General features: G+C 41.9%; 8 protein-coding genes and 1 long non-coding RNA gene across 11 annotated transcripts; 4 read left to right on the top strand and 5 right to left on the bottom strand.

Annotated features, from left to right (window-relative positions):
• Positions 1-11,964: 11,964 nt before the first annotated feature.
• On the top strand, positions 11,965-25,933 carry LOC148200221 (uncharacterized). Of its 2 annotated transcripts, none has more exons than XM_088114168.1 (8): positions 11,965-12,103; positions 22,725-23,098; positions 23,167-23,389; positions 23,472-24,131; positions 24,210-24,469; positions 24,550-24,717; positions 24,796-24,900; positions 25,024-25,933. In XM_088114168.1, the coding sequence occupies exons 3-8, from the start codon at positions 23,351-23,353 to the stop codon at positions 25,184-25,186; spliced, it is 1,395 nt and encodes a 464-aa protein (XP_087970294.1). In that variant the 5' UTR covers positions 11,965-12,103; positions 22,725-23,098; positions 23,167-23,350; the 3' UTR covers positions 25,187-25,933. The 2 variants fall into 2 exon arrangements, with proteins under 2 accessions (XP_087970294.1, XP_087970293.1); XM_088114167.1 differs by lacking the exon at positions 11,965-12,103 and adding an exon at positions 16,991-21,725.
• Positions 25,934-42,026: 16,093 nt separating this feature from the next.
• Positions 42,027-46,453, top strand: LOC148200220 (uncharacterized). 2 transcript variants are annotated; one of them, XM_088111567.1, is made up of 2 exons: positions 42,027-45,804; positions 46,313-46,453. In XM_088111567.1, exon 1 carries the CDS (start codon positions 44,771-44,773, stop codon positions 45,329-45,331), a length of 561 nt encoding a protein of 186 aa, XP_087967693.1. In that variant the 5' UTR covers positions 42,027-44,770; the 3' UTR covers positions 45,332-45,804; positions 46,313-46,453. The 2 variants fall into 2 exon arrangements, with proteins under 2 accessions (XP_087967693.1, XP_087967692.1); XM_088111566.1 differs by lacking the exon at positions 46,313-46,453 and adding an exon at positions 46,171-46,312.
• LOC148200219 (uncharacterized) lies at positions 46,305-47,018 on the top strand (the record flags this gene model as incomplete). The annotated part of the gene is made up of 2 exons (XM_088111568.1): positions 46,305-46,614; positions 46,697-47,018. Coding segments are annotated over 2 exons (480 nt in total), but the record flags the coding sequence as incomplete, so codon positions are not given.
• A 740-nt stretch (positions 47,019-47,758) lies between these two features.
• Positions 47,759-48,325, bottom strand: LOC148200218 (uncharacterized). The gene has a single exon (XM_088112868.1). It carries the CDS (start codon positions 48,323-48,325, stop codon positions 47,759-47,761), a length of 567 nt encoding a protein of 188 aa, XP_087968994.1.
• A 1,445-nt stretch (positions 48,326-49,770) lies between these two features.
• LOC148200217 (uncharacterized) lies at positions 49,771-52,466 on the bottom strand. The gene is made up of 4 exons (XM_088112867.1): positions 52,059-52,466; positions 51,453-51,944; positions 49,871-51,145; positions 49,771-49,812 (listed from the first exon to the last, which is right to left on the bottom strand). Exons 1-4 carry the CDS (start codon positions 52,464-52,466, stop codon positions 49,771-49,773), a joined length of 2,217 nt encoding a protein of 738 aa, XP_087968993.1.
• A 6-nt stretch (positions 52,467-52,472) lies between these two features.
• LOC148200216 (uncharacterized) lies at positions 52,473-54,077 on the bottom strand. The gene has a single exon (XM_088112866.1). It carries the CDS (start codon positions 54,075-54,077, stop codon positions 52,473-52,475), a length of 1,605 nt encoding a protein of 534 aa, XP_087968992.1.
• Positions 54,078-54,211: 134 nt separating this feature from the next.
• LOC148200215 (uncharacterized) lies at positions 54,212-54,934 on the bottom strand. Its single transcript, XM_088112865.1, has one exon. It carries the CDS (start codon positions 54,932-54,934, stop codon positions 54,212-54,214), a length of 723 nt encoding a protein of 240 aa, XP_087968991.1.
• A 7,486-nt stretch (positions 54,935-62,420) lies between these two features.
• LOC148200214 (uncharacterized) lies at positions 62,421-67,777 on the bottom strand. The gene is made up of 4 exons (XR_015785834.1): positions 67,637-67,777; positions 64,903-65,261; positions 64,494-64,598; positions 62,421-62,791 (listed from the first exon to the last, which is right to left on the bottom strand). It is a non-coding gene; the product is annotated as an uncharacterized LOC148200214 (long non-coding RNA).
• A 34-nt stretch (positions 67,778-67,811) lies between these two features.
• LOC124847266 (uncharacterized) lies at positions 67,812-69,142 on the top strand. The gene is made up of 3 exons (XM_088112357.1): positions 67,812-68,044; positions 68,543-68,691; positions 68,784-69,142. The coding sequence occupies exons 1-3, from the start codon at positions 67,818-67,820 to the stop codon at positions 68,996-68,998; spliced, it is 591 nt and encodes a 196-aa protein (XP_087968483.1). The 5' UTR covers positions 67,812-67,817; the 3' UTR covers positions 68,999-69,142.
• Positions 69,143-70,622: the final 1,480 nt, after the last annotated feature.

Genomic DNA, 70,622 nt, shown 5'->3' with positions numbered 1-70,622 from the left:
CCACTAAAGTATTAGAATTTCTCTCTGGAAATTTATGGAAAATTTAAAACTTTAAATACATAAAAGTTGTTCTAAATAATATGAATTCATGGAATAAGAACGAGCAATCCTAAGCTGCAGTACTTCCGTCTCCATCAAGAGTTGTTCCCAAAGTATCTTCCCCGCCATCTGCTCCCATCCAAGTGGATGATTATCGCCAAAGAAACATACACAAGCAATACAAACAAACAAGGGTGAGTTAGATATAAAAAGCATGTTATACAATCTCACACGACATGCAAACGTCACCCATACATGGTAAACTGACATCACAAGACTTGTTACCTTATACCCCGACCCGTTACTTTATAGACCGACTCGTCCGGACTAGAATGATTACCGAGCTATGGCGGGTTATGCACTCGTGGTGGCCTTTACTGCTTTGCAAAGCCATTGCCAATGGGTTCCACCCTACCACCCTCATGAGGTTAGTCCGTTCCGCGCCTTGGAGCATCCTGGAAGCCTCCAAGACTAGGACTTCCTGCTACTCCTCACCACATGGATCAATCCTCTCTACTTGAGAATGAAAGACCATTGGAGCGTTAGGAAAACCCCCAAGACTGAGCTACCATGCAATCATTCTATACACCCCCAAATCACCACCATGTATCCTCTCCTTGAGGATCATGGAATTACGTCCATGAATCATATTGTTACTTTGAAACTTAACCCAAGTCATGAATAACCAAATACCACCATATTATCACAGTAAATCCAACATACCTCATACATTCACATACTTCTCACGTAAATCACATCACAGTATATATATTCCAAACATTGTGCACAATCGACTCAACCCAAAACAACAGCAAAGTGAACTTAGAACCGAACACTATTGGTCGAGCACTATTTGGCCGAATGAGAAAAAAAAAAAACTTTGTGTGAATAATGGAGTCGAGAAGAGGATTGAATTAGAGGTTTTGGGTGTGATTTGACTGTATTTACACTTGTTCCCCATTGCTCCTCTATTTCTTCTGGGTTGTAGCTACTTATCCATATTTTATCCTCCCGTGTCCTTGGCCCCATTACAACCATAAAAGACCTTTTGATTCAAACATGCATATGTTTCTGAGTGTTGATTTTAGAGGTTTGCCAAGTCTGCTTGTGTTTGTTTTCTTGAGTACATCGAGCTGATATTATTATTTACCCTAGACACTTGAGAGAAACATTGAGAGTGCATCTGTGAGGTTTTGTTATTTTTGATTCACCTCTTGAGCTGATTAATTATTTTTGCCATACTGTGAATTGCTTGGAAGATTTCTGTAAGTATCTGCTTTATTTGATTTTGTGTTGGATATTGTCTACTTCTTTTCTTTGTCCAGATTTCTTGAGAATTGTGTAAATTCTGTTTATTTTTCTCATGAGTCTTTGTTTTCTGCGTGCTGAGTTTGTGTCGTATTCCTGGTGTCCTTTGGAACTATTCCCTGATTTGCGTCTTGATTTTTCCCAGGAGTGCAAAAGACTAAGTGTGGTCTATTTTGATGAATCAATATTTTCTCAATTTCACTTAGCTTATTGTACCGAATTTAATCCGGGAATTGTGCTAAAATGTCCGGTATTTTCCCATTTTTACTAATTGCGTTTAAATTGACCAGTAATTCTAATTTTAATTAATTTGAATTGTTTGAGACTAATTATTTGCATTAGTAATTGCAGAGAAAATTTTGGAAATACAATTTGGGACATTTGAAGATTAAATGAGAAATGACAATTGAGCCCAATGCATCTCAGCCATTTCAATTTTCGCACAGTGCTGCGTGAATTTTGTGTCAACTTGAATTGATAATTGAACGGTGCTAAGACCTCCCAACACTCTTAAGCAAGGCATCCAGCAGCTTGGGAGGCACTCACGGCCTAGGGGAAATTGAATTTGGAAGGCTACTGCCACACGTTTCACGGCTTGGCTGGAAGGATCACACAATGTTACACCAATTGGCAGCAAGCACATCTTATTTTTCTATCTTTGAAAGCATGCTCCACTAAGGACTGCTGCCACACACATGGAAAGGAAACTACACGGCACATGGATGAGATTCACGTTGCATTCTTAATGAAATAAAGAACATGAATGTTAGGGATTTTGGTAGGAATTCTAACACACGCGCAGTCTTACTCTCACGAAAACCCAAGTCACCGAACAAGGAATGAGAAAAGAGTATGTATTCACCAGAAAGGAAACTATTGTACAAAGCATTCCAGGAGCATAACCTCCTTCACCAGTGCTAAGACCGGTCACAATTCAACAAATGTCTAACCACCCGTCTGATACAACAAAGAGGTCCTTATATAGGCCTCTTTCCCCCCAAAACCCCTTAACTGTCTTGCAGTTAATTCCCAACTGACTTAACTGTCTCACAGTTAAGTCCAACTCCCTTAACGGCCTCTCCCGTTACATCTTCTGTTTCCCCTTTTTTCTCTCATAAACCCTCCATTCTCTAACATTACTCCCCTCCTGAAAACCGACCTTGTCCCCAAGGTCAAACTCGGGAAATTGTTCCTGCATCAAACTCCGATCCTCCCATGTTGCACTGTCTGCCCCTCCATCTTGCCATTCAACTAAAACCTGTTCACGCTGTTCCTCCTCATGCTGCTGGACCCTTCTATTCAACACCTTATTTGGCCAGCATGTGTATCCCCCGACTTGCAAGTCTGCTGGCAGCTCAGCTTCCACCTGCTTTGTCCCAATCGCCAACTTCAACTGGGACACGTGGAAAACCGGGTGAATCCTGGCTGTCGCTGGTAATTCTAATCTGAATGCCACCTCCCCTATCTTCTGGATCACTTTGAACGGCCCATAGTATCTAGCCTTTAACTTCGAATGCAATTTTACCGTCATAGACGTTTGTCGGTGGGGCCTTATCTTTAAAAATACCCAATCATCTACCTTAATGTTTATCGGCCTCCTCTTACGATTTGCTTGCTTTACCATCGTGTCTTGCGCCTTCGATAAATGGTATCGCAGCTGCTGTAATGCTTCATCTCTTGTCTGTAATTCTTGAGCTACTGCTTCCACCCTTGTTTCCCCCGGAATAAACCTTGCCAGCGACGGAGGTGCCCTCCCATAGACCGCTTCAAACGGGGTACATTTGGCAGCTCCTTGATAACTGGTGTTGTACCAGTATTCTGCCCATGGAAGGACCACGGCCCATGTCTTAGGTTGCTCGGAACAGAAGCATCGTAAGTATCCCTCCAGCACCCTATTCAACACCTCTGTTTGGCCGTCCGTCTCCGGGTGGTATGCTGTGCTCATCCGGAGATGGGTTCCCTGCATCTTAAACATCTCGCTCCAAAAGGTACTGAGAAATAAAGGATCACGATCACTTACTATGGTCTTGGGAATCCCATGAAGCTTCACTACCTCTTTTACAAAAGCTTCCGCGACCGTTCGGGCAGTATAGGGATGTCTGAGTGGTATGAAGTGCCCGTATTTACTCAGGCGGTCGAGGTTTTTGCACCAAACTAGGCATATTTGCCTATAATATTACCAAAATGGGCAAATTCAACCGAATTTACGAAAATGGGGAAGTCGTGGGGGGCCCAAACGACTTCAAATGAAGAAGTCGTGCCCCTCCTGCACGACTTCACACTGTTCATAGCAACAGTGTTGAAGTCGTGCACCCCAAAAACGACTTCAAGACTTTGTAATCGATTACAATGTAATGGTAATCGATTACAGAGTGTTGAAATCATGACCACCCTGCACGACTTCAAATTTGTATGCCACCAAAAGCACTGGTAATCGATTACAAAACATGTGTAATCGATTACCAGGTTGTTTTGGTGCAAGGCAGAAGAGGACGCTCGTCCAGGCAGAAGCGGACGCTCGTCCAGGTAGAAGCGGACGCTCGTCCAGGCAGAAGCGGACGCTCGTCCAGGCAGAAGCGACGCTCGTCCAGGCAGAAGAGGACGCTCGTCCAGCCAGGCAGAGAGAACGCTCGTCCCGAAAGCTAAGAGGACGTTCGTCCATCTAGCTAAGAGGACGCTCGTCAAGATGCGCTCAGTGGACGCTCGGTAGGAGAAGTGGACGCTCGTCCATTTTTAGTGAACGCTCGTCCACATACAGATCGTCCGCCCGGCGCAATTTTTCCAGAAAGTTTCACGCAAGAGTGCTTCTTCCAACATAACCCACCTGGTAATCGATTACCAAAATGGTGTAATCGATTACCAGTACGTTTTCTGCCTTCACATTTCCAGTCTTGCAGGGGTCAGGATTTCAACATTGTCTAATCAATTACCAAAAGATGGTAATCGATTACAGGACCCAGAAGTCGTTTTTAGGGTTCACGACTTCAACACTGTTGCTATGAACAGTGTGAAGTCGTGCAGGGGGGGCACGACTTCTTCATTTGAAGTCGTTTGGACCCCCCACGACTTCACTTTTAGTCAATTTTTGCCTACTTTGGTAATAAATACCACATTTTTGCCTACTTTGGTAACAAAGCCGGCGGTCGACAACTACCAATATAGCGTCCTGGCCCTTGGATTTTGGGAGTCGCACAATAAAGTCCATGCTGATGTCCTCCCATATAGCTTGTGGAATAGGCAGTGGTTGCAATAATTCCTGTGGGGACGCCGTCATATATTTGTGCTGCTGGCACACCAAACAGCGACTGACATACTCCGTCACTGATTTCTTCATCCCTTCCCAGTACAGCGACTGTGCCAATCTCCGGTAAGTTCTATAGACCCCCGAATGGCCCCCCGTCGAGGTGGTGTGAAACTCCGCCAACAATTTCTGTACCCACTCGGACTGTGCCGGAATAACCAGCCTCCCCTTGTAGTGCAATCGTTCATTCTCAAGGGTGTATGCCGGGTATTTGTTGGGATCCTGGAGGACTCCTTCTCGGATTTTTTTCAAGTTATCATCTTCCTCCACTTCTCGCATCACATCCGGAAAATCTTTCCAATACGGTCTGATTATCCCCATCAATTCACCACCCCCGTCATCCCCTTCAGTCTCATCCTTGTTCTCCAACTCCTCTCTACCTTTCCGTGATAATGCGTCAGCCACCCGGTTACTGGCTCCCGGTTTATACACTATGTCGAAATCGTAGCCGAGCAGTTTGGCTATCCAGTGTTGCTGCGCTTGTGTCGTCACCCTCTGTTCCAACAAAAACTTTAGACTTCTCTGATCCGTATACACCACAAATTTGTGACCCAACAAATATGGACGCCAATGTTGCACCGCCAGGGCCACCGCCATCAACTCCTTCTCGTAGATCGACTTGCCCAAGTTCGCTTCCGATAATGCTTTGCTAAAGTAAGCGATTGGTCTCCTTTTCTGGGTGAGCACCGCCCCAAGTCCCGTGCCCGACGCGTCGCATTCTACCTGGAAAGGTTGCGAGAAATCCGGCAACGCTAACACCGGTGCTGTGGTCACCGCTATTTTTAATCTTCCCATCGCTTCCCGGGCAGCCTCCGTCCACACAAAATTCCCCTTTTTCAACATCTCAGTCAAGGGCTTGGCTATCTTCCCATAGTCTCGGATAAATCGCCGGTAATATCCGGTGAGACCCAAGAATCCCCTCAACGCCTTCAGAGTTTTTGGCTCCTCCCACGCTATTACCCCCTCTATTTTTTCCTGATCCATCTGGACCCCTTCTCCTGATATGACGTGCCCCAAATATCTGATCGTCTTCTTCCCAAACTCACTCTTCTTCTGATTTGCCACCCAGTGATTTTGCTGTAAGAACCTCAACACTTGCTCCACGTGTCGTAAATGCTCCCCCCAGGTTGCACTGTAGATGAGTATGTCGTCAAAAAAGACGAGCGCGAATCTCCGCAAGAAGGGTCCAAGGAGGTCGTTCATGGCGCTCTGGAAAGTGGAGGGGGCATTTGTGAGGCCGAACGGCATCACAAGGAACTCGTAATGTCCCAAGTGAGTGCGGAACGCCGTTTTCTGCACGTCCTCCTTATTCATCCGAATCTGGTGATACCCAGCCTTGAGGTCCACCTTTGAAAAATATTGTGCGCCCTGGAGCTCGTCCAGCAGCTCTTCTATCACGGGAATTGGAAACTTGTTGGGAACCGTGGCGCGGTTGAGCGCTCGGTAATCTATACAAAACCGCCAACTCCCATCCTTTTTCTTGACGAGGATGACCGGGCTTGAATATGGACTTACGCTCGGTCGTATAATCCCTGCATGCAGCATGTCCGTCACTTGGCGCTCGATCTCTTCCTTCATGACGTGCGGGTAACGATAGGGACGTACGTTCACGGGGTCGGTTCCTTCTTTTAACGTAATCCGATGCTTCTCTTTTTTATTAGGTGGCAACCCGGTGGGTTCCTGAAATACCCCTGCATGTCTTGTTAAAATGTCCTCCAAGTCCCCGTTCGGCTCTTCCGCCCACTCTTCTCCCTCTACTTCCTTCGCGCTCGTCCTCTCGCCCTCCAAACTCCAGACAAACGCCCAAGCCTCCACCTCACTCAACTTCATTAACTTCTCAGGTTCGACCACCCTCTTATCCAACTTCGGATCGCCCTTAACAACCACCCTTTTTCCTGCATGGTCGAACGCCATGGTGGACTCCCGCCAGTTAAGGGTAATCTCCCCCAGCTTAGCTAGCCACTCCACGCCTAGGATCATGTCGACACCTCCCAGGTCGAACAAGTAAAATTTTTCCCCTATCGCAACTCCCCCCATGTCGACCACTACCTTCGGACAACATCCACTGGTCCTTTTCTTACGTCTGTCTCCCAGACTCACCTGGTAGGGAGGGGTATCCTCCTGTGCCAACTGTAATTCCTCCACCAACCGTCTACTCACAAAGTTGTGGCTGGCACCACTGTCAATCAATATCAGCACGTCTTTTCCTCCCACTTTTCCCTGCAACTTCAATGTTTTAGGTTGTGTCAGTCCACCAGCCGAGAACGCCGATAACTCCATGCCGGGAGGTTCTGGCTCTACATCTTCCCCTTCCACATCCTCTTCTTCATCTTCGGCCAGTATCACCACCCTTAAACTCTTCTCCGGGCACTGGTGCCCTGGGCTAAATGGCCCCCCACATCTGAAGCACCTTCCTTCTTCTCGGCGTTTTAGAAACTCAGGATAGGGCAGGTTTCTTGAGCTTCTTCCACGGCCATCACTTCCTCCGTGCATTCCGCCTCTCACCAGACCTCCTCCCGTAGTGCTGTCACGTCTAATGGACCCGACACTCTCGGTCGGGGTCGTTCGCATCGTCTGGCTCTTCGACGGATCGGTTCTTACCACCCCTGTTCCACCTCCTGTCGTTCGTCCCCATGATGGCGGGTTCCTGGATGGCGTCCACCCCATCAGACCTAGCCCTCGTAGAGCCTCTTCAACGTCTCGTGCTAGTTTCATAGCCGTCATCAAGTTTCGTGGGTCGTGGGGTGTCACCTGGCATCGCAATTCCTCCCGTAAGCCCGCCAGGAAGTATCCCAACAACTGGTCGTCCGAAAACGCTTTCGTCTGTCCGGCCAGAGCTTCAAATTCCTTCACATATTCCTCCACCGTGGCTGTTTGCTTGATCGCCGCCATCCTCTCAAAAATACCGCCCCGGTATCGACTCTCGAATCTGATCAACAACGCTTCTTTGAGCCCCTCCCATGTTCGGTCGCTCGCCTTTTCCTTCCAAAATTTAAACCAATAACCGGCGCTTCCCTCCATACTGATGTGGGCCAGTTCGATCTTCTCCGCCTCCGCCACCTTCTGTATCTCAAAGAATTTTTCGGCTCGAGTGATCCAATTCAACGGATCGGCTCCTTCAAACGCTGGTAACTCCACCCGTCGCCTCCAATTCGGTGGGTTCTCTGATCGTTCTCCTTCTCTTTCTCCTTCGGCTCCATCGCGCCGGCCACCCCCATTATCATTGACTGAACCATTGCTCCCGTCAGAGCTCTCCCCGTTTGGCTTGCTTCGCACACCCATCAGCCGTAACAGTTCTTGGATATCTTTACGCATCGCTATCGAGTCTTGTCGATTTGCCGCCGACTCCGCCTTCAACCCGTCAACTGTCATCTCCAAGTGTTCCATACGTCCTTCAACTACGTTCATTTTTCCTTCCATTCTGTTCTCCAGAGCATGTAACTTTCCCTCCATCGCGTTCTCTCTCCGATTGCGATCCGGCAGGTCGGACCACTTTGTTAGGGATTTTGGTAGGAATTCTAACACACGCGCAGTCTTACTCTCACGAAAACCCAAGTCACCGAATAAGGAATGAGAAAAGAGTATGTATTCACCAGAAAGGAAACTATTGTACAAAGCATTCCAGGAGCATAACCTCCTTCACCAGTGCTAAGACCGGTCACAATTCAACAAATGTCTAACCACCCGTCTGATACAACAAAGAGGTCCTTATATAGGCCTCTTTCCCCCCAAAACCCCTTAACTGTCTTGCAGTTAATTCCCAACTGACTTAACTGTCTCACAGTTAAGTCCAACTCCCTTAACGGCCTCTCCCGTTACATCTTCTGTTTCCCCTTTTTTCTCTCATAAACCCTCCATTCTCTAACAATGAAAGTGGCTGCCACATTTTGGAAGCAACTGGAAATAATGCAAGGAGACACCACACAGCTTGGAACGTGGTTTATTTGCATTTTGTAGAGTAAATGGCTCATGGACCGTCCATTCATGCCACATCCACATAGAAAAGACTTTTAAAACATTTTGGTTGGAAGCAAAACAGCAGCACGGTGCAGCCCATGATGACACAAGTTTTATTTTAGTTCACAATTTGCATTAAGGTGCTTATCATAGCTGGAAGCATGGAGGATATTTTTTTTTTTTTTTTGGTTCAATTGGTGACCCACGGCCTGCACACATTGACGTTCAAGCACATCCAGCGCTGAGGAAGGAAGGCCTTTTTAAGTCTAGCTGCAGTTGTTGAAGAGTTTTGTTCGTCCAGGAAGCAGCACACGGACGCAGAGGTGGAGAGATGGATCACGGCTGAATGGAGAGCTTACATCCAGCTGCCAAGTCTGTACACGTTGACACTGGTTTTTGCACCAAACTAGGCATATTTGCCTTTAATATTACCAAAATGGGCAAATTCAACCAAAATTACGAAAATGGAGAAGTCGTGGGAGCCAAACGACTTCAATTGAAGAAGTCGTGCCCCCTGCACGACTTCACACTGTTCATATCTACAGTGGTGAAGTCTTGCACCCCAAAAATGACTTTTGATGACCGTAATCGATTACAATGTAATGGTAATCGATTACAGAGTGTTGAAATCGTGACCCCCTGCACGACTTCAAATCAGTATGCCAAAATCGCACTGGTAATCGATTACCAGACTTGCCGAACGCTATAACCAAGCACTATATTGGATTCAACGTTATTAGGCCGAACGCTAAAACCGAGCACCATATTGAATTCAACACTATTAGGCCGAATGCCAAAACTGAACACCATCTTGGATTAAATACTATTAGGCCGAACGCTAAAACCGAACATCATATTGAATCGACTACTGTTTGGGTGAACGCTCAAAGATCAAGCCTCATCAAGTCCGAACACTACCTTTGACGAGTACTTCCTGAGGATAAACATCATCGAGAACGAACGTTCCCTATGAACGATCACTAACTGAGAATAAACATCATCAAGACCGAACGCTTCTTGCAACACAACAAACCTGGTAATCGATTACTGAAATGTCGTAATCGATTACCAGTACGTTTTCTGCCTACTCATTTCAAGTCCTGTAGGGATCACAATTTCAACACTCTGTAATCAATTACCAAATCAATGTAATCAATTAAGGACCCAGAAGTCGTTTTTGGAGTGCACGACTTCAACTGTACATATGAACAGTGTGAAGTCGTGCAGGGGGCACGACTTCTTCAATTGAAGTCGTTTTGGCCCCCACGACTTCACTTTGGGTCAAAATTTGCCCATTTTGGTAATAAATAGGGCATATTTGCCTACTTTCGTGCAAAAACCCGTTGACACTCAACTACATCCAGCGTTTGGTAGAGGAGAAAACCGGGAAGTCTAGCCGCCACACTCTTTTGCTTGATTTTTTTTTGAACATTTCGAGATATGGGATGAATGAGAGGAAGACACGTTCTGCTGGAAGAGAGCTCCAAGAGGTTCCTTTTCATTGTTTTCTTACTTGAACCGATAAAACGTTTATATTTTCTTCATATTGGGATGCACACAGTTACTCATTAATTTATTTTCACCGTTCATCGTCACCTTCCTGCATTTCTGGTTTGCGATTCTACTGTTCACGTTGCATTTCCAATGCTGTTTGATTCTCAGTTTGCGTTGGATGGTGCCTTTACTGTTGCGAAATATTTTAATCCCATTCGGTATATTTTCATTAACGTTTAGAATAGTTTTCGGCTTATCTGTGCATTTCGAAGTTAAAGTTTAGTTTCTGTTGCACTGCGTTCAAAGTTTGATGAATTTTGCTGCATTTCATACCGATCGGTTACCTCTTTAGACCGTTTGGTTATGTAAGTGTTTGTCCATTTACTACCGTTCGGTTGATTCTTTATTTTCTGGTTTAGTTTTGGTCTTGGTTCCTTTAGCTTGATGATTGAATATTCTTGTACCGTTCGGTCGAAGTTCTTACTGTAGACCATTCGGTTTGTTCTGGTCATTGTTGATGCATGCGTTCGGCTGCCTTCTTTGTTGCTTAGTTTCAATTGGTTGCTTATTTCCCGTTCGGTTATTCTCGAAGTTTTAACTTGTTTCCATTTTACTGCTTAATTACCGTTTAGCTGTTTTCTGTATGCGTTCGTTTCTTTTGTTAATAGTACCGTTCGGCTTATGCGTGTTGGTTTTCCCACTTCACTTTATTAGTTTGCTTTGAACCATTCGGTGCTCACCCTTTATTCTTATTACCGCTCGGTCAAGAACGTTCGGTTTACAATTTTCCTATGCTTTTCCGCTGTTGCACTGTTCAGCTTTAAATACTGCATGCCGCTCGGTTTTACCTTTACACTGTTCGGTCTCTAACATGCTTCATTGTTAGAGACCGTTCGGTTTTTTTTGGTTTAGTTTTCAATATCATTTTCCATTGCCTGTTGTCTTCATATTGTTCAGTCACCTAATACCGTTCGTCCTTTTCTTAGCTGTTTAAGTTGCTTTTACCGTTCGGTTTCCAAATTTCCTGCATTTCCATTTCCTTTCTTTAGGGACCGTTCGGTCACAACTTTACAACCGTTCGGTCTCAATTTTACAACTTACTGTTTTCCACAATTTCATCTGCTGTTTTCTTAACGTTCGGCCTAGGTGCACAACCGTTCGGTCTCTAACTTCACTGTTAGAGATCGTTCGTCCATTTCTTTGTTCTGCTTTTTATTATCGTTGCTCTGTGACGTTCGGCTTGTCTTGTTCCTTGTTAGGACGCTCGATCTTTAGCGACCGTTCGTTCATTTCCTTTTCCGGAGACCGATCGGTCTCAATGTTAATACCGTATGGTTTTTACTTCTGTGCAATTTATAGTGCACCGTTCGGTTAGTGCTTTAGACCGTTCGGTCTTTTATATCACCGTTCGGTTTTTAACACTTATTGTTATTACAGTTCGGTTTTCTGCTTTCAAGCTTTTAATTTTTTTAGTTGTCTTTAACTTTCAATTTTTATTTAATTTAATTTTCCTTGCAAAAATTTTCACAAAACCCCCCCCACTATGTGTGTGATATGAGACTGAACCCCAATATTGGTCCTTGTGAGACGACCTATGTAAGACCCGTAAATTTTGGAATGGTGGGGGACATGGTGGGGTGATGGTGGTCACCCACCTCTTTGACTATTAGGAACCTATTATTGGAGGTGCTGGGTCACGGGGGAAGCTTAGCAAGGTGAGAGCTTTCATTTTGGCATGTGAGAAAGGGAGAGAGAGAGAGAGAGAGCAGCCAAGGGAGGAACCCTTTCTCCCGTTTTCAGCCGTCCAAAGAACACCCATGGGAAGCTGTTCCAACCTTAGAAGGGGCTTAGAGGAGGATCTGAGTTGGGCATCTGGTGAGGATGAAGTTCTTGCGCCAAGAGCTGGAAGAGGAAGTGAAGAGCTACTGAAGTTCTTGGAAGATCTTGATCTGCACGTCTGGGAGGAGATGGATCCCAAAATTTTACAAAGAAAGTCTACAAGAGGTAAGGGGAGTTGATTTATTTCCTTGATTTTTAAGATATTTGGTGTTTGCTGCAAATCTGGGTAAAATCTGGGAAGAAGGGATGAATTTTGGGGTTTCTGGAATCTGACGCGATTCTGCAGAATTTCTGCAGAACGCGCGTTCGTCCAATTTTGGTGAGTCAAAATTGGACGTTCGTCCCAACAGTGCTCGACCAATTAGTGGTCGGCCAACTTCAGAACGTTCGTCCAATTCTGGTGAAATTGCACATTCGTCCAAAATACTCAGTGGTCGTGCGTTCGGTTTTGAACGAACGTTCGTGTTCGTCCGTCAAGTCAGTATTATGAGACGCTCGTCCAAATCGTATAGTGAATTAATGAGCGTTCGACCTTAACTTGATCTTTAACATACGAACGTCCATAGGTTGTAAAGAGCGTTCGGTCGTACTATGGTTAACGAACGTTCGTTCTTTGAGGATGTTTGATCTTTAAGCGCCCGTCCAAACAGTAGTATGGCACCCAAGGGTTTAGCGTTCGGCCTAACTGAATGATCTTAGCGTTCGGCTAACTAGTTGAGCGTTCGGCCTTGGTATTGTGGTAATTATGAGCGTTCGGCTTTGAGCTAGTATTCTTAAGTTTCAATCGTTGAGCGTTCGTCCAAACAATGGTCAATTAGATATGACGTTCGGTTTTGGCGTTCGGCTTTTGAAGTATAAGTGAGCGTCCGGTTTTGGAGTATAAGTGAGCGTTCGGTTTTGGAGTATAAGTGAGCGTTCGGATTTTGGATATAAGTGAGCGTTCGGTTTTAAGTGTTCGGTTTGGATCTTGGACGTTCGTCCTTGGTTTAAGGAGCGTTCGTCCTTGGTTTAAGTAGCGTTCGTTCTTGGTTTTAGGAGCGTTCGTCGTTGGTTCTGTGAGCGTTCGTCCTTGGAGTTCGGGAGCGTTCGGCCTTTGATGAGGATTGATTCCAGAACGTTCGTTCAGACAGCATCAGAGTGGGAAATAGCGTTCGGCAATTATGCATGAATCCGTGGGAGTACTTTGAAGCAATTATTGAGAATTGTTGGTTATTTTCCTTGATCCTATATTGGTTTAGTTATACATATTATTGAGAATATGTATGACTTCGTGATTGAGCACGTTCATTCTATTGGTTTAGTTATACATATTATTGAAGCGCCTCTATCACGGATTCCAGTAGTCTGATGTGGCCAGACGCATCACTCTCGGCAGGCTGAGGATGTGACCCGGGTGCCATTTGTTCCCTCTGGTAAGCAGAGAAAATAATCATTAGTTAACTTTGGACGGTTTGATACACTCATCAAATGAATGTTGAGTACACAGCACAAACATAGTATGCTCATAACCTACAGTGTTCCTTAAGGAACAAAACTGCTCTGATACCACTAATGTAACATCCCAAAATACAGTAATTACCATAAATTAGAATTAATTACAATTAACAGTAAACAGCAACAGTCTTTACATTAAACTCAGCGTTTAAAAGCCGAACGGCTTGAATACAAAAGAACGTACGCTCAAAACAGAATTCAGAGATAAATAGAACGAACGGCTCTACAAAAGACTTGGCCGAATGTTCAAACTACTCTAACAATTTAGAGTACTAATCTAACGAGCGCTCTAAGGCTCGGTCTTCACTTCAACCTCCACCAGGTTAGCTTCATCCAAAATTTCTTCTTCCAGCACTTGTTCAAGGGGCGTACCATCATCTGCTCACATCCACAACGGATGATCATTGCATTTGACAAGACGGAGGTACATGGACAGTAGACAACACAAAGGAAATACAAGGGTAAGCTTATAATATTTAATTTATACAATCATCACATACATTTACCATTCAATCCACTCAAACAACATGTAAGCTTATCAATCCACAATCATATAGATACGTATATAAAAGACAGACCGTCCGGACTGTATGAACCGTGTAGCTACAGGCGTCCTTGCACCCGAGTGGTGTGGTAACTGTATTGCACTCGACAGCTGCCACTCGAGGTTAACTCTATCCAAAGTACCCCTAAGGAATAGAGCCTCCTGCCATTCCCACACATGAGTACTCCCTTCTACGTGAAGATGAGTATCACGGAATATCAGGATGGACCAAGCCAGCATTAGCATGCCCACAGTCATACTTTACAAAACTTCAATAATCAATCATATCTGAGACGTTCCTCCTTGGAACGCTCGTTAAAATCCATTTCCAATAATTCGTTCAAAATATCATTCGTCCATATTAAACATTTCTCATATTCACATTTTCATTCTGTGTTCCACTCTCTTAAATTCACGAACGTTCATCACTCAATCAATAGGGACTAACATGTTACAGTACTCCTACATCCTCGTTTCTGAACAAAAGAAACGAACCATTTATCCACTTAATACGTTTCAACACTTAAAAATTTGAAGGTACTGACTGATCTTAGAAGATATGGATGATACTTAGAAAATTTTTAAGTATAAAAACTCCAGGTAGAATCCAAAGGATACAGTCAGTAAGAAAATATTTAGATACACAACCAAATATGATTTGATTTCAGAAAACAACACTGCCAGTCAACGAACGAACGTTAATTAACAATTTGGACGAACGCCAGTTACGTTCGCTCAGAATTCAATGATAAGGACGAGCGTTCAGTTATAAAACCGAACCCTCCTTGGACGAACGCTGGGTCAATGACCGAGCACAAATCAGAACGAACGCTTGGTATAAACCGAGCGCTATCTAGGACGAACGCTTCGGTATAAGACCGAGCGCCAATTGGGACGAACGTTCAATATAATGACGAACGCTCTGTAAAACGAACGTTCGACACAAGGTCGAACGACATTAAGGACGAACGCTCGACTTAAGGCCGAACGTCATTGAGGACGAACGCTCGACTTAAGGCCGAACGTCACGTATTTATAAAGTTTCAAATATTTATCTATACTGAGCTGAATCGAACGCTCATTCACAAAATGGGGACGCTCGTTCTCGAGCAGAATTCTTTCCAAATGAAAGAATTCCAATCTAAGTTATTTTAATGAAAACCGAACGGTCTAATACCGTACAGTGACGAGCGTCATTTAGCAAAGGGAATGATCTAAAATTTCAGATTTTCACAAGCTTAACAGAATTTTCCAGATTTCAAATTTATAAACTTTATACTTTCATTTCCAGATTTAATTCACCTCAAACATTCTCATCATACAGATTTCGACATTTTAATCATTCCAACCACACAATAACCATACTCCATTCATACATAATCAAATCAACATGCATTTAAATCAAATTCAACATCAAATATAATTCATACAAGCAGTGTTCGTTCATGACAGATCCATCCAAACCAGAATTCATATCAGATATCAGTAACCATTCATAACAGCTCAACTTCATATTTTTCACACATGCAATCCAGATTTCACAACAAACGAGTACAAATTAAACATATAAGCTTCCCTTACCTGGATAGCAGTGTTCGTTCAAATGCAAGGACTGGATTTGTCTCTTACGGCTTTCTACCCTCGGTTTCACTAAATATTTCCACTTGATCTAAACACCAAAATCAGAGATTGCTCAGAAACAGTCCATGCATGAACCGAGGACATGGTTTCGAATGAAACCCTAAATGGACGAACTACTATAGAAAGGAACTTACCAGCTTAGAATCTAATTCTGTTCGGTCCAAACTAACGTCCACATCTCCAGGAGCGTTCTTATGGTGCTGAAACGAGATCGGAGAAGAAAATGAGAAGATACAGTAGAGAGAAGGAGACTGGTTCTAGAGAGAAGTTAGAGAAGATGAAGGGTTGAGTTTTCGCGAGGAAGTGGGTGAATGCAGAGAGTGAGGTGAAGTGTTTTTAGAGAAATCATTTTCTCCCTCCCACGTCAAACGGTCATGCACTCACTTACTGCCACCTGTTTCCCACTACAGATTTCCTAAGGTTCTAAAATGACACATGGCAGGCTTGCATGCGGTGCAAAGTGGGTTTTTAATTTCCCTGAGCAGTGATGTGGCGTGTATTAATGGTGATGTAACAGGGATTTGCAGTGCTGATTTTCTAGGGTCTCACATTCTCCCTAACTACAAAAATTTTCGTCCTCGAAAATTAAGGGATACTAAAGGGTATACGGGAATACTTTGTCTCTGCTTGCAAATCTTCAACTTTTCTCGTAATGTCGTCATTCTTCTCGTTCCAGACCACTCTTCACCCACCTGATGGATTTTCTTTTCAAACACTTGGTTGGGGTATCTCCCATACTTACTGGTTGTATCTACACAATTCGGTATCCCTAAATATGAACATCTTCTAGCTCTAGCACATTATACGAGTCTCCATTATACTTCCAGAGTGGTGATGGTATCTTCATAAGCTACTGTCCCAATGCGTCTACAATCCAAGAACCTTCGGTAGCAGCTTCCTGGGACAAGCGACTTCGTCCCACACTCATGTCTTTAGCAATTCTTCAGTGTTGACTGGTTTCAACTATAACGAACGGTTATGTTTGGGTAAAGACTAAATGTTTATGGAAAGATAATAAATTACAGGGGAACCCTGAAATAAGGAACCAGTAGATGACTTTGAAAGGTTAACGGATTGGTACATAATACCGAACGGGAGAAATTATCATTAGGAAGAGTCACAAGTTTTCCAAGAGGAAAAGAATTAATTTTGAAGTATTTTACTATTGGATTAGAGTGTGAGACGGATAAACAGAAGCAACCGAGGAGAGAAAACATGAAAGATTAATCTGAATATCCCGGAATAAATTGATTATTGAAAACTAAGACAGTATATATATATATATATATATATATATATATATATATATATATATATATATATACAGCAAATTCAAGAAAAGGGCATAAGTGACGAACGTTAACGAACGAACGAAACCGGGCAGTCAAAGGACCCGAACGTCCGTTCATAGCCGAACGTTAAAAATGTTTGGCCACAATTGGTCAAACGATTAATCACCAGAAACAAAATAAATAAAATTTAAAAGTTTTATTCCAACTGACAGTTACTGGTTGAAGAATTGAGTATAGGTCGAGTGATTGAAAGAGAGTATCAAATGTATCAGGTTTAGGCAGAGAACTGATCTTCTTGATCATTTGGAGAACGAGACTTCATCTGACCCCTAATTGATTCAAAGCAGACGTTCATACAAATATGCGAACGTCAGAATTGATCTACTCGTCGAGCCATTCCTTCAGAATGATAACTGAGTAAGTCTTCAACCGGATGCTCAACTTACTCTTCAATGATTGCACGGAACTTAGAGATGAATTGAAAATGTCTACCAGAATTGCTACCAGTTTGGATTCTAAGAAGATCAATCTACGTACCTACTGTGGAGTTAAACCCATCATTATGGTTAGTTTTCAAACCAATGATCATAAAGCAAAATTTCTTGGTCAGCCTACCCTCAGTAATTTTAATAGTACCTCTACCTTATGACCGATCTATAAAGGTAATTGACTTAAGTTCTAGGTAACCCTATCCTGTTGTCGTGTGATCTTCAAAGTTCCATCTTTTCATTTTGACATGTTACCTTATAACACATAAACCTAGCTACTCCTGCTCGTAAACCCTCCTACTAAATTGATCGTGATGACCTTGCAAAAAATCCATCTCTCAATCCACTATAAAGGACAAAAATTCTTTTAGCTGAATTTCCAATACACTGCCCATTCGTAACTTAAATCTACTCATTACTTACTTTCGATCGGTTCTACCGAACGCTTCACTCCCTACTCCCAACTGAGGCCCCTAATAACGTTCGCATCATTACTTAAAATGTTAAGTGCCTGAAACTCTCAACTAACCCAACTCTCGGTTTATCACTGCTTACCCACGCCCTATTATTTGTACTTTGCTCATCCAGTAACTCACACTTTGAACAATTCTACACACAATTCTTCTTATCCTTAACACTCCTAGCAATGCTCTCAAATGTTTCATTCTGATTCATCCTTCTTGTACGCTAGTAAAACGTGCGTACTACATAACGAAACATTCAACTCCCCGTTCTCGGAAAGTATTCTCCGAAGTTAGTTAATTCTAGAAAATTACACCCTCACTAATATCATAATAAGCATCTATCTCAATGTCGGATATTAAAACTAATCCAATTGCTGGTGTATACACTATCAGACCAAACTGCTTCCTTATCACAATAACTAAAACAGCGTACATTAAGGCATTTCATACCGCAAGAATGTGCAGGTGATAAGCGTACCTGAGCTTGTTGTTTCAGCGTACGTTAAGGCATAGACTCATCCCACTTATGCTCGACTACCTCTTCCTGGTTGACCTCTTCCAACATTTGGTGACCCCAACCCTGCTCGTCCTCCCATGCTGCACTCGTTCTTGACATGTCCACTTCCCCCACATTGATGGCAATATTTTGATTCCACCAGTTGAGGACACGATGATCGGAAGTGTGGTCCTCCACACTTAAAACATTTTATGTTCCTTTGCTGTTCTGACCGACCGGTATTCATCAAGGATTGTGACTGAGGCTCACCAAAAGTAGATGGTAATACTGGATGAGGGTAAGGCGTCCTCCTTGGGTTAGTGTTATTCCTAGTGATTCCTATGATCTCCATCAACTGTCTTTGAGTAGCTTCAGAGTGTGCCCTCGCAGCCTCCAAACTCTGCAAGGCGATCGTGTTTTGCTGTATCAAAGCAACGTTCTGCTGTTGAAGCGCCTCTATCACGGATTCCAGTAGTCTGATGTGGCCAGACGCATCACTCTCGGCAGGCTGAGGATGTGACCCGGGTGCCATTTGTTCCCTCTGGTAAGCAGAGAAAATAATCATTAGTTAACTTTGGACGGTTTGATACACTCATCAAATGAATGTTGAGTACACAGCACAAACATAGTATGCTCATAACCTACAGTGTTCCTTAAGGAACAAAACTGCTCTGATACCACTAATGTAACATCCCAAAATACAGTAATTACCATAAATTAGAATTAATTACAATTAACAGTAAACAGCAACAGTCTTTACATTAAACTCAGCGTTTAAAAGCCGAACGGCTTGAATACAAAAGAACGTACGCTCAAAACAGAATTCAGAGATAAATAGAACGAACGGCTCTACAAAAGACTTGGCCGAATGTTCAAACTACTCTAACAATTTAGAGTACTAATCTAACGAGCGCTCTAAGGCTCGGTCTTCACTTCAACCTCCACCAGGTTAGCTTCATCCAAAATTTCTTCTTCCAGCACTTGTTCAAGGGGCGTACCATCATCTGCTCACATCCACAACGGATGATCATTGCATTTGACAAGACGGAGGTACATGGACAGTAGACAACACAAAGGAAATACAAGGGTAAGCTTATAATATTTAATTTATACAATCATCACATACATTTACCATTCAATCCACTCAAACAACATGTAAGCTTATCAATCCACAATCATATAGATACGTATATAAAAGACAGACCGTCCGGACTGTATGAACCGTGTAGCTACAGGCGTCCTTGCACCCGAGTGGTGTGGTAACTGTATTGCACTCGACAGCTGCCACTCGAGGTTAACTCTATCCAAAGTACCCCTAAGGAATAGAGCCTCCTGCCATTCCCACACATGAGTACTCCCTTCTACGTGAAGATGAGTATCACGGAATATCAGGATGGACCAAGCCAGCATTAGCATGCCCACAGTCATACTTTACAAAACTTCAATAATCAATCATATCTGAGACGTTCCTCCTTGGAACGCTCGTTAAAATCCATTTCCAATAATTCGTTCAAAATATCATTCGTCCATATTAAACATTTCTCATATTCACATTTTCATTCTGTGTTCCACTCTCTTAAATTCACGAACGTTCATCACTCAATCAATAGGGACTAACATGTTACAGTACTCCTACATCCTCGTTTCTGAACAAAAGAAACGAACCATTTATCCACTTAATACGTTTCAACACTTAAAAATTTGAAGGTACTGATCTTTTAGAAGATATGGATGATACTTAGAAAATTTTTAAGTATAAAAACTCCAGGTAGAATCCAAAGGATACAGTCAGTAAGAAAATATTTAGATACACAACCAAATATGATTTGATTTCAGAAAACAACACTGCCAGTCAACGAACGAACGTTAATTAACAATTTGGACGAACGCCAGTTACGTTCGCTCAGAATTCAATGATAAGGACGAGCGTTCAGTTATAAAACCGAACCCTCCTTGGACGAACGCTGGGTCAATGACCGAGCACAAATCAGAACGAACGCTTGGTATAAACCGAGCGCTATCTAGGACGAACGCTTCGGTATAAGACCGAGCGCCAATTGGGACGAACGTTCAATATAATGACGAACGCTCTGTAAAACGAACGTTCGACACAAGGTCGAACGACATTAAGGACGAACGCTCGACTTAAGGCCGAACGTCATTGAGGACGAACGCTCGACTTAAGGCCGAACGTCACGTATTTATAAAGTTTCAAATATTTATCTATACTGAGCTGAATCGAACGCTCATTCACAAAATGGGGACGCTCGTTCTCGAGCAGAATTCTTTCCAAATGAAAGAATTCCAATCTAAGTTATTTTAATGAAAACCGAACGGTCTAATACCGTACAGTGACGAGCGTCATTTAGCAAAGGGAATGATCTAAAATTTCAGATTTTCACAAGCTTAACAGAATTTTCCAGATTTCAAATTTATAAACTTTATACTTTCATTTCCAGATTTAATTCACCTCAAACATTCTCATCATACAGATTTCGACATTTTAATCATTCCAACCACACAATAACCATACTCCATTCATACATAATCAAATCAACATGCATTTAAATCAAATTCAACATCAAATATAATTCATACAAGCAGTGTTCGTTCATGACAGATCCATCCAAACCAGAATTCATATCAGATATCAGTAACCATTCATAACAGCTCAACTTCATATTTTTCACACATGCAATCCAGATTTCACAACAAACGAGTACAAATTAAACATATAAGCTTCCCTTACCTGGATAGCAGTGTTCGTTCAAATGCAAGGACTGGATTTGTCTCTTACGGCTTTCTACCCTCGGTTTCACTAAATATTTCCACTTGATCTAAACACCAAAATCAGAGATTGCTCAGAAACAGTCCATGCATGAACCGAGGACATGGTTTCGAATGAAACCCTAAATGGACGAACTACTATAGAAAGGAACTTACCAGCTTAGAATCTAATTCTGTTCGGTCCAAACTAACGTCCACATCTCCAGGAGCGTTCTTATGGTGCTGAAACGAGATCGGAGAAGAAAATGAGAAGATACAGTAGAGAGAAGGAGACTGGTTCTAGAGAGAAGTTAGAGAAGATGAAGGGTTGAGTTTTCGCGAGGAAGTGGGTGAATGCAGAGAGTGAGGTGAAGTGTTTTTAGAGAAATCATTTTCTCCCTCCCACGTCAAACGGTCATGCACTCACTTACTGCCACCTGTTTCCCACTACAGATTTCCTAAGGTTCTAAAATGACACATGGCAGGCTTGCATGCGGTGCAAAGTGGGTTTTTAATTTCCCTGAGCAGTGATGTGGCGTGTATTAATGGTGATGTAACAGGGATTTGCAGTGCTGATTTTCTAGGGTCTCACACAGTGTCATGTGAGTCGATTTATCATGGGAATTGTTATAGTATATGTAGTGGGTTTATAATGTGATAATTCTGGTTATTCATCTTGCATGTTGTGGCTGTGGTTTCTAACCGTGATGGTCGTACGGATACGGGAGAGATGGTAGTGCAGATAAAGTTGGATTGGAATACTTCGAGAGAGAGACGAGAAGTAAAACCTGTTGGGTCTATAGGTAGTAGCGAGCATTCTTCTAGTGACGTTCGGTCTTGGTGTTATGTATTTTCAGGTAGCGAGTGTTATTAGGTAACAGTTGATCTTGATGTTAGTGGATCTGAGGTAGCTAGCGTCCGATCTTAATTTGGTAACCTGAGGTTTAGTTTGATTACGTTCGGTCAGTACTGAGGTGTTCAGCAGAGTACTCTAGGCGTTTAACCCAGACTCAAGCGTTCTTTATTATAGTGTTCTGTCTCGTAGCGATGGTTCTTAGGGAATGATCTTAATTAGCGTTTGATCTTTTGGTATTCGACCTAATGGTATTCGGTATAATAGTGTTTGATGTTCAGTTTCGAGCTTAAGTGATCAATCTTAATGTTCGTGTAAACAGTATCCGATGTAATATAAGTTCGTTGTTTTATCGTTTGATTCAGTAATGCTATGATATCTGGGTATGTATTGAGGTTGAGGGTACTGTAGTAGGATGTCTTGATCTGTGGTTGATTGTGGACATATTGAGGGGACTAAGAATGAAATTACAAGTGGGGCACCTTCCGTTGATTTGCTCATCAACGTATCATCCGGATGAGAGTTTATTGTGTACTGGGTTGATTATTAGGTACTATGGAATGAGTGTCCAACAGGAATTAGGGTACATTGGCATGAGGATGTCTGACTTAATTATTATACGGCATTTGTATTGAGATAACTCTGCATGTTTTATAAATGATGTGTTTCAGGTTAGCTCACCCTTATCTTGCTTGTTTGTGCATGTGAATGCGATGATCGTATAATGTGTGATGTTATACGGGAGCAGTTGAAGGATTGTCACGTGATCCTGTGCAATTGGAGGAAGAGATGGAAGATCGTTTTAGAAGGATTCAATGTTATCTTTGCAGTTGCGTCTGAGCTTAAAACTGATGTATAGATTTTAGTTGATGTTTGGGATGTTTTGTAATATTACAACATTTAAGTTTTGAAGATATATTTTAAATTTTGGGTGATTTTTTTTTGGGATGTTACAACCTAGGAGTCACTTCCTAGTCTATACTGCATTCTTTTATGCTCAACTTTTGTGGGAGGTGCAACCCGCTCAACAACAGGCAACATGAAAATCCCTGTCAGCAATATACATTCACAGAGGAGGATTGGATGCAGTTTCGTGCATCTAGAGAGTCTGATGAATGGAAGGTATATTTCTTAACATCGTCTTTCCTTGAGTTTTTATTTTACACTTATTTATATAAATGGTTTCACAGGATAAAAGGTTAGCCGCCCAAGAAAGACAAAGGCTAAACGACGCACCCCACTTGTTATCACGAGGTGGATATGCAAAACTGGAGAAGAAACTGAGAAAGTCTAGAGCGGATGCCTTGGGACTTCAGTCGCCAGACCTAGCACCTGCACTTGTGGAAGGCTGCTCGGACTAAATCTGATGGGAACATGACATCTTCCTCAGCTGCCTTGATCTCACAGAGAATTGTAAGTTCAAATTATAAGCAGTTCTTTGATTGTGTATCTATCACAGCATGTCTTCTAAGTAACTTGGTTTTTTTATGTGCAGGATGAGTTGGTTAAGCAGCAAACTCAGGGCACATTTGCTGGCCAAGGTAGGGACGACATTCTAACAACGGCCATTGGAAGGCCCGAGCACCCAGGACGTGTACGTGGAGTTCCTGGGGCGATTGGTCTTCGTGACTACTTTGGCCCTACACAGAAAACCCCCCAATCAATGAGTCAGGAGACACTGAGGCAGATGGATCTTCAATGGGAGGAAAGACTCAACCAAAGCATGAGATCAATGGAGCAACGATTCATGGAGCAGCTACAAGAACAAAAACAAATACAAAGAGCGCTTGAAGAAAAGCTGCATTCCATGACGCAAGGCAACATGGGGGCCGATGACACTCCCACACCACCTCGTGTCAGCACTAAAGGATCATGCTCTGCTGTAAACCCCACTCAGTATAACGGTCAATATGAGTTGTTGGTTGATGGGGATCCCCCACGCATTGTGGCTGTCGGACGAGTGCTTGAGGGAGGGGAGACCATTCATGGTGTTGCCACATTACCCCAGCACGTGCGTGTGACCATTGACGAGGTTCGGGATCCCCAGGCTCAGGTGCCTGTACCCACTCCAGAAATTAACTTTGTGGGGGAGGCCATAGGATCATTTATTGCCTGGCCTAGAGCATTGATCATGTCCCACATCGCTACTCCACAGGTATAATTAACTTAGTATTTCTATGTTTATTCTACAAATAATTGTTGATAACGCTTTGACGTAAATTCTTATCTTCAGTTCACACGTCCTCAGAAGCAGCCGATTCATGATACAGTCATACATGAAGATGATGACATGGTTGAAGCAGAGGATGATCCTCTATCAAAGCTAATGACAAAATTACCCAGGTTGAAGAAAGCACCATTAGAACTATATTGGGATTTGAGAGTATTTGGTCTTCCCCCACATGTGCCAGTTTATATCACATTATCTGATGCATTGGAGATGATGGGGGGAGACCGGATGTTGAATATTTCCATCATTCAGCTGTGGTGCATGTAAGATAGTCAATTTGGTCTTTCATATTACTTTTATTTACATTGTTATAGTTTCTAACAACTTAACTTTGTTGTTTTAGGTACATGGACACAATCATTGTAGACCAAGGTCGGTCTTCCACGTACGGATTTATTGAACCTCAGACCATTCAACCGTCTGGTAACACACTTCAAAACAGACAACATTATTTGCAAACATGGATGGATGAGTCAAAAAGAGACGTATACCTTGTGCCATACATTGAGGGGTAGGTGTTGTTATATGTGGTCAGTTTATTATTATAGTTTCCTTAATTAGTTGAATAACTATTTGTCCTTCGTGATAGGTCGCACTGGCAGCTGATGGTCATCATTCCCAAACAATGTAAAATTATATGGTTTTGTTCGTTGCACAGGAGGATGAAAAATGACTTGAGAACCATGCTTCAAGGGTAAGTGTTTCTCCAAAAATGACTTTGAATTTGATGTTCACCTTCAACTTTTATGATAAATATAGTCATATTGTTTCGGTGTAAATGTTGTCCGGTGTGTCTTTGTTGCTTCCAAATGTCTAGGACGCTCGCTTCTCCTCAATTGTTGTCGTTCGCGCTCCTTCAGCTCGTACCGCTCGTCTACTTTCGTCAATGGAGGGGAAGGTACCTGCGAAGATACTCCGACGCTCAAGTCAGATGTGAGTTATGGAGCCTCAGCTCTCAAGAAAGTGATTATATTATGTAGAATATTATCTAGAGTTCCTCTGGCATAAGTAGAACGTAGAGGGAACGTACATGGACTTTGCCCTGTCATTGTATTTATAGGCCAATAAAAATAACCTTACCTAAAAATCTGGTTAGTTACTCATAAATATCTTAACCGCTTATGTCAACACCCAATTTCGTCCGGATTGACTAATAGATTTGTTTTATTAATGAGTGTAAAAAATAAAATAAAAAATAAAAGTAAAAATAAAAATAAATAAAATTAATTAATAAATAAATAAAAGAAAAAAACAAAACAAAACCGTTCGTCCTCTACCGTGCGCTGCTGTTCTCCATATCTTTTTGACGTTCGGCTTCCTCCACCTGCATGCAACCGTTCGTTCTTTATTGAACAATATCACAGACGTTCGACCGCTCGTCCTCAACCGTTCGGCCGTCCCGTCTCATTGACGTTCGGCAACTCTCAAGCTCAACCGTTCGGTCATCCACAAACTTTCCAGCACTCGACCGTTCGGCCATTCGTTTATTTAGGACGTTCGTCCTCAGCCTCAACCGTTCGGTCATCTTCAAGCGTTCGACCGTTCACCCATTCAGGTTTACCGTTCGCTCTTTAATAATTGTCAACCTGATATCTGTTAATGTTTGTTAGCGTTCGGTTTTGGGCGTCCGGTATAGTATGGTTTGATGTCACAGTGTTCGGCGCAATAGTGTTGTATCCAGTTGATTCGGTTTTAACGTTCGGCCTGCATGCTCTCTTAGCGTTCGTCCAAACAGTATTAGACGTTCGTTTTATTTTAATCGTATTTTATTTTTATTTTTATTTGTTTTAATAAAATATATATATATAAAAAGAGGGGCCCATGCGTCTCAATTATTCCCTAATTATTCCTACAATCTTCCACCAACCCAATAATTTCTGCATCCTCCAACCGACACTCCTCATTCTCCAATCAAGTCTGCCGACACTTATCTCTTTCTGTCAATTTAAGCCCAGGAGAATCACCCCCAGAGGCAGGGATCTCCGTCCCGCACTCACCCTTCTCTCTGCACATCATCACAATCATCATCCACACGCCCACTGCTACTAGGCACTGACCCATCTCTGCTTATCACCCCATCTTCATCCTTACCTACGACCATCATCATTCACGAACGAGCCAACATCCACCAATCTTCATCAAACCATCATCTTCATCCCTTTCCTTTTCATTCTTCATCTCCAACACCTCTATCCTCCGTGTTGTTTCATCACCTTTACATCCTTTTGTTTCATCCATCAAGCAACCAATCGAAAACCATTATTTCTTGAACCTGCAACCAAAGAGCATCACATGCATCTCACCAATAACCCGTAACCATCCCAACCACACTTCCTGTTCACTCCAAGTTCCCCATCTCAACACCCGGTTTACACACAAAACTCCATTATCCATTCATGAACATGGCTCAGTTCAACATCTTTATCCTACAGCCATCACATACAACCACATACTTCTTCATTTTCAGAAATTCAACTCAGACCGAAACCCATTTTCCTCCGGGTTTATCACGCATATAATTCATACATCAATTAAACACAGAAGGAAACCCCAATTATTTTCTCGGCAGAACCTCTGGTGGTGGCTGTCTCAAGGTGGAAGGCAAAACAGTGTGCCCCAAATCGGAGAGGAAACCCGTTTCAAAGAAAACGAAAAAGGGAGCAGTACAACCGGTTTTAGGAAGCGCCGTCGACTCTAGGCAGCGCTGGCAGCAGGCTCGGTAGTGGCAGGCAACGCGATGATGGTGGGGAGAGCTTGATGGAGAGTGGCGACCCTGGCCGGCGCGGTGGCTGAGCTCGCCCAAGAAGCGATTCATAAAGGAGAAGGGGAAGAGCTCCGGTGACGGCCGACGATGGTCTTGACGGTGGGCATACTGGTGGCGGTTTGGATGTAGCTAGTGGCGGCCGGTTTTGGCTGAGACAGTGGCGAGTTTGCGTGACTGGGTGGAGGTACCTCTCGTTAGCTGCTTTGGAAGAAAGACCCTAAGTCTTGGTGTTTCAATGAAGAGGGTGAGAATCTTGGAAGTGTTCTGAAGTAAGGAAAAAGGAAAAAGGCCTTGGGCCCAGCTGTGGACTAAATCCTTTTCCCAGAAACGTAAATTTCCATTCACACTCCATTTCGTGCGGGCTTAAGCCCATCTGTGCAAAATAAATAAAAAAAAGAAAAAAAAAGGAATTGGGCCTAAACACACTATTTCGGGATACACCCCCAAATTTCATTCTTACACCTGAGCAGAAAGATGAATAAGAAGGATGTTGACCCAAACCAAGGAGCCTCAATTTCACTCAACACCTTTGATTTTCGCCTTTGCACTCTTATTCTTGTCGGTTTGTTTTCTCTCGCTTTATTTTTAAGCTTTTATTTCTCTATTGTTATTATTTGTTCGTCATTAGTTTTTTATCGTATGTATATGATAATTCCACTCCTGAATATTATATCTTATATTTCGTCGGATTTGTTTATAAAAAATAGGTTTAATCCTTTTCGACATCCCTATTTATGTACGAATGTCTCATATGGGTCCTCGTTTTCTAAAGTGTATCAAAATGGTCCTTAATTTTCAAAATTGATATCAATTGAGTCCTTTCCGTTAAGTTGGCTAGACGGCGTTAAAAAAATTGATGAGTGGATGCTGAGATGACGAACGAACGCTCGTCCACAAGCGAACGAACGCTCGTCCACCAGCGAACGAACGCTCGTCCACCAGCGAACGAACGCTCTATCACCAGCGAACGAACGCTCGTCCACCAGCGAACGAACGCTCGTCGACCCCCGAACGAACGGTCGTCCAGTGTGGAACGAACGGTCGTCCAGCAGTAAGAGGTCGACGAGCGTTCGTTCGTTGGTGGACGAGCGTTCGTTCATCATCTCAGCATCCACTCATCAATTTTTTTAACGCCGTCCAGCCAACTTAACGGAAAGGACTCAATTGATATCAATTTTCAAAATTAAGGACCATTTTGATACACTTTAGAAAACGAGGACCTATCTCAAACATTCCTACACAAATAGGGATGTTGAAAAGGATTAAACCTTATTTAAAAGTGATAAAAGGTTTTTAGCACAAGGACGATGCGTGCGATCACACATGTGCCTAAACCTTTAAAACGTATTTTTGGCATTTTTGACGAAAGAGAAAAGGTTTTTAGCACAAGGACGATGCGTGCGATCACACATGTGCCTAAACCTTTAAAACATATTTTTGTTTTGTACATATACAAAATATTTTAGTATTTCATTATTTTTTATGTATTATTAAATAAATATTTAGAATAAATAAAATAAATTAAAAGAACAATAAAGAGAAATAACAATAATAATAAAACAAGAAAACAACAACAACAAAAAAAATAAAGCAAAAGGAAATAAATAAAACAAAAGCGGGGGACGCCGAGAAAACGAGATGGTTAAACTATTTTTCTTTCTCCTTTTTTTTTATAGATTGGGCCTAAACCCAAACCGAAAGGGGTGTGGAAGTGATAACAGGGGTGCCCAGATCAACTTATTTCCGACAGCAAACTGGGCCTTAGCCCAGACGGACAGGGGCGTGAACAGAAGAGCAAAGAGGAACAAAAATAACTTCGTTTGGTTAATTTTTGGGGTTGGTCCAGCATTGGCCCGAAGATGTATGGAGTGCGGAAATGAAAACAGAGGTGTCGCGCGAAAGAGAAAGGGGCTTTTTTTCTTAGGCATGCCCAGGCTCGGGGCGGTCTTTTTCTGATCGAGAATCCCCTAGGGGTTCAGCATTCTTCTTCTATTCCTCACCCCTCAGATCCAACACTCTCCCGCTCACCCCCTCAGCTCACACACTCTCTAGAGACCCGAGGTCTCTTCGTCTCTCCGCAGGCTCACCATCGACTCTGTCAGACACGGCCACCGCTGCCTCAGTCGGAACACGCCTTGGCCTTGCCGGCGACAACTCGCGGCAGCAGAACCACTGGCGACCGCGGAGCCGCTGCCTCCTTTTCTCTCGTCTCGCTTGCCTCGAAGGCGGTAACCCAGGGAGGACCTCGTCTCCGCCGCACGTCCAAACCTCCACCCGTCTGGCAGCCGTGAATCGATTCCCGTCGCCACCGATACCGTTACGCTGTAATCGATTACCGTCGTCAGAAGTCGTTTTTGAGGTGCACGACTTCAACACTGTTCATATCAACAGTGTGAAGTCGTGCAGGGGGGGCACGACTTCTTCAATTGAAGTCGTTTGGCCCCCCACGACTTCCCCATTTTCGTAATATGGTTTGAATTTGCCCATTTTGGTAATATTAGAGGCATATTTGCCTACTTTGGTGCAAAAGCCGAATATTGTTGATAATTCAGGGAGGGGACCCAACATTGAGGTTAAGCTGTGTGGTATAAGGCGTTGGAGATGAAGACGAAAAGCAGAGGAATGAAAATGATAAGCTGTGATCACCGGTCTCAATAAGGGAAGGTTGTGTGTTTTCTGGGTACATGGATACTGAAATATTTTTAGTTGAGGGAAAACACTCCTGTACTTATTGTTACTTATAACTAACGAATCTTTGTTGAAACTACAGGTGCATTTTGATTAACAGAGGAAAGCGAACGTAACCATATACCGAATCACTATTTCATTCATCCCATGCATAAAGAAAACATGTCTATGGATATATAGATAAGCATGACCAAAGAGTTTTAGGTATACGAAACTTACCTTCTGTCAGGCCTCGAAAATGACGAACGTAATGGAGTCCACGTGGCAGCAGGAGAACGAGCCACCTCAGCTGTACACATGGCCGCATCAGCATCTGGCGCAGCCACTAACAGACGCTCGCGGACGCACGTGGAGCTGAGTCAGGAATCGGAAGTGGAAACCACGTGGCGACCGCTGAATGGACGACCGTTCAGCATGGGCAGTCAGAAATCAGAGGTGCAGAACGTGCGTCCGGCGTGGCTGTCAGAAGCGTTAGTGGAAGTGCGCTGGCAGAGTGCGGACGTGCGTTGGCAGGGTGGAAAGCTGGATCTGAGAGTTTCTGAAATATTCTCCACCTTCCACACGCTCCACCATTTTCATTGCTGAGAACTCAATTCTCTCCTCCTTCTCTCTACGTTCTCTGCACTTCTCTCTAAGAAAACACCCATTTCATCTCCTCCATTCTATATTCCAGCACCGTAGAAGGACGTACGGCGTCAAGGGATTCCAGGGGAAACGTTCGTCTGGAGAAACTGAACTGGTAAGTTCGTCCTTCCCCTCTATCGTTCGTCTTACTGGTATGCAAAACCAGTTTTGTGTGCGTACGTTGATTACCATTCTTAACTAGGGGTAGATCTGATGGTGTCTGAGGTTCGTTCATTGTAGCTTGATTTAACGAGCGTTGACGAGCGGGGGATTTGTAGTGGAAAGGAGTAATTGTGTGCGTTTGTGGACGTTTGGTCATTTCCAGGTAAGGGAAGCTTATTTGATTTAATTCATGTTGTGTGCTTCGTTTGAACGTTCGTTAATTACTGTATGAATATAATGCATGATGTTGCTGTGATTTGAGTTGCATGAACGTTCGTTGTTTACTGAGTGAAAATGATATATGACTAAGTTTACGTATGTTGTATGAAATACATGAGATTTGGATGATATGAATTATATGAAGATTGTAAATTGTACCATGACATGAACGAATGGAATTTATGAAACTGCATGATGAGAAATGAACTGGAATGTAAATGAATTGAAAAAGAGTTTCCCTTCATATTGAACGTTCGTGCTGAACGGTCTTTGACCGTTCGATCTCCCTTTTTAATAGTCAAGAATGGGATTCGTTCATTTGGATCGATCCCTGGTCGAGGACGAGCGTCCTCATGTTAAAATGCTTCGTTTGAGCGTTCGGTCAAGTACTGTGTTTGGTATTCTTTGATAAAATCCCTTCTGTTGTATGCACATATGTAATAGTGTATTTTACCGTTCGTAAACACTTCTTCGAAATCAAAGTCTATTATTTTAAGACTACTAGCGTTCGGTCTCAAACTGAGCGTTCGTCCTGGTGCTCGGTCTCACACTGAGCGTTCGTCCTAATCTTATACTGAACGTTCGTTCTGTTTGGTGTTCGTTTCATAATGAGCGCTCGCTCAAAATGGTGTTCGGTCTTATACCGAACGCTCGCTCAAATTGGGGGCTCGGTCTCACACTGAGCGTTCGTCCTAATGATGCTCGGTTTTGAACTGAGCGTTCGTCCAAATGGTGCTCGGTTTTGAACTGAGCGTTCGTCCTAATGGTGCTCGGTTTTGAACTGAGCGTGCGTCCTAATGGTGCTCGGTTTTGAACTGAGCGTTCGTCCTAAAGGGTGTTCGGTTTATACTGAACGTTCGTCCTAATGGTGCTCGGTTTTGAAATGAGCGTTCGTTTTAAAATGGGGCTCGGTCTTATACTGAGCGCTCGTTCTAGTTGGTGTTCGGTTTTATTGAAATAGCGTACGTCCAACTTCAGATTTGCCACTTTCGGCCATTTATTTAAAATTCACGAGCGTCAGTTCATTCAACTGATTCTCAAGGTAAATAACGTTCGTCCAATGAACAATACCATACTTAGCCATTCCCGAAACGTAACTGTAACTCTGCCGTTCGTACTCTGATTCGAACGAGCGTCCTTTTGGTTTCACTTGCAGCGTTCTTCCTCGGTCTTTAGGGACAGAACGTTCGGTTTTGGTTGTTTCCTTATGAATGATGAAAATGATTATGGAATGATATATGGTGAATGATGAACAGTATATGAGATGAAATAAAAGTATGAATGTATGAGGAATAGTGAATGATGAACAGTATCTGAGATGATTTGAAAGTTATGAATGTGAACGAGCGTTCCAGGCAGGAACGACTCATGGTTGAATGTTGAAAGTTGTAAAGTATGACTGTGGATAGTTAATGCTGGCTGTTCGATCCTGATGTTCCGTGAGTGCTCGTCCTCAAGTAGAGAACGCACATCATGCGTGGGAACGGCAGGAGGTCGACGTCCCTAGGGGTACTTCGGACGGAACGGACTAACCTCGGGTGGCAGCTGATGAGGATGCCAGTTACCACACCACCCGGGTGCGTGAACGCCTGTAACTACACAGATTTCATACAGTCCGGACAGTCAGTCATGTTGAGTTTTATTTTGTACGTGCGTTAAAATATGTTGATATGTGATGAATGCGTACGTTGATATGTATGTGTGAAATGAACTGTTTGCTGAAATTTAGATGTTGATGCATGAGTTAAATTACGTAAGCTTACCCTGCGTTTTCCTTGTGTTGTCTCGTCATGTACTTTCGTCTTGTCATTGCAATGATCATCCGTGTGGATGTGAGCAGAGGGAGACGAGCATTTGGAAGAGGCGCTGAACGAAGAGAACCTGATAGAAGTTGAAGTGAAGACCGAGCTGTGAGACGCTCGACTATTAGTTGTTGGCGTGAGTGGTCGTTCAACCTACTCACTCGTTTTCTTTTATTAATCGACCGTTCGGTATTTGTCCTGTGTAAACCGTTCGGTCAGGTTTCTTGTACGTTCGACTTCAGATTGTTACTCTTATGTGTGACGTGCGGCTTTTGTACATTCGTCCGTTATGTTGGATCTGTACTCAAGGACGTTCGTCCTTGAGCGTTCGTTCTCATTTTGGAATTTTATTTTATTTGGAAAATCTGTTTTGAATTATTGTTAAATGTGATATTCTGAATATATAGTTTTGGCTGTATTTTTGGGATGTCACACCTTCGCAGCTTCAAGAGAAGATCAAAATTTTCCTTTTTGTCTTAGTCTCCTTTTCTTTACTGGATTCAATTTCCCCTTCCTTCCCAGCGTTGTTGCAGGTGCCACAAAATTGTAGTGAATGTGACCAAAGGTCACCGGATGGCAACAAGGATACGACGATGATGGAGTTTTTTTTAGCTCCTGTACTAAGGCTCCCTCCTCTCCTTTTTTTTTTGATCTCCCCCTCCTTAGTTAAGTCTTCTTTTTTTTTTTAACCTCCCCGCTGCCCTCCTCCTCAGCATGTGAGTGTGTTAGTGGTGTAGTGGCCTTACCGATGGAATCTGTACAGAGACACCAGAGCACCCGTGGCAGACAGAGGTACCAGAGCACCCGTGGCAGACAACGCCGAAAGTGAAAGTGTCAGCCAAAAAAAAATATTTTCTTCAGAAACCCATACTGTGAATGGTTTGTCAGACTGGCCGCGTGTTTGCTTCACCATGTGCTTCCAACTATTGCTCTGCCGTGTTGGTGTGCTTCCCTTCCAGCGAGGCCGTGAATATGGAGCTGCCCATGCTACTGCCAGCGTTTTGCCTCCCATGCCTCCATTCGTGTCTGCTTCCAGCCATGCATCTACCTTTCTCCAAATTAAAAATCCAAAAGTATAAGCCAGCCCCCAAACTGTCAATAGCTTTTCAGATGGTTAATGGCGGACACCGGAAGCTGAAGGTGGGAATCCTCAGTGTAATGCTCAGACCGAATTTAAAATGCAGCCACCACTACTTTTTGGACGCTCGGTCAAATACGGGAGCCTGCTACCAAAACCGAACGCTCAAAACACTACCACACAGACCGAACGCTCGAGATTGCCGAACGCTATACTGGACCTAGCACGAAACCGAACGCTGGACGCAAATAAGCACAACACCGTCTATGACGAACGATATCACAATGAGACCGAACGTTTAATCACACATAACCAAGACCGAACGTCCAGACGAAGAGCGAACCTTCATTAAAACAAACACTTAAACACTTGGGGCCAAGGATGACCGAACGGTTGAACATAAGAATTGCCGAACGTCCTAAAGGCATGAATGGCCGAACGGTCGAGTAGTCGCTTGTGGATGACCGAACGGCTGAGGCTAAGGACGAACGATCAACGAAAGGGTGAGGACGAACGGTCGCGCAAGGCAGCTGACGAACGGTCACACAAGTGCCAGGACGAACGTTTTTTATTATTTTTTGTTTTTTATTATATTTATATGTTTGTTTTTTCTTTGTTTTTTTTTATGATGAAAATAAATTTATTAATCAACCCGAACGAAATTGAGTGTTGACAGCTGCCCCTCTTTACTTAGATTTTACTAGATCATATGACAAACAAAGTTTTCATATTATCAGAGTAAAAGATAAGTAGAGATAGAAATACTAATTTCGTTCGGACCTCATGATATACAAGGAAGAAACAGAGAATTTTCAATAAAAAGGAACCAGGAACAAACAGGGAATTGTTTTAATTTTTTGAATTAATTAATTTTTTTTTGGACGAGATTAAGTGAATGAGAAATTTGAATTTGATTGGGTTCGACCATTATCTTGCAGATGGCCGAGAGAAAAATAAAACTGAAAACTGGTTTCGACCATTATCTTGTAGATGGCCGATGTAACACCCCTTATAGGATATATTAATAATAATAATAATAACCTTGAAGCATGAATCTTATGAAAGTATTTATTTATTTATTTATTTTATACCACACATTGTGAGATCCCGGTTAATTAGAAACGTAATTAGGTGTCAAATCAGTAATTATTACGCTGCTGAATCACCTAGTTGCTTCCATAAATGAGCCGCGCCACACGTCCAGTGCATTAATTGCGCACTGAACGCTGCATGCATGAGCGCCACTTGTCACGATGGAAGTTTCTGAAGTCAGAGTGAGTGTGTAGGTGTTGGATCGAGAGGCGTTCGTCCGCACGAACGTGGATTTGACAAAAAGAGTTTTCGAAAAACCCTCCACTCACCTGTATCACTCATCTTCTTCCTCAGAACCAGACCTTCCATTTTCTCTGATCTCTCTCTAGAACCGGTGATCTTCTCTCTTCTGTAACTCATCTTCTTCTTCTCCGATTCACTTTCCAGAACCGTAGGGACGTTCGTCCAACTGTGATCTTCCGTTTGGACCGAACAGAACTTGGATCGGAACTGGTAAGTCTTCACGTCTAAGCGTCGTCTTTCTGGTCTCATGCGAACCCTAGTTTTGGTTGCATGCATGGATTTTAGGTCTGAATTATTTTGATTTCTGGCATCTTAGATTTACGTGGGAACTGTTGAGCGAAACTTGGGTGTAAGACGTGGTTAGAGGAAACCCTAAAATTTTGCTTTTGGAAGTACACTGCTATCCAGGTAAGGGAAGCTTATATGTTTAATTTATACTGTATGTTGTGTAATCTGGATTGTATGTATTAAAAGTATGATGTTTGAGTTGTATGGACGACCACTGTTATGGAATATGATTTCTGGTTTGGATTTGTCTGTCATGAACGAGCACTGATTGCATGTATTATATATGTTGTGGTGGTTTGAATTGCATGTTGATTTGATTTATGTATGAACGGAGTATGATTATTGTATAGTTGGAATGATTAAAATATTGAGACCTGTATGATGATGATGTTGAAGGTGAATTAAATCTGGAATGAAAGTTATAAAGTTTATAAATTGGAAATCTGGAAAATTCTGTTAAGGTTGAAAAATCTGAAATTTAAATCATCCCCTTTGATAAATGACGCTCGTCACTGTACGGTCTTAGACCGTTCGGTTTTCATTAAAATAACTTAGATTGGGATTCTTTCATTTGGAAAGAATTCTGCTCGAGAACGAGCGTCCCCATTTTTGTGAATGAGCGTTCGGTTCAGCTCAGTATAGATAAATACTTGAAACTTTATAAATACGTGACGTTCGGCCTTAAGTCGAGCGTTCGTCCATCAATGACGTTCGGCCTTAAGTCGAGCGTTCGTCCTTAATATCGTTCGGCCTTATGTCGAACTTTCGTTCTACAAGGCGTTCGACCTCATGTCGAGCGTTCGTCTTTAATAGCGTTCGGCCTCATGTCGAGCGTTCGTCTTCGATAGCGTTCGACCTCATGTCGAGCGTTCGTCTTTAATAGCGTTCGGCCTAATGTCGAGCGTTCGTTTTCGATAGCGTTCGACCTCATGTCGAGCGTTCGTCTTTAATAGCGTTCGGCCTCATGTCGAGCGTTCGCCTTCGATAGCGTTCGACCTCATGTCGATCGTTTGTCTTTAATAGCGTTCGTCCTGAATTTTTAATAGTGTTCGTCCTGATCTCAAATAGCGTTCGTCCATACAGTTAATTAACGTTCGTCTTTTTAGAGAAGTGTAACTAAGAATGAAAATATGATGTTGAGGGAATTACAAAATGAACGAACCATATATGAGGTGATATTCTGATATTGATATTTGAACGAGCGTTCCAAGGAGGAACGACTCTGATTGGATATTATCTTTGGTAAAGTATGACTGTGGATAAGTTAAGACTCGCTGTCCATCCTGATGTTCCGTGATACACCTCTTCAAGTAGAAGGGGGTACTCATGTTTTGGAACGGCAGGAGGTCCTTAGTCCATAAGTTAACATGGGCGACGTAAGAACGGACTTACCTCGAGTGGCAGCTGTTTGGTGTATCCCAGTTACTACATCACTCGGGTGCAAGGACGCTTGTAACTACACAGATTCATACAGTCCGGACGGTCTGTCTTATATAAGTATTTCTATAATTATTATCTGATATGTTACATGTTGTGTGTGTGAATTGAAATGTAAATGTATGTGTTGATTGTATAAATTAAATATTATAAGCTTACCCTTGCATTTCCATTGTGTTGTCTACTGTCCATGTATATTTCCGTCTTGTCAAAATGCAATGATCATCCGTTGTGGATGTGAGCAGATGGTGATGCGTCCCTTGAAGTCATGCTGGAAGAAGAAAATTTGGATGAAGCCAATCTGGTAGAGGTTGAAGTGAAGGCCGAGCCTTAGAGCGCTCGCTCGTGTTTTATTTTGTTAGCATATTTATGCGGACGTTTTGGTTATAGTCCTGTAAAGCCGTTCGTCCTTAAACTCTTGTATTTCTGTAGCGTTCGTTAGTTTCTGTAAGTTTATGACGTTCAACACTTTAGCGCTCGTTCGTTTTTGTAAGACTGCACTGTTTATTATATTAATGTAATTAATCTTGATTATGGTAATTACCATATTTTGGGATGTTACACACATAAACAAACCATACACACATCATAAGTTCATACATTACAACAAACCAAATCTTAATTGTTTCTTAAAATAACAAAATCAAACGAACATAAATAAGAAAACATTATAAAAATCCCAATAAGTTTTATTCCCGTCTCTCTCTCGAAGAGCTATTCCAATCTAGCTTTATCTGCAATACCATCTACTCCCGTACAAGTACGATGTAACATCCCAAAAATACAGTAGACACCATATAATAGAATTGATTACGATTTCACAACATATAATTAAATCAATCCCTTAACTCAATCAATTCCTGATACTAGACTAACCGTCCGGACTGTATGAATCTGTGTAGCTACAGGCGTCCTTGCACTCGAGTGATGTAGTAACTGTATTACACTCGACAGCTGCCACTCGAGGTTAGTCCGTTTCTTACGTCGCCCATGTTAACTTATGGACTAAGGACCTCCTGCCATTCCCACACATGAACTACTCTCCTCTACGTGAAGATGAGTATCACAGAATATCAGGATGGACCAAGCCAGCACTAGCATGCCCACAGTCATACTTTACAAAATTCCATATTCAACCATGAGTCGTTCCTCCCTGGAACGCTCGTCCAAAATTCACAACCGTTTATTCATCTCATATAATGTTCATCATTTATAATCTTTCACTTTTATTTTCATTTTTGTCTTTCAGTCCAAGTACATAAAATCACGACCTCTTTATGACGAGAACAATTGTGAGGAACGAGACCGAAGAATTTGCCTCGTTCCAAAATAAAGTAATACCGGCCACAAGATAGATGGACGACCTATATTACAAGGTGGCTCGACACGGTCGGTCGACCCAGATGGACGACCTATATTAAGAAGGGTGCTCGACACAGATGGACAACCTGTATTAAGAAGGGTGCTCGACACCATCGGTCTACACAGATGAATGACCTGTATTAACAATGGGTGCTCGACATGGTCAGTCGACACAGATGGATGATCTGTGTTATCATGGGTGATCAACATGGTTGGTCGACACAGATGATCGACCTGTATTAACAATGGTACTCGAAACGGTCGGTCGACCCAGATGGACGACCTGTATTAAGAAGGTTGCTCGACACGGTCGGTCGACACAGATGGATGATCTGTATTAACAAGGGTGCTCGACACTGTCTGTCGACACAAATGGATGATCTGTATTATCAAGGGTACTCGACACTGTCGGTCGACACAGATGGATGATCTGTATTAACAAGGGTGCTCGACACTGTCTGTCGACACAAATGGATGATCTGTATTATCAAGGGTACTCGACACTGTCGGTCGACACAGATGGATGATTTGTATTAACAAGGGTGCTCGACACTGTCTGTCGACACAAATGGATGATATGTATTATCAAGGGTACTCGACACTGTCGGTCGACACAGATGGATGATCTGTAGTAACAAGGGTGATCGACACGGTAGGGAACACTATTGAAGTTAGACCAACACTATTCTTCATCAAGGGATTTTTCAAGAAAAGAGTAAGAGCGCTTGGTGTAAGACCGAGCACTACTCAATACGATTGCTATGCATAATATCGACACTGCTCATTATGAGCTCTAAGTAGAAGACCGACACAACTCATCCTCAACCAGAATTCTTCCCAAATGAAAGTATTCCAATTCAAAGAAGTTTACTAGAACACTAAACGGTCAAGAACCGTTTAATGTCGAACGTACGTTATCATATGGGAGTTTATATTCCAAGTTGCACTTACATTCACTCCTTTCTCAGCATATAAATTTCATATTTTCAAATACTCATATCATAGTACATTTCATATTCACCATATATCAACTCATACTTATGATCATATATAAAAATCAAATATCACAGATCATGCATCATGCAACTCTCAGAACATCCATACAGCACAAACAAACGCATACGAATTAAATTTAATAAGCTTCCCTTACTTGGATAGCAGTGTACTCCTAATAGTATGACTTGGTCTCGTTCAAATATGGCTTTCTACCCTCCACGCTCTTCAACTAAGTCTAACCAAAGAAAACTCAGGAAACTCAGTTTATACCCTTGCATGCAACTGAATCTTAGTTTGCATGTAACCCAGAAACAAGCGTCCAGAGTCGAGCGACTTACCGGTTACAGAACTTGGATCTGTTCGGTTCAGATTGAAGCTCGTAGTGCAGGGAACGCTCCTACGGTTCTGAATGTTGAACGGAGAAGAAATGGGTGAGTAGCAGTAGAGAGAAGTTGAAGGCTTTCTAGAGAGAAGGTGGAGAAAATGAAAAGTTGAGTTCTGAGGAAGAAGAAGAGTGCGTGCAGAGAGTGCGAAGAAGGTTTTTCAGGAAAATTGGTTTTCTTCCCAAGTCAAACGGACGTTCTCTCACACACGGACACTTGTCTTCCACTACAAATTTCAGAGCATTCCCTTTGCGACACTTGGCAGAAGTTGCAGAGTTAAGGTAGTGGGTTTTTAATGAATCAGAGAAGGTTTTCAGTGCATTAATTGTGATTTAACAGGGGGAGGCTGGTTTAATTTTCCAAGGTCTTACATACGATCATCGTAGGTGGAAACCACAACCACAACATTTCAAGGTGAGAAACCAGAAATATCACATCATAAACACATTACATATAAATTATATAATTTCCATGATTTAATATAAATCGACACACATGATATTGCAGACTAGTCTTTCATAAACAATGTCGTTTACTTGTAATTCGTCGTCATAACCTGCTCTCAATAACAGGCGACCCGAGCCGTCTTCCATCGCGACTTCAGACCTATCTCCCCGACTCCTCAAGGACTAACGAGTAAAAACATCGATACTACGCGTAACGATGCACTATACTCAACACGAGCCGAAGTCATTGGGCGAGACATTCACCTCCTCGCGTAGAAGAAGGTGACACTCGAATCTCAGTCTCACGCGTGAGACTAGCAAAAATGCTCAAAAGACAGACAAAGTTACAAGTAAATAACATAGTGTATGTACCACCTCCAACAGAATAAACGTGCTCAATCACGAATTCATACATATTCTCAATAATATGTATAAATAAACCAATATTAGATCAAGAAAATAACCAACAATTCTCAATAATTGTTTTAAAATACTACCAAAGAAATTACGGATTCATACATATTCGCCGAAACGCTATTTGGACGAGAATTATTCATCAAACACTATTTTCAAATCACCAACGTTAATGAACGAACGCTGTTTTCAAATCACCCAACCGAACACTATTTGACCGAACGCCAAAACCGACCGTCATTAAACACTATTCGGCCGAACGCTACAAACCGAGCACCATATTGAATTCAACACTATCAAGCCGAGTGCTAAAACCGAAAGTCATAATGAATCGACTACTGTTTGGACGAACGCTCAACGATTGAAACCTAAGAATACTAACTCAAGGCCGAACGCTCATAATTACAACAATACCAAGGTCGAACGCTCACATCACAAACATACCAAGATCGAACGCTCAAGAACGAACACCAGGTTGGGTTCAACACTACTGAGCCGAACGCTAAGATCAATTACCTAGGCCGAACGCTAAACCATTGGACACCATATTGAATTCATCACTGACTGGACGAGCGCTTAAAGATCAAACATCCTCAAAGAACGAACGCTGCCTATGGCGAGTACTATCTGAATACAAACGTCATCGGAGCCGAACGTTCGCTATGAACGATCGCTAACTTAGAATAAATATCATCAAAATTGAACGTTCGTCAACCCAGAGTATGACCGAACGCTTACAATCTATGGACGTTCACTATCTGAGAACAAGGAACATAAGACCGAACGCTCTTTACAACCTATGGACGTTCGTCTTGAGACCAAGGCCGAACGTATCCAAACCTAAGAATACCAAATTGAGAACGAACGCTCACCATCATTAATCTACCAAGACCAAACGCTTGAGATTACTTCACTAGAATACTAAGTTATGGACGAACGCCTAAAGTCATTAATTCACTCATTAAATACGATTTGAACGAGCGTCTAATATATTACAATCTTTATGGACGAACTCGGACGTTCGTCAAAACCGAACGCTTATCTGAGCAATTTGGACGAACGTCCAATTTTGACTCACCAAAATTGGACGTACGCGCGTTCTGCAGAATTCTGCAGAATCGCACCAGTTTTCAGAAAGAACCCAGAAACTCCTTTTTTATCCAGATTTTACCCAGATTTGTAGCAAACCCATAACATCTCAACAATCAATGAAAGAAATCAAACTCCCCTTACCTTCTACCCATCATACAATATACATGCACCATCAAACATACATATATAGTCTAGCTTTTAACTACCCCAACATGCAAACAATTATATAAATCCTAGTTTCCCCCCTTACCTCTAGTTCCAGTGAGTTTCCACAATCCTTTGAGGTTCAAAGCAAAGACCAAAGATGACTTTCTTTCCTTGCGTAGCAGTGCTTCCCACAATTCAAAACCACACTCCGAACCTATGTTTTAGCATAGTATGTATATTCCTCCCCTCTCTCACATAGATTAGAGTTTATATAAGAAAAATGGTAGGTTCTCATCTAAGTCATAACTCACGTTTAATATGCCCCTACTAAACCTAACCATAGGTTTCTTTTACTTAATAACTCTACAATCTGTCCAAAACCAAGCACAACAAAACAAAACAAATCATAGAAAATCTTGCAGCACCTTTTGTCAACTACTGTCACGTTCACAACCTCAAATCATGCAAAAAAGAGGAAACACAATGCTAAATACATCCAAAACTAAGTATTAAACTATGTTTCCTTTCTTATCATAAATATAGTAAAATAAAAATATATTTTTATTTTACACAGGTCTTACAGCCGAGATAAAATAAAACAAAAAAATGGTTTTGACCATTATCTTGCAGATGGCCGAGATAAAATAAACAAAAAACTGGGTTTCGACCATTATCTTGCAGATGGCCGAGATAAAATAAAGCAAAAACTGGGCTTCGACCATTATCTTGCAGATGGCCGAGATAAAATAAAGCAAAAACTGGGTTTCGACCATTATCTTGCAGATGGCCGATATAAAACAAAACTGAAACTGCTTTCGACCATTATCTAGCAGATGGCCGAGATAAAATAAAACAAAAACTGGGCTTCGACCATTATCTTGCAGATGGCCGAGATAAAATAAAGCAAAAACTGGGTTTCGACCATTATCTTGCAGATGGCCGAGATAAAACAAAACTGAAACTGCTTTCGACCATTATCTAGCAGATGGCTGAGATAACAAAAAAAACTGGTTTCGACCATTATCTTGCAGATGGCCGAGATAAAATAAACGAAAAACTGGTTTCGACCATTATCTTGCAGATGGCCGAGATAAAATGACAGAGAGAAAAATGTTTGATTGCTTTGAATTTGAAATTTGGAATTGGTTGAAATTTTGAGATGTTGAAATTTTTTTGTTTTTTTTAGATAGAAACGAGTATCCATCCTTTTTTTTTTTTTTGAAACAAGGTTTTGCATAAGATTGAAATATGGTTGATGTAAATTATGAAATTGGAGAAGAACTTTGATGCATTCTTTTTGTCTTTTTGAAGGAAGAAAATTTGATGAATATACATGGAGGCAAATTCAAAGTTGATGAAAATATGTACATGATGTATAGGAAGATTATGAAACTATGACACATTTTTTTTTACTGAGTCAATTTGCTTTCTTTGAAATCATCAAATTTATGACGATTTAGACTTCCAATTTTTTCAATGGATGTCCAATTCTAAAGTCAACTGTTCAAAATGAAGCTTGTGTGCTACACATTTCTTGACGAGATACTAGTGTGTACATGCTTGATATCAAGGGTTGGGACAAATATGTGGAGGATGATTAGAAGGATTTGGAGAGTACCGGGTTGGCTACTTGAGCCTCTTACTCCTTAAAACGGCTACAAATGCCAATGTGAGGTAGTAGATACTCAGAAGTTGCTCCAATTTGGAGCATGGTAAAAGGATTGGTATGGACAAATGTATCCGTGAATTGTGAGGGAATAAGTCATGAATCAGGGAGTGAGAATATCATGTGGGATTTGCAAAAAAAATTGCCCCAATTTTGGCGGTAATGGATTTATGAAATTTGGGGCGAGTCAGGATCATGCGAGGCCCAACAAGGGATGCCCCAGTCTTGGTGGTTATAAACTTTTGAAGTTCGGGGCGAACCAAGATCATGCAAGGCCCAACAAGGGATGCCCCAGTCTTTGTATGAGCTTTGAATATTCAGATGAAAAAATTGAGATTAACAAAGTTGCTCAATACTCTGAATGGGCCAGGCCGAAACATATGAAACTCACATAGTTGCCCTGGTTTTGAAGAACAGGCGAAAAGGTTATGAAAAACTTACAAAGTTGCCCCAAGTTTGGGACTCGGGGGAAGAGTTTGAATGGGATATGAATTTGTTCAGAAATTTGTGATGGATATGGAAATGATTGGCTTGAAAGGATTGCCCAAATTGGCTTGATTTTCCTTTGTATAATTTTGATCAATAGGGAGTTCCCTTCTTCCGAGGACATTTATTTTCATCATCATTTTTTTTTACAACTGCATTGTTAGTCATTTTTGTCTTGTCTCAAAAATTAAGCTTTATGAAAATTTAAGCAACCATTATTCAATCTGTGTGGACTTTTATTAGGCTTGTAATGTGGCTTGGGCTAAAGGGTGTTGAAAGAAAAGATATAAAGGCTCAAATACATGTTTTTGGGTTATTTGAAACAAGAGTTACCATCTACACCTTGTATCAGCTATTCGTCAAATCTGTTTTAACTATTTTGCCATTTCTCAAATTTCATTTTTTGTTTGCCATCACTTTGTGATTTTTCCATTTTTGCTTCACTTTTGAGGAATTCTCTTCATTTGATCACTAAGTGTGTTCCTTTGCAATTTGAGTCGACTTCTACTGTGATGGTAACCCTTGTTTGGGTAAATTTTTGAAAAGAAAATTCTCATTGGCTCAAATTTGGTATCAAAGGATATATTTTTGTTGTTTTTTTTTGGATGAAGAAAGATGGCCACACATCATTTCAAATTTTGGTTGCTTTATTTTCGAAAGATTAATTAGGAGACAAGACTAAATGATCTCAACAAGAGTCATTTTTCATTTTTTATTTTTCCCTTTTTTTTGTTTTGTCCTAACGGATTCAGGAATCTCCCAAATGAAAGCCAGTGGAGGTAATGGAAAATCTGCCCCAGTGTAAAACTTGGTGTTTATTATTTGGGCTCAAGAAAATGATTGGGTCAATCTCTTGGTATAGTGAGGGCTGAAGGATGATGTTTTCAAGTAATGCACACACAGATATCTCCTAAGAATATGTGACTTGATCATTTGACTCCAGGAGATTATGACATCCATTACATTTTTTTTTGAAATCTCATAAAATGGATGATTTGCATCGAAAACAAATGACTCAACTCTTGCGTATTTTTTGGTTTTATGCATGAAGAAAAGTAATATGAAATGAAAATGATGATACTAGTTGAAAAACAGATTTTTTTTGTTTTTTTTTTTGAGAAAATTGGGCTTTGTGGACCAGCCTGGAAACTGGACCTTGCGGGCCGGTGTGGAAAATGGGCTTTGTGAGCCATTGTGGAAATTGGGGTTTCTCGGCCAATGGAAACTGGGCCTTGCGTGCCAGCATAGAAACTGGGCTTTGCAGGCCAGTATGGAAAATGGGATTTTTGAGCTATTGTGGAAATTGGGATTTCTCGGCTAATGTGGAATCTGGGCCTTGCGGGCCAGCATGGGAACTGGGCTTTGCAAGCCAATATGGGAAACATGGGCTTTTTGGGCCAATGTGGAAATTGGGATTTCTCGGTCAATGTGGAATCTGGGCCTTGCAGGCCAGCATGGGAACTGGGCTTTGCAAGCCAGTATGGAAAATGAGCATTTCTGGGCCAATGTGGAAATTGGGCCTTGCGGGCCAGCATGGAAACTGGGCTTTGCAGGCTAGTATGGAAAATGGGCTTTCTGGACCAATGTGGAAATTGGGATTTCTCGACCAATGTGGAAACTGGGCCTTGCGGACCAGCATGGAAACTGGGCTTTGCAGGCCAGTATGGAAAATGAGCATTTCTGGGCCAATGTGGAAATTGGGCCTTACGGGCCAGCATGGAAACTGGGCTTGGTGAGCAATGCAAAAATTGATATGAGAAAACTTGATTTAGAAAAACGTTTGAAAAATGTTTTTTTCATTCATTTTATATTTATTTACACAATGTGAAAAATATTAAACATACTAGAAATTTTTTTGTGTTTTTATCTTTTAGAAATAGAATTTAATGAGAAATATGCATGTAATGGGCCGAGTTGGGCTAAAAAAAAGAAAGTTTGAACATTTTCAAAAAATTTATTTTTTTTTTTGAAAAAAGATCAGTACCGACACCAGACGGTTGCAGCGACCGGAACTGTAGCCACAGTGGAAATTTTTCGGCTATAAAACGGGTATCCCTTCGGCGTCCGAGCGACATTTCCGGATCTCACTCTCTCTCTATCCCTCTCTCCTTCTCTTGAGCGTCTGGATTCTGCGAGGCTCCTCCGTCCCCGCCTTCGACAACGTCTGAGTCTTCCGAGGAACTTCTCCCTGTGTGCCTTCCGCTTCTGGGTAAGTCTTCTGAGCTCTTAATCTCTCTTCCTTTCCTTTAAGTTTTTTGTTCCTCCTCTTTCAATGCTTTCTCTGCCTTCTTTTTCTTCTAAGTCTTCCGTTCTTCTTTCTTCCCTTCCCCTTACGCTTTCCTATTTTCTTTTCTTTCTTGCTTCCCCCTCTGTTGTTCTTTCCTGCTTTCCTTTCCTGCATGCTCTTTTATGTTTTTCCCTCCTGCATTCAGTTCGCTTTTCCTTATGCTCTTATTTTTTCTCTTTTCTTTCATGTTTTCCCGCTTTTTGTTCTTTCCTGCTTTTCTTCATTTCCGCATTTCCCTTCTTTTATTTTTTATTTTTATTTCTACACTAATGAACCAAAATATGATAGGTAAAACAAAAACAAAACCTGGACATGAACCGGTTGGACCTAGACCTAATAGGATCCTTTGCGAGGACCTGAACCTAAGACTGGACAATGGACAAACCTGATTTAAAAGATAAACTAAAACTTTCCTTTTTTCCTTTTTTAGAAAAATGAACAAAAACTTAACAAACCTGGAAGTTCAGGACAAATTGGTGTGTAAAAGATGGTGTCCCACGAGAGAGCAAGTAGCCTTATTAGAGGCCTTATTCGCGTTCAGGATAAGAAACCCGAACAGGGAACAAGTTCATGAAATCGCGACCAGGCTCAAGGTATACGGGGAGATCGGGGAATACAGCGTCTATTGCTGGTTCCAGAATTATGGATATCGTGAGAAACAGAGATGTCTAAAGCAAGCCGCTGCTACCACGTCTTACTCTCCAATTCCCCTCCTGCCCCCCTTTATGGATGGTAAGCCCCCTTTTGCATATTTTTGTTATTGTTTTCTTCTCTTTCTGACATTTCTAAATTTTTTTCCTTTTTGTTCTTTGAGATCTTTCACACACCACGCCATTGGTTCCAGATCGGGTGACGCTGGACCCCTTCCCGATTCCACCGGTTCCTGACAGAAGAGAGATCCCTCACATCTTTTGGTTCCAGTTGAAGGCTCCTTCATTGGAACTTTCTCTACGGCCACCCTCTGACGATGATGATGATGAATAGTCCCTCTAAGGGGACCACAACTCTTGAAGCTTGTTTTGTTATTTTTTAAGTGTTTTTTTTGTGTTTTTTTTTATATTTGGACTGTAAGCTTAACGATCACCAGTGATCGACCCCTAAACATATTTTATGTTTGCCATGTTTTTTGTGTTTTCTTTTGGTTTTTTGAATTTGAATTCCCGGTAAGGTGAGGTAACTTTGTATCCTATCATTTAGATCTACCTGTTTTTTGTTGCATTTTTATTTTATTTATCATAATGTCAAGATCGTATGAGTGTATTCAAAATGGTATCTTTGTTCAAAATTCTTCCCTCTGTCCTTACTGTAATTTCCTGCTCTGATGATGAAATAAATTAGATTTTTATGTTGTTTTTCTTTTCATTCAGTCTAAAAAAAAAATTTCTAATCTAAACGAAATAATGGAAAAATGGGTCCAAAAGAAAATAACTTATTTACAAAGAAAATAAGGAAAAATGACTTCAAATAAAATGAGATCCGAAGTGAACGTCATGAGCAAAATTTTTGAACCATTATGCGTATGAGACAATGCAGAAATGGGAAGAGAGGAACAATGAACTCGTAAAACAATTTGAACAATTTGAAATTTCGATGACCCCTTTTTTTGAAAATTTTTTTTATTTGTTTTCTTCCACGACATCCTTGAGGAGCAAGTTTGAGCTCAATGGATACATCCGTGATGCTTTAATCATTGTCATTTCCCTTTATTTTACTTTAAAACTCAGTGTGATATGAATCGTGACGAGAGGCAAAAACGAAAAAGTTGAATAATGGATGAAATCGCAGGGTATTTATTCAAAGAAATAACACAAAATACAACAAAATTTTTACAAAACAGCGTTAATATCCCTTAGTAGCATCCCCTATCTCGGAATCATCATGCGTAAAACCTTTTTACCGCATCAGAATTAACTGGTAAAGGTAACTCCTCTCCGTCCATCCTTGTGAGGATTAGTGCCCCTCCAGAGAATGCCTTCTTTACTACAAACGGCCCTTCATAATTTGGGGTCCATTTGCCTCTTAAATCCCTTTGTATGGGCAATATCTTCTTTAACACCAGTTCGCCTTCATGAAACTCCCTTGGGCGTATTTTTTTGTCGAACGCCTTTTTCATTCTTTTTTGATACAATTGCCCGTGGCACGCCGCTGTCAGTCTCTTCCCTTCGATGAGATTGAGCTGATCAAAACGAGCTTGAACCCACTCGGCTTCCTCCAATTGGGTTTCCAATAAAATTCGTAGAGATGGGATTTCTACCTCAAATGGAAGCACTGCTTCCATCCCATACACCAGCGAGAAAGGTGTTGCACCAGTTGACGTTCGTACTGATGTACGATATCCATGCAAAGCAAAGGGAAGCATTTCGTGCCAATCCTTATAAGTGACCACCATCTTTTGTACGATCTTCTTGATATTCTTATTAGTAGCTTCTACTGCCCCATTCATTTTTGGACGGTAAGGAGAAGAATTAAGATGATGAATTTTGAACTCCTCACATAACTCCGCCTCATCCGGTTGTTCAAGTTGGTGGCATTATCAGTGACGATATTGTTAGGTAGCCCGTATCTGCAGATCAACTCCCTTTTTATGAATCTGGTCACCACCTTTTTAGTCACGTTGGCATAAGAAGCAGCTTCAACCCACTTGGTGAAATAATCGATTGCGACTAGTATGAAGCGGTGTCCATTTGACGCTTTTGGCTCTATAGCTCCAATAACATCTATCCCCCACATCGAAAATGGCCATGGTGCAGACAACACGTTCAAAGTCGTGGGCGACACATTGATATTGTCTGCATACATTTGACATTTCTCGCACCTCCTCACGTGTGTACAACAATCATTTTCCAAGGTTAACTAGAAGTAACCAGCTCTCAAGATCTTCCTAGCCATTGAGTGCCCATTCGTGTGTGTTCCAAATGTACCTTCGTGCACTTCTTTCAATATCCACTCGGCTTCTTTTGCATCTACACATCTGAGGAGAATCATGTCGTGATTTCTCTTGTATAAAATATCCCCACTTAAAATAAAGCTGCCAGCCAACCTTCGTAACGACCTTTTATCGTTTTCAGATGCTTTTTCTGGATATTCTCGGGTCTTAAGATAGTGCTTGATATCAAAGTACCAAGGTTTACCATCCACCTCCTCCTTGATGAAATGGAAATATGCTGGCTCCGCATGGCTTCTTCATTTCAATCACTGGTAATTTTGTATTTTGGTCAACTTCAAACATGGATGACAAAGTAGCCAATGCGTCTGCTAATTGGTTATCCTCCCGCGGTATGTGGTTAAATGTGATGTCATCAAAATACTTCATTAATCCCTTGATGTGAGCTTGGTAAGGAATTAATTTTGCATCCCTTGTTTCCCATTCTCCCTTCAATTGGTGGATGACTAAAGCTGAATCTCCATATACCTCCAGAATTTTCACTTTGGACTCTATTGCCGCCCGAATACCCATAGCGCATGCCTCATATTCTGCAATGTTATTTGTGCAATTAAAACACAGCCTTGATGTCATTGGCATGTACTGCTTATCTGGAGCGATAAGAACTGCCCCAATGCCATGTCCCATTACATTCGAGGCTCCATCGAATAATAATATCCATGCTTCTTCGTCTCAGTTTTCTCGGCCTTCCTTGAATAGAGCCATGGTATCTTCGTCAGGGAATTCGGGTTGCATTGGCCAATAGTCGTGGATGGGTTGATGAGCCAGGTATTTTGCCAATGCACTACCTTTGACGGATTTCTGAGTGACATATACTATGTCATACTCTGACAATAGCACCTGCCACCGAGCTATCCTTCCAGTGAGAGCGGGCTTTTCAAAAATATACTTGATGGGATCCATCTTAGATATTAACCAAGTAGAGTGACTTAACATATACTGCCTCAAGCGATGAGTAGCCCATGCCAACGCGCAACAAGTTCGCTCTAATGATGAATATCGTTGTTCACATTCTGTGAACTTCTTGCTTAAATAATATATAACATGCTCTATTTTCCCATCTTCGTCGTGCTGACCTAATACACAACCCATTGATTCGTCCAACACAGTCAAATACAAAAGGAGTGGTCTTCCTGGCTCAGGTGGACGCAACACCGGAGGGTTTTGTAGATATTGCTTAATCTTTTCAAAAGCGGCCTGACAATCCTCATTCCAAACCAAAGCCTGATTCTTACGCAATAACTTGAATATCGGTTCACAAGTGGCGGTTAATTGGGAGATGAATCTAGCAATGTAGTTCAATCTACCCAGGAAACCTCGAACCTCTTTTTCCGTCCTAGGGGCAGGCATTTCTGCTATTGCTCGTACCTTGTCAGGATCTACTTCTATTCCCTTTTGACTAACAATAAAGCCTAGCAATTTTCCAGATTTCACTCCGAACGTGCATTTATCAGGGTTTAACCTGAGTTTAAACTTCCTCAGCCTTTCAAATAATTTTCTCAAGTTGAGAATGTGCTTTTCTTCTGATTCAGACTTAGCAATCATGTCATTCACATACACTTCGATCTCCTTGTGCATCAAATCATGAAAAAGTGTCACCATCGCCCTTTGATATGTTGCCCCAGCATTCTTGAGCCCGAAAGACATCACCTTATAACAAAATGTTCCCCACAATGTGATGAAGGTAGTCTTTTCCATGTCCTCAGGTGCCATCTTGATCTGATTATATCCCAAGAAACCATCCATGAATGAAAATAGTGAAAACTTGGCTGTATTATCGACTAGAGTGTCGATGTGTGGTAGTGGGAAATTGTCTTTTGGACTTGCCCGATTCAAATCACGGTAGTCCACACACATCCGAACTTTACCATCTTTCTTGGGTACTGGTACGATATTTGCCACCCATTGCGGGTATTTTGCCACAGCCAAAAATCCTGCATCAAATTGTCTCTGCACCTCTTCCTTGATTTTCAAAGACATCTCCGGTTTCATTCTTCTTAATTTTTGTTTGACCGGAAGACATTCTGGTAAAAGGGGGAGTTTATGCTGCACGATATCGGTATCCAAGCCAGGCATATCATTGTACGACCAAGCAAAGACGTCCTTAAATTCCTTCAATAGGACTCGCAACCTTTCCCTTACTTCTTCTTTCATGGTAGTGCCGATCTTTACTTCTTTTATCTCGTCTTCCTCTCCCAAGTTAAGTATTTCAATCTCTTCCTGATGGGGTTTTATCTCTTTAGACTCTTGTTCCACTAATCTCAAAAGCTCTGGCGAGGGTTCCAGATCATCTTCCGCATTAATGACAGGGTGCTCCCACTTAGGGATATTGACATTATTATTTTCAAAACATTCATTGTCATATCTGCATTATTTAAGTTTGCGAAAAAGAATAAATAAACAGGAAGAACGATGAAAAAGGCTAAATGATGATAGAAATGAGAACGAACACGATTCAATTATCACACCGAAAATAAAACGTCAACCCGTAAATCATGAATTCTAAAGCTCCGGGTAAAACAACAGGGTTAATTAACATATTACATTTTGTTTGGATTAAACATCACGGGTAAATCCAAAGTTTTCCAATTGTTGAGCTGTGCATCCGGGGGGAGCAAGCCCACACGAAGTTTGAGCTTTCAGATCTAGCTTCCTCTTCCACCATCGCTATATGGCTAGTGTTCACCCATCCCGCACTGCGAAAACTCTCTTTGATACCGCAAATGTGGATTTTCCTCGCCCTAGGTTCCCGTTTCCCCATCCGAGCCAAACTACGCTCCTTCCGTTCCTCAATCAACCTCTTCTTATCCTCCTTGCTGGGCTTGTACCCTAGGCCATACCTGTTTTTGTTCTCAATCACCTCCAATAGGAATGTACATCCTTGTCCATACTTGTCTAAACCATTCTCGTACTTATAACCTTCTTTCAGCATGACCTTGGCCATCATGATAGAGGTGCATGATAAATGTGGGTTCATAGGAAATGACTCAACATAGGTGTTTCCCACAATTTCTAGTGATTGAAAAGCTGTTTCCAGAGCCTCCTCGGCTGCCTCTATGTAACGGGTGGAGGATGGCCCACTCACAAGGAGATCCTCCTCTCCAGAAACTATGACCAGCTTATCTCCCATGATATATTTCAGTTTTTGGTGCAGTGTGGAAGGCACAACTCCTGCAGAATGGATCCATGGGCGACCCAATAGACAACTATAGGCTGGGAGGATATCCATGACCTGGAAGGTTACTTGAAAACCACACGGGCCAATTTGGACCGGCAACTCTATTTCTCCCATGACTCCCCTCTTGCTACCGTCAAATGCTCTCACAACCATAGAACTTGGCTTCATCTGCATTCCGTCACAAGGTAGCCTCTCTAATGTCATCTTGGGCATGACATTCAGGGAGGAGCCGTTGTCTATCAACACGCGTGCTATGCCGTGGTCCAAACATTTTACGGAGACATGGAGAGCCTTGTTATGCCCTCTCCCCTCCTCAGGTATTTCCTCATCGGTAAAGGTGAGGTAATTATTAGCAGTGATGTTGCTGACAATGCCCTCGAATTGGTTCAGGGAAATACCTTGTTCCACATGGGCCTCGCTCAGTATCTTCAATAGTAGTTTTCTATGGGAGGCCGAGTGCATAAGTAACTATAACAGGGAGATCCGGGCAAGCGTACGATTCAATTGTTCCACCACTTTGTACTCACTTTGTTGTATGAATTTCAAGAACTCGCAAGCCTCCTTCTTAGAGATTTCTTTCTTGTCCGCCTTGTCAGGGGTCTCCTTTGCCTGCACCCCTTTCCCTTTTAAATGGTCCTTAGTATTTGCGTAAATTGGTGTTTCATTATTGCTAGCTCCTCTTCTCGTCAAGTTTGGTGGCGTGAAGATTCGACCACTCCTTGTCATTCCGCCGATGCCTGATATATTTTCAACAGTTGGATCCTGGCTAGAGAATTGACTTTCAATGCACTGTCCTTTGTCGACTACACGTGTCCCATACCTCCAAGGGACAACTTTCTCGCTTTTGTAAGGAAAAGGAACTGGTGTATGGATGACAACGGGCGATCTTCCTTGAATTACTGGTGTAGGGGTGGTTCGAGTGAAACGGATTATCAACGGCTCTGGCAAAGTTACATCAGGCTCCATACCAATTTGTGCAAACACCTCATCATCCTTGTCTTCGTAGCATACTTGCATCAAATTCCTATCAAGCAGATCTTGTAGAAACTCTTCGAATTCAACGCATTCCTCTATAGAGTGTTCCGTGCATGGATGGAGTCCACATGCTCTTCCCAAATCATAATCCCCACTTAAAAGACCCAACTTCAATAATTCCTTAAAAATGAATCTTCTGGAACTTCGGATTTCGCTTGCATCCTTTATCAGTCTATGCTCCTTAACCTCAATGGCGTTTGTCGAGGCACTCCCATGCCCGGATAACGGATTAGCATCAATGCTAGGTTTATCTTCTTGAAATTTTAGCCACCTAGCGTCAATTAGGGCCTGCACTTTACGCTTGAAGGCCATACACCTCTCAGTTGAGTGACCCACGCCTTCCCCATGATAACTACACTTGGCGTCGGCATCATAACCCCTAGGGTATGGAGGCTGCATGGGTATCATTGGGCATATAGCAACCAGACCCCTTTTGACGAGGTGAGGTAATAATTCAGTGTAAGTCATAGGGATGGGGGTGAAGTGAACAAGGTTTCTTTCCTGGGTTTTTCCTAGGTAAGTGCCTTGACCTGCATTCGGATTTGGATTTGCACTTGGCACAGTCCTCCAAGCGTTGCTTGTGATGGGTTGTGATTGGTAAAATCCTTGTTGTTGTTGAGGCCGGATTGGATGAGCAAAAGTCGTATTGGCTGCATATGGTGGCTGGCCTAGGTATGGCCTATACTTGTGAATAGGAGCATGACCTCTCCATAGAGGCATTGCCGATGTTGCATGCACATCTCCTTCTTTCTTCTTTCCTGGATTGAAAGAGGGCTTCTTTTTAGAGTTTTCCACCGCAGATGGGCTACTTGTAATCTTCCCATTCCTCACCCCAATTTCTATCCTCTCGCCGATTATGATGACGTCAGCGAAATTGACGGATACATTCCCCACCATATATTCATAAAACGGTGGCTGGAGCGTATTTACAAACATTGCCACCATTTCTCTTTCAAACAAAGGCGGCTCTACTTGTGTGGCCAATTCTCTCCACCATTGGGCATATTCCTTGAAGGTTTCATTGTCTTTCTTCCCCATATTCTGTAATTGCAGACGGTCCGGTGCTACATGTGTGTTGTATATATACCGTTTTACAAAGACGTCGGCCAGATCTGCCCAACAATGGATTCGAGATGGCTCTAAGTGAGTATACCAATTTAATGCTACCCCAACTAGACTATCTTGGAAAACATGGATGAGTAACTGGTCGTCATAGCATACGCAGCCATTTTTCTGCAATACATGGCTAGATGGTTTTTAGGGCATGTATCACCCTTGTACTTCTCGAATTCTGGCGCTTTGAACTTATACGGTATTTTTACTCCAGGAACCAAACTTAGTCTTGCAACATTTCCAAACCCATAATTTTCCATCCCTTCAATAGCCCTCATTTTTTCCTCCAGAATCTCTAGTCTGTTTTTAGCTCCGTTAGTGATGTTGGTTCCCGCATGCGCCGCGGTTTGTGATGCGGCTCTTGCTGAAGAATCGTGGTTAACAATCATATGCGGTACTGTAGTCACTCGTGTTCCTTCAACTGTAATTGCTTCATTCATTTGTGCACTTACCAAGGGAGCTGCCATAGAGATAGGTACCTGAGTAGTGATTGGCGGTACATCAACAGTTGTGGGAATGGGAAACGACGCATGCTCCCCTTCCAAATATTCTCCTACGGGAGGAGTGTATTCCGGGGGTAACCCGTACAACGGGAAAGGAATCGATTGGCGCATAGCATTGAACAACGGTGGATAAAAATGGGCATTCCCGCCAACCAATGTAGACGAAGACTCTCCAATAGCCTTCAGGGATTCAAGGGCGACCAAGATTTGGCCAACCTGGTCTTTCAACTGGCTCATTTCAGCTTTGATGGATTCTTGTGACTCTTCCCAGCTCTCCATAATCCTTGAATTGGCTCGAGTCCTGTAGGGATGTCATGGAAAGTTGGCCGTTTTTTTTTTACTTCGCTATTATTAACTTAAGTTAAATGAAAATGTGTCAGGCAAAAAGGGAAAGAAGAAAAGAAAAAAAAAATGCGATGCATGCTAGTGATAGGTGGAAATCATAAGATCACGACAACGTTAATGATGGAAATTGATACAAGTTGATACCATACAACACATCTCACGTCTTTCATATAGAGAAAATCTAACAAGACATGAATCACTTTCTATCTCGAGCAATGAAGGCTTTCATTTCGCCTATTAGCCTTTTACAATGGTTAATAAAAAGCATTATCTCGTGAGGCGGGTTACAAAAGTGGGTCATGGCTTCGGCGTCCAACACCATCTTGGGGATGTCTTCAATCGCTCCGTTTGCCAACATAGCCAATTGGGAAAAACTTCTCTTCCAATGCTTCACAGCCTCTTCTTGCACTGTGATGCGGTCTTTCATTTGTTTTACCAAGGCATGATGCCTCTCTTCAAACTCCATTGACCTCCACAGTTCCTCTTGCTCCTCAATGTACTCCTCCATTTGTTTTATCATGGTGCGATGCTCTTCTTCTGCTTCTGCTAGCTTCCAACGCTCTTGGTTCATATCTGTCTCAAAAGACAAGGTCATTTCCTTCATCTCGTGCCCCGCCTTTTCTACCTGAACCTGCGCTTCTCTCAATCTCTTCAGAGCCTCTCGCTTATCTCTTTTAACCTCTTCGTAGAGGTGCCTCCATTGTTTTCCCTCTTCTAATGTTGCATTCCTTTCCTTCACTCTCATGGCTAGCTTTTTGCTTGCGGTCGCGAGGTCTTGTTTCAATTAGAATGTATAAACTCTTTCAGCCTTCTGACTTTTGACAATTTCTTCATAGGCCTGTGCTTTTTCTTCTTTATCATTCCTCATATGAACAAAATCGTTGCGTAGAGTTTGTAATTCCTTTTCCAACCTAGCGTTCTTTTCCCTCAGTTCTTCCATCTCTATTTTCAATTGCTTCACCTCTTCGCTTTCTAGTTCTTGGGATCGCCCTTCATTAGCTAGCTGATCAACGATCGGCTTGAAAGGCAATTTGATTTCCTTTACCCTTTCCCAGATCCAGGTGTGATAATTAACTTTGTCGTCCATCACTCCCAATCTTAAATCCTTTTCTGCTCGCATAACGTTTTCCCAAGCACTCCTAACTTTCCTCAACATTTCAGTGCAATGCCCATCCCCATAGTAGATGAAAAATGCCGTGAGATAGTCCAGTGAAGGTGCCCCTTTCATGGGATACCCAAATTGTCTCTGAACCAACAGAGGGTTGTAATTGATACCATAACGGGCCCCTATGAGAGGTACATTGGGAAAGCGGCCACAGTGTTGGATAGGCTGTTTGAGCTCAAGCCAAGGAAGACGCCATTTTATTTTTCCTCCATTCAAACTAGCAAAGAAACGGGCCCACTCACTTCCTTCTTTGTTCGTAAGCCCCCGGCATGACAGATCTTCCGAAGGACGCTGGATATTGACCGTGCCTTTAAAGAAACGTGCAGTCATCCAAACATACAGTGCCGACACACAACAAAGGATTTTCTTCCCCTTCCTTTCGTGACAGAAACTCATGGTCCCATAAACCTCAGCAAGGACTACCGTTACAGGATTCTCCGATCTCGTTTTTCTCGCCACGAATACATCTATTGCGGTATAATCCACAAAGTCTTCTATTCTAGGGAATAAAACAATGCCGTACATGGTGAGAGCTAGCACATCCATAAAAGTCTCCCACTCTCCCTTATCAGCCAGATGTTGTAGGTACTATTCCAGATACCCCTGCGTCAGCCCAAGCTCTTGATGCCTTGTTACCAACTTGTCTTCGAGTTCCTGGGGCTGTAGTTTCATTATGGCAGCAATAGTTGCGATAGAGGCGTGATGCTCCAAGTGCTGATACGGTGTAGTACCCTCCAGTGGTAAACCAAGGATATGCTCAAACTCTTCTATAGTCGGTGCTAGCTGGAAGTCTAGGAAGGTGAAGCATCTTAGCGAGGAGTCATAATACTGTGCTAGGGCTGTGATAGCAGGCAACTGTACCTCCACTTCCATTAGGCTCAATAGGTTTCCATATTTTTTCTTGAAAGTTTCTCTTTTTATGGTCGTTAGTTGTTTTCCTAAGCTTATCAGCCCTGTCAGATTCCCCCCATGAATCCTCAGGCGAGGTTTCTTTCTTAACACGGCAGAATCGGTATGTTGTGTAGCATCAGATCTTGTATCAACTTCCATCTTGTAGGATAAAATAAACGCATGTGATTTCCCCTAAAACCAGCATGTCACCAAATGATGTATGAACATGATGCATGATAACATAATGAAGTAAAAACATGACCAACAACACAAATGCATGCGTAACATGAAATGCAAAGTCATTATTTTCGAAAAGAACAAATAGGATGTGGGCAGCAGTACACATTCCTCCCTTCGTGCCCTATCAAATGTTGAAAGACTAAAGTTCTAAGGCAAAATATATGCACTCACAAGGATAACTTCCTAATGCTTAAATTAAGGCCACCAGAGCTATGGCTCTTTTCATTGTTTCTCCACAACAGTCAGAGTAATCAACTAGATGTGGAGACACAAATGAAGAGAACAGACTCTAGCTGGGGTTCTCACGATAGCCAAACAAGAAGTATGTCCCAAATGACACCGCTACACGACCCCTCTATTTCTAAGTTGCGCTCAGACCCGGGTATAGGGCCCCACTCATGATATGCATATTGTGTGTGTGAAGGGAGAATGCAATTGTACACCCCAAACCCTCACCTGCAAAACAACCAGAAGATTCCCAGGCAGATATAACATGTTTTCTATCCTAGGGTTCAATATAATCAAAACAAACACACATACAATTATGCCAAATATCAAACAAGGATAAAGAAAAAGGGGAAGAAAAACACAAAGAAAAACCACATTGAATTCGCACATCTAATTAAATGGCCTAACTCTCTGGCGGTCCCCAATGGAGTCGCCATCTGTCGCAACCGGAAAAAATCGCGACGGGACAACGATCCGTAAAAAAGAAGATATATTTGGAAAAGAGATTTGGAGTCGCCACCATAGTTTATTCTGGAAACCTACGGAAAAACCATAAAATGATAAGGCATGGTCAATTAGAACCAGATTCTTGGTTCGGGAGTCGGTTACGTGTAGGGAAGGTATTAGCACCCTACAACGCCTACCCTAAGGCAGTACCTTTAACTAAATGCGCGAATATGGATGTGGTTTTCAAAATGTTTAACTTTCCCTTAAAATAAAACTCTAAAGAAACAAACAATATTTTTTAGTTTTTTGGGCCCGACAAGGATTGACCTTGCTCCTACGTATTCCCATTCAGAATGAGAAATCAGGGTTACGTAGTTCATTTGAAACTGCTTGAAAATTTTGTTTAAGGATTTGTTGAGAAATTTGTTTGGAAATGATTTTGGATTTTTGGGAAGTGAACCTGACAAGGCCTGGCCTTGCTCCTACGTATCTTCACTTTTGATGGAGAATCAAAGATCACGTAGTTCTGGCAAGGCGATTTTGTTTGTAGTTTGAAAAATAGATGTTTTTTGGGTTTTTGAATATTTTATATGTTTTTGGTATTTTTATTTAGTAAAGTGAAAAGGTTTTTAGCACAAGGACGATGCGTGCGATCACACATGTGCCTAAACCTTTAAACCATATTTTTGGCATTTTTGAAGAAAGAGAAAAGGTTTTTAGCACAAGGACGATGCGTGCGATCACACATGTGCCTAAACCTTTAAAACGTATTTTTGGCATTTTTGAAGAAAGAGAAAAGGTTTTTGGCACAAGGACGATGCGTGCGATTACACATGTGCCTAAACCTTTAAAACATATTTTTGGCATTTTTGACGAAAGAGAAAAGGTTTTTGGCACAAGGACGATGCGTGCGATCAAATATGTGCCTAAACCTTTAAAACGTATTTTTGGCATTTTTGACGAAAGAGAAAAGGTTTTTAGCACAAGGACGATACGTGCGACCACACATGTGCCTAAACCTTTAAAACATGTTTTTGGGTTTATTTAAAAGAGAGAAAAGGTTTTTAGCACAAGGACGATGCGTGCGATCACACATGTGCCTAAACCTTTAAAACGTATTTTTGGCATTTTTGACGAAAGAGAAAAAGTTTTTAGCACAAGGACGATGCGTGCGATCACACATGTGCCTAAATCTTTAAAACGTATTTTTGGCATTTTTGAAGAAAGAGAAAAGGTTTTTAGCACAAGGACGATGCGTGCGATCACACATGTGCCTAAACCTTTAAAACATATTTTAATTTTGTACATACACATAAATATTTTAGTATTTCATTATTTTTATGTATTATTAAATAAATATTTAGAATAAATAAAATAAATTAAAAAAACAATAAAGAGAAATAACAATAATAATAAAACAAGAAAACAACAACAACAAAAAAAAATAAAGCAAAAGGAAATAAATAAAACAAAAGCGGGGGACGCCGAGAAAACGAGATGGTTAAACTATTTTTCTTTCTCTTTTTTTTTATAGATTGGGCCTAAACCCAAACCGAAAGGGGTGTGGAAGTGATAACAGGGGTGCCCAGATCAACTTATTTCCGACAGCAAACTGGGCCTTAGCCCAGACGGACAGGGGCGTGAACAGAAGAGCAAAGAGGAACAAAAATAACTTCGTTTGGTTAATTTTTGGGCTTGGTCCAGCATTGGCCCGAAGATGTATGGGGTGCGGAAATGAAAACAGAGGTGTCGCGCAAAAGAGAAAGGGGTTTTTTTCTTTGGCATGCCCAGGCTCGGGGCGGTCTTTTTCTGATCGAGAATCCCCTAGGGGTTCAGCATTCTTCTTCTATTCCTCACCCCTCAGATCCAACACTCTCCCGCTCACCCCCTCAGCTCACACACTCTCTAGAGACCCGAGGTCTCTTCGTCTCTCCGCAGGCTAACCATCGACTCTGTCAGACACGGCCACCGCTGCCTCAGTCGGAACACGCCTTGGCCTTGCCGGCGACAACTCGCGGCAGCAGAACCATTGGCGACCGCGGAGCCGCTGCCTCCTTTTCTCTCGTCTCGCTTGCCTCGAAGGCGGTAACCCAGGGAGGACCTTGTCTCCGCCGCACGTCCAAACCTCCACCCGTCTGGCAGCCGTGAACCGATTCCCGTCGCCACCGATACCCGTCGCCACCGAGGCCACCACGATGGGTTCTCCTGGTCACCTTTATCTATATTCTGTTTCTGTGTGGGGATATAAATTTTCGAAGAATATGATAATGGTGGCATCCATTGGGTTGGTTACGGTTTCCCTATTGGGTATGAATTGTTGGGGATGAATGAGGACCAGTGTCAGCGTGCGTGTGAGGGGAGATATGGGTTAGGTTGTTTCTGGTACTTCTTGCAGGTTTGGTGTGGTTCGCGGTAGTTGGAGGTTGAGTTGTCTGGTAATGGGAGAATGTTGAGGGCGGAGGAGATGGTTCTAAGTTGGCTGTGGAGGTGCCGTAGGGTAGCTGATGACTGAAATCTAATGAAAGAGATGAATGGGAAAATAGTTTATGGGTGAAATCTTATCGAAGATGGAGGGATTTGATGACTTTAAGGAAACGGAGATGAGGGCAGAGGAAGATCTGAGGTTCGAAAGGGGGGTGTTACACGGAGAAGAAAATGGATTTGGCAGGGGCGTGTGTGGTTGGGAGTGAGGGGCCGAGGGGTGGCAAGTGAATATTGTTGATAATTCAGGGAGGGGACCCAACATTGAGGTTAAGCTGTGTGGTATAAGGCGTTGGAGATGAAGACGAAAAGCAGAGGAATGAAAATGATAAGCTGTGATCACCGGTCTCAATAAGGGAAGGTTGTGTGTTTTCTGGGTACATGGATACTGAAATATTTTTAGTTGAGGGAAAACACTCTTGTACTTATTGTTACTTATAACTGACGAATCTTTGTTGAAACTACAGGTGCATTTTGATTAACAGAGGAAAGCGAACGTAACCATATACCGAATCACTATTTCATTCATCCCATGCATAAAGAAAACATGTCTATGGATATATAGATAAGCATGACCAAAGAGTTTTAGGTATACGAAACTTACCTTCGCAGCTTCAAGAGAAGATCAAAATTTTCCTTTTTGTCTTAGTCTCCTTTTCTTTACTGGATTCAATTTCCCCTTCCTTCCCAGCGTTGTTGCAGGTGCCACAAAATTGTAGTGAACGTGACCAAAGGTCACCGGATGGCAACGAGGATACGACGATGATGGAGTTTTTTTTAGCTCCTGTACTAAGGCTCCCTCCTCTCCCTTTTTTTTTTTATCTCCCCCTCCTTAGTTAAGTCTTTTTTTTTTTTTTTAACCTCCCCGCTGCCCTCCTCCTCAGCTGAGTGTGTTAGTGGTGTAGTGGCCTTACCGATGGAATCTGTACAGAGACACCAGAGCACCCGTGGCAGACAGAGGTACCAGAGCACCCGTGGCAGACAACGCCGAAAGTGAAAGTGTCAGCCAAAAAAAAAATATTTTCTTCAGAAACCCATACTGTGAATGGTTTGTCAGACTGGCCGCGTGTTTGCTTCACCATGTGCTTCCAACTATTGCTCTGCCGTGTTGGTGTGCTTCCCTTCCAGCGAGGCCGTGAATATGGAGCTGCCCATGCTGCTGCCAGCGTGTTGCCCCCCATGCCTCCATTCGTGTCTGCTTCCAGCCATGCATCTACCTTTCTCCAAATTAAAAATCCAAAAGTATAAGCCAGCCCCCAAACTGTCAATAGCTTTTCAGATGGTTAATGGCGGACAGCGGCAGCTGAAGGTGGGAATCCTCAGTGTAATGCTCAGACCGAATTTAAAATGCAGCCACCACTACTTTTTGGACGCTCGGTCAAATACGGGAGCCTGCTACCAAAACCGAACGCTCAAAACACTACCACACAGACCGAACGCTCGAGATTGCCGAACGCTATACTGGACCTGGCACGAAACCGAACGCTGGACGCAAATAAGCACAACACAGTCTATGACGAACGATATCACAATGAGACCGAACGTTCAATCACACATAACCAAGACCGAACGTCCAGACGAAGAGCGAACCTTCATTAAAACAAACACTTAAACACTTGGGGCCAAGGATGACCGAACGGTTGAACATAAGAATTGCCGAACGTCCTAAAGGCATGAATTGCCGAACGGTCGAGTAGTCGCTTGTGGATGACCGAACGGCTGAGGCTAAGGACGAACGATCAACGAAATGGTGAGGACGAACGGTCGCGCAAGGCAGCTGACGAACGGTCACACAAGTGCCAGGACGAACGTTTTTTATTATTTTTTGTTTTTTATTATATTTATATGTTTGTTTTTTTTTTGTTTTTTTTTTATGATGAAAATAAATTTATTAATCAACCCGGACGAAATTGAGTGTTGACAGTATCCAATCCTGTGACATCCCAAAAATACAGTTATAACTATAAATTTAGAAAATCACATTTAATAATAATCTCAAACAGTTTTACACTAAAAGTTAAAGAAATGAGAAATTAACGATCGCTCAAGGACGAACGTCCTTGAGTACAAATCCAACATAACGGCGAATGTGCTAAAGTTGCACTCCACACATCAGAGTTACAATTTAAAACCAACCGTACAGGAAACCTGACCGAACGGTTTACACAAGACAAATACCGAACGGTCGAAATAAAACTTGAACGAAATCAAGAGATGGTCGAACGACCACTTAGTTCAACAAAATACACTACTGGCCGGGCGGTCTCACTGCTCGATCTTCACTTCAACATCAACCAGGTTCTCTTCATTCAACGCATCTTCCAAACGCTCATCTCCCTCTGCTCACATCCACACGGATGATCATTGCAAAGACATGACGGACGTACAAGTACAATGGACAACACAAGGAAAACGAAAGGGTAAGCTTACGTAATTTAACTCATGCATCAACATACAATTTCAGGTAAACAATTCAACATACATGCATATCTCAACATACACATTCATTACATAACAACCCATTTAAACGTACTCACTAAATAAACTCGACACGACTGACTGTCCGGACTGTATGAACTCTGTGTAGCTTCGGTGTTCGTGCACCCGGGTGATGTAGTAACTGGAACTCTCATCAGCTGCCACCCGAGGTTAATCCTATCTGTCCAAAAATCATCAGGACTAGGACCTCCTGCCATTCCCACACATGACGTACTGCCTCTACGTGAGGACGAGTACTCACGGAATATCAGGATGAACGACCGGCTAAGCTTACCACATTCATACTTTACAAATCTCAATAATCAAGTTCTGAGTCATTCCTCCTTGGAACGCTCTTTCATAAATCAATATTCATTTCATCTCATATACTGTTCATCATTCAGTTTTCATCATGTATTCGTATTTTCATTTCATCTCATAAACTGTTCATCATTCATTATTCATCATTCTTAAGAAAACCATCAAAAACGAACGTCTTGTCCCCAATAAGTCCAAGGACGAATGCTGTGAAATGAGACCCAACAGGGACGCTCGTTCGAATCAAAGAACGAACGGTTTAAGTTCAGATATTTCTAAATCTGGTACTGTTCATTGGACGAACGCTGTGGAAAATAATACGAGCGCTCAAAATAATGCCGAGCCCCATTTTGGGACGAACGCTCAACATAAGGTCGAGCATCACTTTGAGCGAGCGCTCGTTATAAGAACGAGCCTCATTTAGGACGATCGCTCATTTCAAAAGTCGAGCGCCAATAGGACGAACGCTCATTTCAAAACGCATAATTTTGGACGAACGCTCACATCAAAAGCGAGCGTCATGTTGGACGAATGCTCAGTGTAAGTACCAATTTGAGCGAGCGCTCGTTCTGAAACGAACACCAAACAGAACGAGCGTTCAATATAAGACTGAACGTCATTTAGAACGCGCGTTCGGTATAAGACCGAACACAAATTTGAACGAACGTACGGTATGAGACCGAACGTTTATTAACTCAGATTGGTAGGACTTGAAAAATAAATTAAGATACTTTTAAAGAGTATTTACGAACGGGAAAAATACACAGTTGCATATACACATACAATTTCAAAGAGATAGAAGTTTATGAAAATGTTAGCTTCAACAGTGTTTGACCGAACGCTCAAATAGAACATTTTAGAGTGAGGACGCTCGTCCTCAACTAAGGAAAACCGAACGGTCAATGACCGTTTAGTACGAACGTTCAATTTCATGGGGAGTTCATTTTTCAGTTCCAGTTTATTTCTCATCACAGACTTTCATAGTTTCATTCATTCACACCAAAACATCTCATTCATATATCTTATTTCATCCAATATCTCATACATCATAAGTAGCTTAATCATGTTTCATTTCCATTCAATAAATAACGGACGTCCACATAAATCAATCACAGCAACATCAGAGTCACAATAACGAACGTTCATACCATTCATTCCATCATGCATTATTTCCATACAGTAAAAATAACGAACGTTCACATACAGCATGCATCAAAACAGTTAAATTAAGTAAGCTTCCCTTACCCGGAAATGAACGAACGTTCACAGGCGCACACAGACGCTCTCTACTCAAATCCTTATCACCAACGCTCGTTAATCCACTATATGAACGAACACTCAGAAACCCACCTATATTTGGTCATATACTGTTAGGACGAACGTTCAGAATATTTAAGAACGAACGCATGAGCGAACGCTCGTCAGGCTAAAGAAAAGCGAGCGTTCAAATTAACGTGGACGAACGTTCAATTCGTCTAGTTTTGGACGAACGTCCAATTTGAAATCAAATTGGACGAACGCGATTCTACAGAATCTGCAGAATCGCAGGTTTTCCAGAAAACCAGAAAACCTCCATTTTTAACTCTAAAGCTTTTAGATTTCTACAAAAACAGTAAGATTAACTAATCAAAACGAAAAATCTAGCACCCCTTACCTCTTGAAGACTTCCTTTGTGAATTATTTGAGTCTAACTCTTCCAAAACTTGCAGCTCCAAGCAATTCCACTAAGCTTTGAACTTCTCCTTCTCTCACAAAAACGGCAGCAAGGTAGCAAGTCTTCTTCTCCATTTCAGAAACCAGTACCTCCTTTTATCTTTCAAGCTTGCATGGTGCCAAACACAAGAGTATCACGGACGTTTTCTTGCTCCCCACTTTCAAAAAAAAAACAACTCTCGTGACTTCTTAATTGCTTCCCGTGATCTCTCCTTCAACAATGTAGCTCCATAGATGAAAGGGTGGTGCCCACCATGTCCCCACCATTCCCAAAATTTACGGGTCTTACAAATCCTTATTCTACTTCGAAATAAACAAACAAAAGCATCAAAACACATTTAAATACTTTTCATGAGAATTAACACTAAAACTTAGGCTTAATTACCTACTTAGTCCCCATGTTCGGAGGTAATTTGCTGTTTAGTACCCGGTTTTAAAAATGTAGGCATTTGATACCTATGTTTTGAAATTTGTATCAATTGAATCCTACCCACTTAACGCCGTTATAAATCTAACGTTTTTCTGACATCAACTTTGAATTGTGGACGAGCGGTTGTGGACGATCGTCCAAACAGAGGAGGACGCTCGTCCAACAGTGGAGGACGCTCGTCCAAAAGTGGAGGACGCTCGTCCAAACAGAGGAGGACGCTCGTCCAAACAGAGGAGGACGCTCGTCCAACAGTGGAGGACGCTCGTCCGACAGAGGAGGACGCTCGTCCAACTGTGGAGGACGCTCGTCCAACAGTGGAGGACGCTCATCCAAAAAGAGGAGGACGCTCGTCCAACAGTGGAGGACGCTCGTCCAACAGTGGAGGACGCTCGTCCAACAGAAGAGGACGCTCGTCCAACGATGCTCGGACGCTCGTCCACTACCGCTCGTCCACAATTCAAAGTTGATGTCAGAAAAACGTTAGATTTATAACGGCGTTAAGTGGGTAGGATTCAATTGATACAAATTTCAAAACATAGGTATCAAATGCCTACATTTTTAAAATCGGGTACTAAACAGCAAATTACCTCCGAACATGGGGACTAAGTAGGTAATTAAGCCTAAAACTTACTCAAAAGCACAACAATTTAAGCAACAAAAACAAGTAAAGTTTACAACTATCAGGCAGCAAGCTCAGGTACACTTATTACCAGCACCTGCTTATTGCATGGATTGCCTTGCTGTGTATTATATGACTCGGGGGCAACTCACTCCTTCATCTCGAAGGCGTGCGTTGAGAAGCTGGGGTTAGATGAGAGCGGGATGCAGTTCGACCTGGTGGTGTCAACCCCAACGGCTGGTGAGGTTAGGACGTCTACTATGTGTGTTAGATGTCCTATTGAGGTTAGGACGTCTACTAAGGTCAACCTAATCTATTTCCCTCTAAAAGAGTTAGAGGTGATTTTAGGAATGGATTGGTTGGCTACCAATCACATTCTTATAGATTCTGGAGGAAAGAGACTGGTGTTTCCGGATGAAGAAGAAGAAGAGTTGTCTGTGACGCTCGTTCAACTGAAGGAAGATATCATGGAAGGCGCCAACTGCTTTCTAATAATGACGCACGAAGCAAAGGAGTTTGGAGAATTAAGACATGAATGATCGTCCAGTAGCGAGTTCAGTAGAGGACGATCGATCGTGGACGAATTTCTGGACGTCTTCCCGGACGAAGTACCTGGACTACCTCCTCCTCGCGATGTAGAATTCACGATAGACTTGGTAATGACGACAGGACCTATCTCGATGGCACCTTACCGAATGTCACCGGCAGAGTTGGTTGAACTTAAAAAGAAGATTGAAGAATTGATGGACAAGCAATTCATCAGGCCGAGCGCCTCACCTTGGGGAGCGCCTGTTCTGTTGGTGAAGAAGAAAGATGGCAGCTCTCGGCTTTGTATTGACTACCGACAGTTAAACAAGCTGACCATCAAGAACAAGTATCCATTGCCTCGGATTGACGATCTGCTGGATCAGCTACACGGTGCAATCGTATTTTCCAAGATTGATTTACGATCGGGATATCACCAAATTCGGGTTAAGGAAGGAGATATCCAGAAGACTACTTTCAGGTCTCGCTACGGACACTACGAATATGTAGTGATGCCGTTCGGTGTAACGAACGCACCAGCGATCTTCATGGACTACATGAATCGCATCTTCAGGCTGTATCTAGACAAGTTCGTGGTTGTCTTCATTGATGACATTCTGATCTACTCCAAGAGCTGCGAAGAGCATGAGGAACACTTGAGAGTTGTACTTGGCGTGTTGAGGGAGAAGGAGTTGTACGCCAAGTTATCCAAGTGTGAATTTTGGATGAAAGAAGTGCAGTTCTTGGGAGACGTAGTCTCGGCTGGAGGCATCTCAGTGGATCCAGCCAAGGTGCGAGCGGTTTTGGAATGGGAGAGTCCTCGTTCAGTCACTGAGGTTCGAAGCTTCGTAGGACTTGCGGGCTACTATAGACGGTTCATTGAAGGATTTTCTAAGATAGTAGCTCCGCTGACTCAGCTGACCAGGAAGGATCAACTGTTCGCTTGGACCGATCGGTGTGAGGAGAGTTTCCAAGAATTGAAGAAGAAGTTAACGAGTGTAAGAACCTAAATATATATATATATATATATATATATATATATAATATTAAAAGATGATGGGGTGAAAACATTATAAAAAAAATGGATATAAGGAATGTGACCTTGGGAGGAAAGCACGCAGATGTCCACAAATGGAGGGCCCCTTTTTGCTTACTTTTGGCACATATTGATTGAAGAAAGTCAAAAAAAAAATAAAAAGGGTCCAGAAGGGGATGATTTAAAAGAAAGACATTGAGGCACCCTTCTGTAATCAAAATCCAGATTGAAAGAGAAGCTAGAAGAATGGGCGATTACCATTTCGTCTACAAGGACGTAGAAGGAGCCTCTACTCAATGGGACGATATCCAGAGAAAGCTTGGAAATTTGCCCGAAAAACCACCCGCTTTCAAGCCCCCACCTTTCACCCCTTCCTCTGATGACCAACCCAAAGACAAAACCTGGATCGATTCCAAAACCTCCGAAGAACTCGAAGACGACCTCGACGATGATCGATTCCTCCAAGAATATAGGTTCTCCTTCACCTTTTTGGTTTTTTCAAGGTTTTTCTTTCGTGTGTTGGTTTTGTTTTTCTCCAAGGTGGTCGAGATTGAACAAAATTTGAAGCTTATAAAGATTTTGTTGATGGGACTCTTTGTATTGTTTGCTTGAGAACAACTGTATGAGACTTGTATTTGTGTGTTTATTTTATTTGTTGATGAGTACAACTTGGTTGGGAATTGTTGTGGATTTGATATTTAGAGCAAATTAATGCTTAGGAGTCTGTTTAATTACCCTTTTGTTCCATATTTTGTATGTTATCAATACGATTTTGTTAGGTATTGTTTTCTGGATTAACATTTTATGGTGAATTAAAGCTTAAGAGCCTATTTTCGCTCTTGTTTATGGCTTTTTTGCGCTGAACTTACTTGAAAAGTAGGAATAAATGAGATTATGAGAAAGCAAAATTTGGTTTATTTGCGTGTGTGTTTATTCTACTTGTTCTTAATTGAATCATTTTGTTGTGACAGGAAGAAGAGGTTGGTTGAGATTCGAAAGGCAGCTAAAGTACTTCGGTTTGGATCTATGATTCCTATTTCAGGATCTGATTTTGTTCGAGAGGTGTCACAGGCTCCATCTGATGTTTGGGTGGTTGTCATCCTTTACAAGGATGGGTATGATTTGATTTTGGAATTTCTTTGATTCTATAATCTATAGCTTTTCAAGGTCATGTTTCTTATGGTGACTGTTTATGTGTTTTTGAATGGATTCCTGAATGTGGCTTGTTGATGCAAAGCATTGAAGAATTGGCAAGAAAATATCCTGCAACAAAATTTGTTAAGATAATATCTACAGATTGTATCCCAAACTATCCAGATCGAAATGTTCCGACTTTATTGGTTTATAACAATGGGGCAGTTAAAGGAAATTACGTGGGTCTGCATAGTTTCGGGCGAAGATGTACTCCTGAAGGTATTTATGTCTAAAACTACCAGCCTCGTAGTATTATGTTCTTTTATTTTGATGGAATTAAAGGCCAAGCTTTCAGAGGAGTTTCTAACAATAAGTGATGCAATTTTTATGACATACAAGAACTAGTTTAAAGGTTTTTGCTTCTAGTGTGAATGTAATCCTCATCAATTTTGTTAAATAATTGTTATAGTGCTGCCATAAGACTATAAGGAGGTGTTCTTCAACCCCTCTGCCACAGGAAATTTGTGAAGGGAGGCCAACTATCAGCACCATGGACCAAAATGGTCTTTTTTTATGGTGAAATGTTGGCCTTCATCTGTCACTGATGACCGATGACCAATGACCGATGACCTTGATCTTGATAACTATCTGCCTAAATAGTGTTTGGTTAGCTGCTCTGTGGCTTTCCTTCTCCTTAAAAGGAGGAGGAACTGACACTCTTTTCATAAAAGCTCTTCAAAATTGAAGTAGCTTATTGTATTTCTTCAAATAGTTCCTATTCCTAGATCTACCTTCACCAAATGGTATTTCTCTTTAATTTTTGAATTATGACTCTTTTTCTCTCGGTCTCTACCCTTTAGTTTTGGTAGTCATGCCAATGTCATTGGCACTTCATTGTCTCACTCCACTCCTCATTCTTTGTAGACAAATTTTGTGTCAATCCACTTGATTGACTAAGTAGGTTATTTTTTTCTACCGAATAACTTTTACCTTAAATGAAATTTTTCTTTTGATATCAAATATTTTACAAAAATTAATAAATTAATATTGAAAAATAAAAAACGACAACAGATCTGTAGTGTTTTATTATTTCAATATTAATTTTTGTAAAATGTTTGATATCAAAAGAAAATTTTCATTTAAGATAAAAGTTATTCAGTAGAAAAAAATAACCTACTTAGTCAATCAAGTGGATTGACACAAAATATGTCTACAAAGAATGAGGAGTGGAGTGAGACAATGGAATGCCAATGACATTGGCATGACTAGCAAAACTAAAGGTAGAGACTGAGAGAAAAAGAGTCACAATTCAAAAATTAAAGAGAAATACCATGGGTGAAGGTAGATCTAGGAATAGGAACTATTTGAAGAATTACAATAAGCTACTTCAATTTTGAAGAGCTTTTATGAAAAGAGTGTCAGCTCCTCCTCCTTATAAGGAGAAGGAAAGCCACAGCTAACCAAACACTACCTAAATGTAATAATGTTATCAAAATGATGTAGATCAAAACAAAATTTGACTATTTAGGCAGATAGTTATCAGGATCAAGGTCATCGGTCATCAGTGGTAGATGAAGGCCAACATTTCACCATAAAAAAAGACCATTGTGGTCCATGGTGCTGATAATTGGCCTCCCTTCACAAATTTCCTGTGGCAGAGGGGTTGAAGAACACCTCCTTATAGTCTTATGGCAGCACTATAACAATTATTTAACAAAATTGATGAGGATTACATTCACACTGGAAGCAAAAACCTTTAAACTAATTCTAGTATGTCATAAAAATTGCATCACTTATTGTTAGAAACTCCTCTGAAAGCTTGGCCTTTAATTCCATCAAAATAGAAGAACGGAAAGCTTGGCCTTTAATTCCATCAAAATAAAAGAACATAAAACTACGAGGCTGGCAGTTTTAGAC

The sequence above is a fragment of the Vigna umbellata genome, chromosome 4, assembly GCF_029865625.1.
Source record: "Vigna umbellata cultivar VRB3 chromosome 4, Vumbellata_1.0, whole genome shotgun sequence".
NCBI lineage: Eukaryota > Viridiplantae > Streptophyta > Magnoliopsida > Fabales > Fabaceae > Vigna > Vigna umbellata.
Note: the sequence above shows the minus strand (reverse complement) of the source record. Positions and strands in the feature narration are given on the sequence as shown.

Excerpts from the sequence above, each read along its gene's own strand:
- LOC148200221 (XM_088114168.1), top strand. The coding sequence starts at position 23,351 with ATGACATCTTCCTCAGCTGCCTTGATCTCACAGAGAATT. Across the intron at positions 23,390-23,471 it reads CCTTGATCTCACAGAGAATT|GATGAGTTGGTTAAGCAGCA; the intron begins GTAAGTTCAAAT and ends TTTTATGTGCAG. Across the intron at positions 24,132-24,209 it reads CCCACATCGCTACTCCACAG|TTCACACGTCCTCAGAAGCA; the intron begins GTATAATTAACT and ends TCTTATCTTCAG.
- LOC148200220 (XM_088111567.1), top strand. The coding sequence starts at position 44,771 with ATGGGCTTTGTGAGCCATTGTGGAAATTGGGGTTTCTCGGCCAATGGA.
- LOC148200218 (XM_088112868.1), bottom strand. The coding sequence starts at position 48,325 with ATGAATGGGGCAGTAGAAGCTACTAATAAGAATATCAAGAAGATCGTA.
- LOC148200217 (XM_088112867.1), bottom strand. The coding sequence starts at position 52,466 with ATGCACTCGGCCTCCCATAGAAAACTACTATTGAAGATACTGAGCGAG. Across the intron at positions 51,945-52,058 it reads GTTTTCAAGTAACCTTCCAG|CTGGTCATAGTTTCTGGAGA; the intron begins GTCATGGATATC and ends ATGGGAGATAAG. Across the intron at positions 51,146-51,452 it reads GATCTGAAAGCTCAAACTTC|TGGGAGCACCCTGTCATTAA; the intron begins GTGTGGGCTTGC and ends AATATCCCTAAG.
- LOC148200216 (XM_088112866.1), bottom strand. The coding sequence starts at position 54,077 with ATGGGGAAGAAAGACAATGAAACCTTCAAGGAATATGCCCAATGGTGG.
- LOC148200215 (XM_088112865.1), bottom strand. The coding sequence starts at position 54,934 with ATGGAGAGCTGGGAAGAGTCACAAGAATCCATCAAAGCTGAAATGAGC.
- LOC124847266 (XM_088112357.1), top strand. The coding sequence starts at position 67,818 with ATGGGCGATTACCATTTCGTCTACAAGGACGTAGAAGGAGCCTCTACT. Across the intron at positions 68,045-68,542 it reads CGATTCCTCCAAGAATATAG|GAAGAAGAGGTTGGTTGAGA; the intron begins GTTCTCCTTCAC and ends TTGTTGTGACAG. Across the intron at positions 68,692-68,783 it reads CCTTTACAAGGATGGGTATG|CTGAATGTGGCTTGTTGATG; the intron begins ATTTGATTTTGG and ends TTGAATGGATTC.